Source organism: Pristis pectinata, chromosome 7, assembly GCF_009764475.1.
Source record: "Pristis pectinata isolate sPriPec2 chromosome 7, sPriPec2.1.pri, whole genome shotgun sequence".
Classification (NCBI taxonomy): Eukaryota; Metazoa; Chordata; class Chondrichthyes; order Rhinopristiformes; family Pristidae; genus Pristis; species Pristis pectinata.
The window spans coordinates 4,087,366-4,154,920 of NC_067411.1; the positions used below are offsets into that span (position 1 = coordinate 4,087,366).

The window sequence follows — 67,555 nt, forward strand, 5'->3', positions numbered from 1 at the left end:
ACCTGTACTACATCAATGCACTCTGTACTAACCCAGTGTAACTGCACTGTGTAATGAATTGATCTGTACGATCGGTTTGTAAGACGTTTTTCTCTGTGCCTCAGTATGTGACAATAATAAACCAATACCAATACCCAAGAGGCTGTGCCAACATTTACTGTTATACAGCACAAAATAGGCCCTTCACCGCAACTTGTCCATACTGACCAAGTTGTGTACTTGAGCCAGTCCCATTTCCCTGTGTTTGGCCCATATCCCTCTAACCCTCTCCTATCTATGAACATGTGCTATAATGTTCTACGTTCTATCCAGTCTCTCATAACTCAAGCCCTCCAGTGCCAGTGACATCCTTTGAATCTCTTCTGCCCCCTCTCTTGTTTACTGACACCCTCCTGTATTCAGGTGACCAGAACTGCACACAGTACTCCGAGAGCAGTCTCACCAAGGTCTTGTACATCTGTAACATGACATCCCAACTCTTGTACTCTGTGCCCTGACCAATGAAGGCAAGTGTGCCAAACCCTGCCTACCCGTGTCGCTACTTTCAAGAAACTATGTGTTGGTATTGGTATATTATTGTCACTTGTACCAAGGTACAGTGAAAAACTTGTCTTACAAACTGATTGTACAGGTCAATTCATTACACAGTGCAGTTACATTGAGTTAGTGCAGAGTGCATTGATGTAGTACAGGTAAAGACAATAACAGTACAGAGTAAAGTGTCACAGCTACAAAGAAAGTGCACTGCAATAAGGTGCAAGGTCACAACAAGGCAGATCGTGAGGTCATAGTCTATCTCATCCTATAAGGGAACCGTTCAATAGTCTTATCACAGTGGGGTAGAAGCCGTCCTTAAGTCTGGTGGTACGTGCCCTCAGGCTCCTGTATCTTCTACCCGATGGAAGAGGAGAGAAGAGAGAATGTCCCGGGTGGGTGGGGTCTTTGATTATGCTGGCTGCTTCACCAAGACAATGAGAGGTAAAGACAGAGTCCAAGGAGGGGAGGCTGGTGTCCGTGATGCGCTGGGTTGTGTCCACAACTCTCTGCAGTTTCTTGCTGTCCTGGGCAGAGCAGTTGCCGTACCAAGCCGTGATACATCCAGATAGGATGCTTTCTGTGGTACATCGGTAAAAGTTGGTGAGAGACAAAGGGGACAAACCGAATTTCTTTCGCCTCCTGAGGAAGTAGAGGCGCCGGTGAGCTTTCTTGGCCGTGGCATCTATGTGATTTGACCAGGACAGGTTGTTGGTGATGTTCACTCCCAGGAATGTGAAGCTGTATGAATGTGTACACCCAAGGTTCTCTGTTCCACAACACTCCCCAGGGCCCCACCAATTACTGTGTGAGTCCTGCCCTGACCAAAGTGCAACACCTTGCACTTGTGCAAGTTAAGCTCCATCTGCCATTCTCTTACCCACTTGCCGAGTTGGTCCAGATCCCATTGTAAACCGAGACAACCTTCTTCACTGTCCACTACACCACCAATTTTGGTGTCGTCCGCAAATGCTAAGTGTCCATCCTGAAATACCCCTCAACTGAAAGTTAAAAACCAACCACATCGATGGGTCTGGGAGTCACATAAAATGGGGTAAAGGTGGCAGGTTTCCTCCTGTGGAGGTCAATCGTGAAGCAGATGGGTTTTTACCACAACCCCACAGTGACATGACCCAGAAATTGATGCTACTTTGATTGTTAATTGCAGATTTATTTAATTACCTGAATATAAATCCCCAGCTGCTGTAATGTGATCACAGCTCGCGCCCCTGGATCACTGGTCTGGCTGGTTAGCTCTGAACCTGGTAACTTACCACATACACACCACTGGGGCAGAAGCTGCTCCCTCCCCTCACTGAAAGCTTCAGGCTCACGCCCTCTTGATGTTGTCGCTCGGTGTTGTATAGTCATGCAGATAGGGACAGGCCATTCAGCCCACCAAGTCCATACTGACCAGTGGGCACCCATTCATATTAATCCCATCCTCCAGCACTTGGCCCGTAGCCCTCTATGCCTGGGAGATTCAAGTGCTCATCCAAACACTTCTTAACTGTTGTCAGTGACTCTGCTTCCACCACTCCCTTGGGCAGTGTGTTCCAGGTACTCCCCACTCCCTGGGTGAGGAAGGTCCCCCTCAGATCCCCTCCCTCTGACTCTGAATCTGCCTCCTCTAGTTTTCCCTACCTCTGACATGGGGAGAAGTTTCCCACAGTCTACCCTCTCTATACCCCTCATCATTTTATATACTTTACTCATGTCCCCTCTTAACCCCCTCCGCTCCAGGGAGAACAGACCCAGCCTCTCTCGTCTCTCCTCGTAACTGAACTGCTCCATCCCAGGCAGTGAATCCCCTCTGCATCCTCTCCAGTGATCTCACACCCTTCCTGCAGTGCGGTGACCAGAACTGCAGGCAGTATCCAGCTGAGGTCTGACCAAGGTTTTATCCAAGTTGGAGCACAACCTCCTTTTGCCTGCATTCGATGCCTCAACCAATGAAGGTCATTGCTGGAAGTGTTTAGAATCATAGAACAGAGAACAGTACAGCACAATACAGGCCCTTCGGCCCACAATGTTGTGCCAACCTTTAAACCTCGCCTAAGACTATCTAACCCCTTCCTCCCACATATCCCTTATTTTAAATTCCTCCATATGCTTATCTAACAATCTCTTGAATTTGACCAATGTACCTGCCTGCACCACCGCCCCAGGCAGCGCATTCCATGCCCCAACCACTCTCTGGGTAAAAAACCTCCCTCTGATATCTCCCTTGAACTTCCCACCCATTACTTTAAAGCCATGCCCTCTTGTATTGAGCATTGGTGCCCTGGGAAAGAGGCGCTGGCTGTCCACTCTATCTATTCCTCTTAATATTTTGTACACCTCTCTCATCCTCCTCCTCTCCAAAGAGTAAAGCCCTAGCTCCCTTAGTCTCTCCTCATAATGCATACTCTCTAAACCAGGCAGCATCCTGGTAAATCTCCTCTGCACCCTTTAGTGAGAGGTGCCGGAGAGACCGTTTGCTCTCACAAATCCAAGACCCAGGGAACCAGGATGCTGCCTCTCCAGCCCAGTAACCCCCGGTCCCCGAGCTGAAAGGCAACAGGCTTCCTTCTGGAAATGCCCCGCACTGAGAGGGCACCTGGCCCAAACCCTGCCCCCTGTACCCACGCACCAGGGCAGCCCGGCGTTTGCACCCACTCACCCAGAGGGAGGTTCTGTGGAGCGAAGAATCACTCACACACCTCTGGTACAGCACCTGATCCCTCCCTCCTTCCAACCTCCTCTGCAACTTTACCTCTTCTCTCCCTCTCCCTCTCTCTCCCCCTCCCTCCCTCTCTCCCCCAGTCTGACACAGGGTCAAACAACAAACCGTGCAAGTCCTGCCCTAGTTCAACTTCACAAAATGCATCACCTTGCACTCATTTGAGTTAAATTCTGTCTGCTGTTCCTTTGCCCGCTATCCTGCCGTAACTTTGGACAACCTTCTTCACTGTTGGTGTCATCCACACACTTACTAACCATGTCACCTACATTCTCATGCATATTGTTAATATACATGACAGACAGGGGACCCAGCACCAATCCCTGAGGCACACCACTGGTCACAGGCCTGCAGTCTGGGAAACAACCCTCCACTGCCACCATCTGACACCTCCTGCCGAGTCAATCCTGGATCCTGTTGGGCACCTCCCCCTGGATCACATGTGATGACAGTAGCTGAGACTGGTTAGAACCATAGAACACTACAGCACAGAAAACAGGCCATTCGGCCCTTCTAGTCTGTGCCGAAAATTTATTCCGCTGGTCCCATTGACCTGCACCCAGTCCATAACCCTTAATACCTCTCTCAGCCATGTATCTATCCAATTTATTCTTAAAACTTCAGTGAGCCTGCATTTACCACGTCAGATGGCAGCCCGTTCCACACTCCCACCACTCTCTCAGTGAAGAAGTTCCCCCTAATGTTCCCCCTAAACCTTTCCCCTTTCACCCTAAAGCCATGTCCTCTCGTACTTCTCTCTCCTAACCTAGGTGGAAAGAGCCTACTTGCATTTACTCTGTCTGTACCCCTCATAATTTTGTAAACCTCTATCAAATCTCCCCTCATTCTTCTACGCTCCAAGGAATAAAGTCCTAACCTGTTCAATCTTTCCCTGTAACTCAACTCCTGAAGACCCAGGAATATTCTAATAAATCTCCTCTGCACTCTTTCAATCTTACTGATATCTTTCCTATAGTTAGGTGACCAGAACTGCACACAATACTCCAAATTTGGCCTCACCAATGTCAGTACAACAGTCAGTAGAAGGTGAGACTAGGGAGGGTTTGAAAACAAGGGTTAATTTTGAAAGTTCACTTTAAATGGGCAGGTTTGCAGGCATGGGGGTTGTGGTGAACAGTTGGGACACAGCAACAATGCTTGGGATAACCTGAGGGTCAACCAGCAGTAGGGCGGACGCAGAAACCGCAGAGGTGATCGGATCGGTCAACAGGACCATTGCGCCGAGAGAATTTATTTTCTCTATTTGTTTTGTTTGTTGGGATCTGGTGTAGCTGACAGGGCCGGCATATATTGCCCACCCTCATTGCCCTTGAGAAGGTGATCACTTTCTTGAAGCACTGCAGTTGGAGGTACTACCACAGTACTGTTGGATAAAGCTCCAGGATTTAGCCCCAGGGATAGAGTCATACAGCACTTAAACAGGCCCTTCAGACCAACTCTTCCATGAAAACCAAGGTGCCCACATAAGCTAGTTTCATTTGTCTGTGTTTAACCCATATCCCTCTTAAATCTTTCCTATCCACGTACCTATCCAAGTGACTTTTAAATGTTGTTAATGTACCTGCCTCACCCACTTCCTCTGGCAGCTCGTTCCATATACGGACCACCCTCTGGGACAAGAAGTTGCCCCTCGGGTCCCTTTTAAAGCTTTCCCCTCTCACCTTGAACCTATGCCCTTTCTCTGGGAAAAAGACTGTGTGCATTCACCCTATCTATGCTCCTCATGAGTTTATACACCTAAGATCACCCCTCAGTCTCCTACACTCCAAGCCTACCTCTCCCTATAACTCAGGCCGTCGAGTCCTGGCAACATTCTCATAAATCTTCTTTTGTACTCTCTCCAGCTGAGTGATGAAGGGCCAGTGATATATTTCCAAGTAAGGACCAGTGTGTGACTGAGAGGGGAAGCTGCAGGTGGTGGTATTCCTGTGTGCATTAGGGGTGATGGAGGTCATGGTTTGGGAGCTGCTATCAGGGGGAGTAACTGCAGTGGATTTTGTAGACGGTACACACTGCAGTCACTGTGTGCTGTGGTGGAGGGACAGAGTGGTTCGGACGGTCAATTGGGTCCCAGTCAAGTGGGCTGCTTTATCCTGGATGGTGTTGAGTGTCCCGAGAGTTGTTGGACCTACACTCATCCAGACAAGTGGATGCAGGAACAGTAGTGAAGTGGTTAGCGTAACGCTATTACAGCACCAGCGACCTGGGTTCAATTCCGGCCGCTGTCTGTAAGGAGTTTGTACATTCTCCCTGTGTCTGCGTGGGTTTCCTCCGGGTGCTCCAGTTTCCTCCCACATTCCAAGACGTACGGGTTAGGAAGTTGTGGGCATGATATGTTGGCGCCGGAAGCGTGGCGACACTTGCGGGCTGCCCCCAGAACACTCTACGCAAAAGATGCATTTCACTGTGTGTTTCTATGTACATGTGACTGATAAAGAAATCTTATCTTATCTTAAGTGGGGAGTGTTCCATCATACTCCTGACTGGGGCCTTGGAGATGGTGGACAGGCTTTGGGGTGTCAGGACGTGAATTACTCACCGCAGCCTCTTGACCTACTCATGTGGCTGGTGCAGTCAATGGTGACCTGCAGGATGTTGATGGTCTGGTGCTGATACTACCACTGAATGCCAGTGGTAGTGGTTAGACTCTCTCTCATTGGAGATGACCATCGTCTGACACTCCCGACGAGCAAATGGTACTTGCCACTTCTCAGCCCGTGCCTGAATGTTGTCTGAGCCTTGCTGTATGCAGGCATGGGGTGCTTTGTTTACCGAGGAGCTGTGAATGGAAGCAAACATTGCACAACCCCCAGTGAACTTCCCCTCTGCTCTTATAAAGGAAGGAAGTTCACTGTAGATGGAGAGGCCACTTCCTCATTGCCCGGTGTAATTGCCTCATCTCCACCTGAAGGAAGCCACGTTAAGTTTAACTTTCGATTTAACAAGAGAAGTTTTCTCACCCAGCCTCTCATTCTACCTCCTCTTGTCCCTTTCCTGAATTCCAAGTTTCCCTATCCATGGGCTTTTTTTTTGGCAGCATTAAAAGCCTTTTCCTTTGATCCAATACTATCTTTAACTCTGAGTAGTTACAGATGGACCACTCTTCCTGTTGGGCTTTCTTTGGCCTTGGGGGAGATACACGACTTGTAAACAATGCATTAATTCCCCAAGTATCAGCCAATGCTTGTTGACTGCCGTTCCTTTCACCGTCATCTCCCAGTCTACCAGAGCAACTCATGCCTCAAATGCTTGCTTTATTCAACTCGAAAACTCCAGTTTCAGATTGAATTAAACCACTTTTAAGTTTTATATAAAATTCTATCACATTATGATCAGTATTCCCAAAAGACTCCTTAACTACCAGATCATCGATTAACCCTTTCTAATTGCACAATAACAGCCTGGTCCCTTGATGTACACACCAGTCTGGACCAGGTCAGTGACGACATTGACCAGTCTAGTGATGATATACACCAGTCCAGGCCAGGTCAGTGATGACATTGATCAGTCCAGAGAGCAGGTTAGTAACAGCATGCATCAGTCTGGACTTTGCCTGTAAGGCTTGGCCCGGGTCGGTAGTGGTACAGGCTGGTCTGGATCGGGTCAGTGATGGTGTGGATGACCTGGGCTAATCCAAAGCACACAAGTTCTCCACAACAGTAGAGACACTTCAACATACTTTGGTTGCAAAGGTCTAGGGGAGATGCCTCGCACCAAGTCCTTTTCGTACTCAATGCCTTCTGAAACGTCCCAGTGACTCGGCAAGCCGTTAACATCAGTGGCTTCACAGTTCAGCACAACACGCAGCCCTTCCTCTCAGGCTTAGGGGGTCGGTGTTGTTCGCATCCAAACAATGCATTTCAGCAACCATAGATATGTCAGAACCAGTCACTAGTGAACACGTCGCTCCCGGGACCAAGGAGAGAAACAGTGCGGACTCCTCTCCCTCACCAATCACCACCCCTATTGCTTCATCGCCACTGTTGCGTAGATTACATCTGAAACACAAGAAACAGACGTCAGTGCAGATGGCCGTACCAACATCAGAGTGAGGGGGAGCTTCCCCTGACTCCAGACCCCAGAGAGTCCAGGAATAGGGGACATTTACACCCAGTACGAGGGCCACTGTGTCAGGAGGTGGCTTCGGCGAGAGTACAGGGAACAGTAGGGACACGCTCCCGAGTTACCCGCATTCCTACAATTTAATGTACGAGGAGCATTTGATGTCTCTGGGCCTGAGTCCATTGAGTTCAGAAGGATGAGGGGGATCTCACTGAAACCTACCAGATACTGAAAGGCCTGGATAGAGTGGACGTGAAGAGGATGTTTCCATCAGTGGGAGAGTCTAGGATCCGAGGGCACAGCCTCAGAATAAAGGGATGTCCCTTCAGAACTGAGATGAGGAGGAATTTCTTCAGCCAGAGGGTGGTGAATCTGTGGAATTGGTTGCCACAGACGGCTGTGGAGGCCAAGTCATTTAAGGTTGAGATTGATAGGTTCGTGATCGGTAAGGGGGTTAAGGGTTACGGGGAGAAGGCAGGAGAATGGAGTTTAGGAAACAAAAAAATGTCAGCCATGATTTTAATGGCAGAGCAGACTCGATGGGCCGAATGGCCTGATTCTGCTCCTATATCTTACGGTCTAAGTGTATAAAATTATGAGAGGCATAGACAGAGTGGATAGTCAGAGATTTCTTTCCCCAGAGTGGAAATGTTAAATACTAGAGGGCACAGGTTTAAGGTGAGAGGGGAAAGATTTAACAGGGAGCTGAGGGACAACTTCTTCACACAGAGGGTGGTGAGTATATGGAACGAGCTGCCGGAGGAAGTGCTTGAGGCAGGTACAACAACAACATTTAAAAGACACTTGGACAGGTCCATGGATAGGAAAGGCTGCTGGGGGTGGGGGGTGGGGGGTGGAGGCCGATACAATAGAGGTGTTTAAGGCTGTGAGACAGACACATGAATGTGCAGGGAATGGAGGATGTGGATCATGTGCAGGCAGAAGGGATTTAGTTTAATTTGGTATCGTGTTCGGCACAGACATGGTGGGCTGAAGGGCCTGTTGCTGTACTGTTCTGTGTTCTATGACCCATCTGACAATGGATGACCATGGTGAGGTGGACCACAGGAACCAGCAGCTGCTGTGAGCCCACGTACACTCCTTGGGAAGGGGGAATGGAGGAAATGGAGTTTTACAAGGAGAACATCGTCAAGTGAATTTTGAAAGAAGGTCTCACCTGAAGTTGTGGCTTCGAGGTTCTGCCCACCTTGAACTGAAGGAGAACATTCCATTAGTCAGCTGGCCGAACTCTAAGCAATCCGAGAACTGGTAAATGGGAATCAGAGTACGAACGTACCTCGATCTTTGGCTTGAGGTTTCTTTGGTTTCCCACTACTGATCGTAAGGCTGGCATAAGTGCAGGAATCCAGCTGTTCTGTAAGGTGGATAAGAATTAGCCGGAAACTGCGGCAAACAAGGAATCTCACAACACCTCGGCAACTCACATTTACGTATCTAGCGCCTTCAATCTAATTAAACTTCCCAAAGACTGGACACGACTTTGGAGTGGACACATGTGGAATATTGTGTTCAGTTTTGGTCACCCTGCTATAGGAAAGATGCCATTAAGTTGGAAAGAGTGCAGAGGAGATTTACAAGGATGTTGCTGGGACTTGAGGGACTGAGTTATAGGGAGAGGTTGTGCAGGCTAGAAATTTATTCCTTGGAGCGTAGGAGAATGAGAGGTGACCTTACAGAGGTGTATAAAATCATGAGGGGCATAGATAGGGTGAATGCTCACAGTCGTTTTCCCAGGGTTGGGGAATCAAGAACCAGAGGGCACAGGTTTAAGGTGAGAGAGGAGAGATTTAATAGGAACCGGAAGGGCAACTTTTTCACCCAGAGGGTGGTCTGTATATGGAATGAGCTGCCAGGGGAAGTGGGTGAGGCAGGTACATTAACAACATTTAAAAGACACTTGGACAGGTCCATGGATAGGAAAGGTTTAGAGGGATATGGGCCAACTGCAGGCAAATGGGACGAGCTTGGTTGGTACAGACCGGTTGGGCTGAAGGGCCTGTTTCCATGCTGTATGATTCTAAGTTGCTAACTGGAATCAGTTAATAAGTTGGCATGCAGATATGTGTGGAGGTGTGAAGTAGGATGACCAAAAGCTTAGTGATGAAAAGCCACTGTTAAGGAGATAGATGTGGAGAGACTGGGAGTTTTCAAACCCCTAAGGGAATGTTGTTCCAAACCTCTTCCACGGATGCATCCTCCAAACTGCATTAGCCAATGTGATTTGGCCAAACTTTGCCACAAATTATTCTTATATTTAGTTTAAATCCTTCTCCAAATTGTGCTGATGTTTTGAGGAAGCTGTAAACTACAAATCCAAAGGTAATTTGGTGCACAAGGCGAAAGGTTCTTGGAGCTGGCGGCACTGGTGGATAACGTGGTTACGAAGGCGTGTGGGACACTGGCCTTCATCTGTCAGGGCATTGAACACAAGAGCAGGGAGGTTACGCTCCACCTTTATAAAACCTTGGTCAGACCTCAGCTGGAGTTCTGCGTGCAGTTCTGGTCACCGCACTGTAGGAAGGGTGAGATAGTGTTGGAGAGGGTGCAGAGGGGATTTTCAAGGATGTTGCCTGCAATGGAACATTTCAGTTATGAGGAGAGTGTGGCGGAATAGTGTAGAAGGAGCTTCGCTCTGTGTCTAACCCTGGGACTGTGTGATGGGACGGTGTAGAGAGAGCTTCACTCTGTGTCTGACCCTGGGAGTGTGTGATGGGACGGTGTAGAGGGAGCTTCACTCTGTGTCTGACCCTGGGAGTGTGTGATGGGACGGTGTAGAGAGAGCTTCACTCTGTGTCTGACCCTGGGACTGTGTGATGGGACGGTGTAGAGAGAGCTTCACTCTGTGTCTGACCCTGGGAGTGTGTGATGGGACGGTGCGGAGGGAGCTTCACCCTGTGTCTGACCCCGGGAGTGTGTGATGGGACGGTGCGGAGGGAGCTTCACTCTGTGTCTGACCCTGGGAGTGTGTGATGGGACGGTGTAGAGGGAGCTTCACTCTGTGTCTGACCCTGGGAGTGTGTGATGGGACGGTGTAGAGAGAGCTTCACTCTGTGTCTGACCCTGGGACTGTGTGATGGGACGGTGTAGAGAGAGCTTCACTCTGTGTCTGACCCTGGGAGTGTGTGATGGGACGGTGCGGAGGGAGCTTCACCCTGTGTCTGACCCCGGGAGTGTGTGATGGGACGGTGCGGAGGGAGCTTCACCCTGTGTCTGACCCCGGGAGTGTGTGATGGGACGGTGCGGAGGGAGCTTCACTCTGTTATGGGAAGGTAGGTAGTGAAGTGGAGAAGCTCTGAGTTAATGGAAAGCAAAGCTGATAATCTCTCCCCACTGCAGTGACAGGACACAGGGCTCAGCACTGACGGGGATCCACACTGTGAACCAGTCGTGTGAGCCACTGAGTGTTAACTTTTTGGCACCTTTAACCAAAACAAAAGATGCTGTTAGTCAGCTGACCAAGTTCTGAACACAAATTAGGTAAAAGCTCTCAACCAGTAAGGTGCTGACGTTTACCTTTCTCACTGCTGTTGGGGAGCACGTTGTCGTACACACTGTAGTTGTCTTGCACTGTAACACAAATCATTGGATGATTAACAGCACAGGATGAAATTCGGCCCATCGAGTCCATGCTGCATCCCATTAACCTTGCTCTCTCCCTCAGAACCTTGAAAGTTACCTGGAGAGCCCAGGCTGTTTGCTTCCGTGGCCTTGCACACGCTGAAATCTGGGTCCGAGTGAAATCTGGACCAAAAGACTCACCACCCTCCTTCCATCGCACAGCCAAGCATTTGTCCATGTGCCCCCTGGCCCTTGCGCCACCCACTAAAGCAAACAGATTCCAGCTCAGCTCACCACCAGGCAGTGACCAGTCCAGATCTCTGAAGGGGTGACCGTGCCTGGCACCACAGCAGACGTGTGTTTGGTTCAAGTCAGAAGATCACAGGATCATTCCACTCTCAACTGGAGCAGAGAACCTCAGCAGGCACGGTTCAGAGCTGTCTAGTTGGACGTGATATCAGAAGGAGGCCATAAGGCCCATTGAGTCTATGCTAGCTCACAGAGCAATCTCATTCCTGCACGCCTTGTCCCCGGTACATTCCGCACCAACTCTACTGTTGCTTCAGGAAGGCTGACAGTATCGCCCAGGGTACCTGCCCCCCTGACCATTCCCTTCTCTCTCTTCTACCCTCTGGGAGAAGATACAGGAGCTCGAAAGCCCGGATGTACAGACTCAGGAACAGCTTCTTCCCCACTGCTGTCAGATTCCTGAACCAGTCAACTCTGTCACGCCCCCTTCCCAGTGGGGCTGCCACGTTCTCAGACATTCTGCCTCTTCCGTTATTGTCACAGTAGCATTTCTTTTTGCACTGCCTTCTGCTGTTTTGCACTCGTCGCTGTATTTATTGTTATATTCATTATTAAGAACATAGAACAGTCCAGCACAGAACAGGCCCTTCGGCCCACAATGTTGTGCCGGCATAGCTAATCCCTCCTACCTACAGAATTACATTAGATTTCTTTATTGGTCACATGTACATCAAAACACACAATGAAATACATCTTTTTGCGTAGAGTGTTCTGGGGGCAGCCCACAAGTGTCACCACACTTCCGGCGCCAACATAGCACGCCCACAACTTCCTAACATCTTTGGAATGTAGGAGGAAACCGGAGCACCTGGGGGAAACCCCTCTCATTCATGTGCCCATCCAAGCCCCTCTTCAAAGCCCCCAATGAGTTTGCCTCCACCACCCCATCAGGCAACACATTCCAGGCATCCACCACTCTCTGAGTAAAAAACGTACCCCTCACGTCTGTTCTGAACCTACCCCCCTCACCTTAAATGCATCCCGTGTTCACTCTGTGAGCTACACACGAGCAAGGAATTTCATTGTTCTCCCTGGAGCGTCGGAGGCTGAGGGGAGACCTGATAGAGGTTTATAAAATTATGAGAGGCACAGATAGACGGTCTTTTCCCCAGGGTAGAAATGTCAAGCACCAGAGGACACGATTTTAAAGTTGGGGAGGAAGTTTAATGGTGACGGGAAGGCCAAGATCCTTATGCAGAGAGTGGTGGGTGCCTGGAATGGGTTACCAGGGGTAGTAGTGGAAGCAGGCAGTCTGGTGGAGTTTAAGAGGCTTTTAGATAGACACATGAATATGGAGGGAGTGGAGGGATGTGGATGGTACACAGGAGGAGGACATTTACTGTAAATTAGCATCAAGATTGGCACAACATTGTGGGCTGAATGGCCTGACCAGTGCTGTTCTGTTCTGCGTTCTATTGCACCTTCAAGTATGTGACAATAAACCAATCTGAATCTGAACCCGCCCCCAGATTCTATCCCTCACCCACACACCGGGGACAATTTACATTGGCCAATTAACCCACTGACCCCGCACGTCGTAGGGATGTGGGAGCCAACCAGTGCCCCCGGAGGAAACCCACAACCTACAGGGGTCACAGGGAGAACGTGCAAACCACACAGACAGCGCCAGCGGTGGGATCAAACCCAGGTCGCTGGCGGTGTGAGGCAGTGGCTCTAACCACTGCGCCACCGTGCTGTTCACGGGAATCCAGTCAGCAATAGAAGACATTTTAATAGAATCGTTTACAGATACATATGAAAATGAGACAGACGTCCAGACCACTGACTATGAATCTTTAGACACCTTTAACCACAACAAGAGACACTGTTGGTCGGTCGACCAAGTTCTGAACCCAAATTAGATAAACACAATCTGCTGGAGGAACACAGCGGGTTGAGCAGCATCTATGGGGAGAGAGGAACTATGGACGTTATGGGTCGAGACCCGGCAGTAGACTCCCCCCCCACAGATGCTGCTCGACCCACTGAGCTCCTCCAGCAGAATGTGTGTTGCTCCAGATTCCAACATTCTTGAGTCTACAAATGAGGTAAAAGCTCTCAACCAATAAGGTGCTGACGTTTACCTTTCTCACTGATGTTGGGCACTACATTGTCGTACAAGCTGCAGTTGTCTTGCACTGGAACACAAATCATAGAATCGTTAGCACACAGGAGGACATTTGGCCCATCGAGTCCATGCTGGTTCTAGGTAGGACAATCCCATTGACCTGGCTCTTTCACCATGGCCCTGAAAGTTACCTGTCAATCCAATTCTCCACTGAATGGGCCTGGCTGTTCCTGTTGTCTCTGCTGTTACAGATTCTGAGTCATAACAACTCTTATATCACCCCTCCTCCTTTTAACTCTTGGCCAACATTTTAACACTGCTTCCTGGTTCAAAAGGGAACCAATTCCTCTATTCATCTGCTGCAGGGAGTTGTGGACACAGCTCAGCACATCACGGAAACCAGCCTCCCCTCCAAGGACTCTGTCTACACTTCTCACTGCCTCGGTAAAGCAGCCAGCATAATCAAAGACCCCAGCCACCCCGGACATTCTCTCTTCTCCCCCCTCCCATCGGGCAGAAGATACAAAAGCCCGAAAGCACGTACCACCAGGCTCAAGGACAGCTTCTATCTCCCTAGTACGATAAGATGGACTCTTGATCTCACAATCTACCTCGTTATGGCCCTTGCACCTTATTGTCTGCCTGTACTGCACTTTCTCCGTAACTGTAACACTTTATTCTGCATTCTGTTATTGTTTTCCCTTGTACTACCTCAATGCACTGTGTAACGAAATGATCTGTATGAATGGTATGCAAGACGAGATTTTCACCGTACCTCGGTACAGGTGACAATAATTCAATCCAGTTGGTTCAACTCCTGTTTATGATGGTCATTGCCTGGCACATCAATGAGGAGAATTTAACGTTCCGCCTACTAGCAGCCTCGGAAAGTGACTGACACAACTGTCAATCACTCTTCAGCCTGCATTCTGATCAGAAGTGATAGCAGATCCCAGCCACACTCCAGAGAGACATTACTTTCACTATACTAAGAGCCATGCAAAGGGGTAACCTGAACCTGCTCAGCTCTTTCCCAGGTGGTGAAGCGAAGATCTCCACCACCAGTGCCTGATCTACATTTCCTATCTGTAGGTTTCCTGGAAGCCGTGACTGGTTCACCCCCTCCCTAGTGTGCCAGCTTGGTACCTGACATAGACTGTTCCTTCTTCTGCTCTGTTCTGCCAGCGATGATTGAACTTGGAGCATTCCTGTCAAGAAAGGAAGCAATGTTATGAAATCACAGCGCGGTGCCAGTTGAGGTTATCTAAGATTACAACGGGATCTTGATCTACTGGGTTAGTGGGCCGGGGAATGGCAGATGGGGTTTAATTTAGAGAAACTTGGAGGAACAGAGGGATCTTGGGGTCCACGTCCATAGATCCCTCAAGGTTGCCACGCAGGTCGATAGGGTTGTTAAGAAGGCGTATGGTGTGTTGGCCTTCATTACTGTGTTCAGTTCTGGTCGCCTCATTATAGGAAGGATGTGGAAACTTTAGAGAGGGTGCAGAGGAGATCTACCAGGATGCTGCCAGGATTGGAGAGCATGTCTTATGAGGATAGGTTGAGCGAGCTCGGGCTTTTCTCTTTGGAGAGAAGGAGGATGAGAGGTGACTTGATAGAGGTGCACAAGATGATAAGAGGCATAGATCGAGTGAACAGTCAGAGACTTTTTCCCAGGGCGACAATGGCTAACACAAGGGGGTATAATTTTAAGGTGATTGGAGGAAGGTATAAGGGGGATGTCAGGGGTAAGTTTTTTTTTACACAGAGAGTGGTGGGTGCGTGGAACGCGCTGCTGGCAGAGGTTGTGGGGGCAGATACATTAGGGACATTTAAGAGACTCTTAGATAGACATATGAATGATAGAGAAATGGAGGGCTATGTGGGAGGGAAGGGTTGGATAGATCTTAGAGCAGGATAAAACATCAGCACAACATTGTGGGCCGAAGAGCCTGTACTGTGCTGTAGTGTTCTACGTTCTATGAAATGCAAGGTGTTGCATTTTGGTAAGACAAACCAGAGCAGGACTTACACAGGAAATGGCAGGGCCCTGGAGGGTGGTGTAGAACAGGGAGACCTAGCGATACAAGTACATTGTTCCCTGAAAGTGGAGACACAGGTCGACTGGGTGGTGAAGAAGGCGTCTGGCATGCTTGCTGAGTACAGGAGTTGGAACGGCATGTTACAGCTGTACGGACATCAGTAAGGCCACATTGGTATTGGTTTATTATTGTCACTTGTACCGAGGTACAGTGAAAAGCTTGTCTTGCATACTGTGTACAGTTCTGGTCACCCTGTTGTAGGAGGGATGTCACTACACTGGTGAGAGTGCAGAAAGCAGGATGTTACTGGGACCGGATGCAAGGAGGGACTGCAGGAGGCTGAGGGGTGACCTTACAGAAGTACAGAGATAAGGTGAATAGCCACAGTCTTTTCCCCAGTGTCAAGGAGTCGAAATCTAGAGGGCACAGGTTTAAACCGAGAGGAGAAAGATTTAAAAGAGACCCGAGGTGCAACTTTTCCACACAGAGGGTGGGTGTACGGAACGAGCTGCCAGAGGAAGCTGCAGAAGGGGGAGCAATTACAGCATTTAAAAGTCACTTGGACAGGTACATGGATGGGAAAGGTTTAGAGGAACATGGGCCAAATGCAGGCAAATGGGACTGGCTCAGTCAGGCAACCCGATCGACATGGACGAGATGGGCCGAAGGGCCTGCTTCCGTGCTGTATGACTCTGACAGTAATGTGATAAACAGCACTCTGCCCATGTTAACTTCCCATCACACTAAACAAGGTGGATTTCAGAGGCTAATTATCAGTGTGAATCGATAAATCCCAGCGCCTGTGCGGATATGGAAAGACAGGAAACAACTTGTCAACATAACTATATGTGTTGAATGTGTCGAACTATACGTGTATATCTGGTCACCTAACTATAGAAAGGATATCAGTAAGATTGAAAGAGTGCAGAGGAGATTTACTAGAAGGTTGCCGGGTCTTCAGGAGTTGAGTTACAGGGAAAGATTGAACAGGGTAGGACTTTATTCCTTGGAGCGTAGAAGAATGAGGGGAGATTTGATAGAAGTTTACAAAATGATGAGGGGCACAGAGAGAGTTAATGCAAGTAGGCTCTTTCCACCTAGATTAGGAGAGATAAGTACAAGAGGACATGGCTTTAGGGTGAAAGGGAAAAGGTTTAGGGGGAACATTAGGGGGAACTTCACTCAGAGAGTGGTGGGAGTGCGGAACGAGCTGCCATCTGACGTGGTAAATGCGGGCTCACTCTGAAGTTTTAAGAATAAATTGGATAGATACATGGACGGGGGAGGTCTGGAGGGTTATGGACTGGGTGCAGGTCAATGGGACCAGTGGAATAAAGTTTTGGCACAGACTAGAAGGGCTGAAAGGCCTGTTTTCTGTGCTGTAGTGTTCTATGGTTCTATAAAACCAGGGCCATCCACAGCGCATTCAAACATACATGGGAAACGAGGGCATTTTAGTCCAGGAAAATCCTTCTCTCCTGTCAGCAGATGCATCACAGCTTGGTACAGCAACTGCTCTGCCCGGGACCGCAAGAAACTGCAGAGAGTTGTGGACACAGCTCAGCACATCACGAAAACCAGCCTCCCCTCCATGGACTCTGTCTATACTTCTCACTGCCTCAGTAAAACAGCCAACATAATCAAAGACCCCACCCACCCCAGACATTCTCTCTTCTCCCCCCTCCCATCGGGCAGAAGATACAAAAGCTTGAGAACACGTACCACCAGGCTCAAGGACAGCTTCTATCCCGCTGTTATACGACTATTGAACGGACCCCTTGTACAATAAAGATGAACTCTTGATCTCTCAATCTATCTCGTCGTGGCCCTTGCACCTTATTGTCTGCCTGCACTGCACTTTCTCTGTAACTGTAATACTTTATTCTGCATTCTGTTATTGTTTTCCCTTGTACTACCTCAATGTACTTATGTTTTGAAATGATCTGTATGGATGGCATGCAAAACAAAGATTTTCACTGTACCTCAGTACGTGTGACAATAATAAACCAATTACCAAACACTAAATCTCAGTATCTAAGGTATTGGAGATCAGCAAGACAGTTGTTTAAATATTATGGTGAACTGGAAATTAATCTGGGGAAGAACGGCCACTGGTGGATTTAGAATAAGGCATCCACAAGGATCCCACATTCAGCAAGACTAACGTTTAACCCGGAATTCACTTCTGGTCTGCACAGATTGTTCAAGACACTCCCTCAAAGGGCGAACCTCATCAGCTAAACAAAGTCGGTACGCTGCCCTCAACCTGTAGGGGACCGATGTCCCTTTCAACCTCACCCAGGACACTTAACTTTGTTTTAATCTGCACTCCTCTTACCTTTTTGTACCCGTGATGTACCCCATCAGCCATATGTGTACTGGAAAAGTAAGATGATGAGTAACCACTATGCTTAAACAATGAAATCCACGTTGTTACTAACAAGTGTGGAATAAGAAAGGTTTGTCAGTCATAATCCATAGGAACTCTCCTCTTCACCGACCCTCCCCACCCACTGAACCCCGTCCCACAGCCCACAGCCCACGGACACTCTCACCGACGCTCCCCACCCACTGAACCCCGTCCCACAGCCCAAGGGCACTCTCACCGACGCTCCCCACCCACTGAACCCCGTCCCACAGCCCACGGACACTCTCACCGACGCTCCCCACCCACTGAACCCCGTCCCACAGCCCACATTATTCTTGGTGCCAAAATGAATGTGAAGAATCTAGCCAATCAAAATTCTATACAATGGGGTCAAACTGAGACATCCAAAAACTCCTGCATAATATCTTCAACTTACCAGTTTACCAAGTAAAATCAACCCTTTCAGGAATATAAACACATTTCAGAATGAAGTTGAGATTAATCAGAGTGACATAAGAGGTGGAGGCCATTTGGCCCATTGGTTTCATGTTAGCTCTGTGGATCAACCTTCAGTCCCAATCCTCTATTCTATCCCTGAATCCAACTTTCGTTTGGAACAACTCATTGTTTCTGCAGGCAAGGTTTGGACCAATGGGATTCTGCACAAGTCAGTGGGAAGGGGGATTAGTTGAATGAAGTTTGTGGTGTGAATGGGCTTTTGTGGGACAGGTTGTTCCCACTTCACCCCCTCCCACGTCAAGCCTCCCCTTCCCCTTTCCTTCAGAAAATGGGGAAGAATTAGTGAGCTAACCGGGATGTACTCCTTCAGACAGAGACACCCTCTGCCTCATTTGTCAGCCGGCACTCAACTTACCTCTCTTTTTCCAGGAGATAACAAGGAGGACGCAGAGTATGAACAGCAGAACCAGAATAATCGCCACAGAAATAATAAGGTTGAAATTCCCTGCAAAAGAGAGAGAGCAGCTTAAACACCTGTTACGGACTCAGTCAAAGTCCCTTTAAGATAGTGTGTGTGTGTGTGTGTGTGTGTGTGTGTGTGTGTGTGTGTGGCGTACTTACGTCAATAGAAGATAAAGGACGTAATGACGTTGTTGAAAAGGTCAGAAGAAAGAGAGCGAGAGAGAGAAAAGGGAGAGAGACACTAGCCTGCTAGTTTCTCTATCGATGGATGAGAAACAATAACTGTGTCTGCCACAGAAATCCATGTATGGAAATTGGAAGTAATCCAGTGGAGTTCACTTTGTTGCTGACCTGTAGAAGGAAACAGGTATTTGTGTGTGGACAACCACGATACGGATGCTTTTCGGGGTGAGGAAGTCACTACCGAGTAAACACTGAGGTGTTGTCTGGGTTCCATCGTGGAACATTTGGACTTCGTAATTACTCTCTCTATGTTTCTCTACGTCTAATCTTCAGACAACGGTGGTTGTTGAAGAAGCCTTTGCTCATGTTTCACCTTATGGCTTGCGGAACTGAACTTTAAGAACCATTCCTGGACTTGGAGTTTGGGACTTTGCCACACACACACGGAGTTTAGTTTTTGGGGTTAATGCTCAAGGTTTAACATTTTTGAATTCTAACATACTAACATTTTTACTTTTATTTTTTGAATTATCATAAGTAGTGATTAATAAAATAGTTTTTAACACTGAATCATGACCCAGTGTGTTTCTTTTGTTGCTATTTCGTGACAAAATTGGGGGCTCGTCCGGGATCCAACCCAAAGATTAATGAGTGTCGTCTGGGATCGTTCCCCAGATTGACGAGATTCGTTCGAGATTCAATCCAAAGATTGTTGAGGGAGGTCTGATAAATTCTTTTCTTTTTAATTGGCTTGTGTGTGTGGAAACCAGCAACAATGGATACATTTTTGAAAAAAAACCCTCTCCTGGAGGATTGCAGGGGATGAGGAAGCCTGATTTGGTGAAAATTGCTGCAGAGCTACATCTTGAGGCAGTAACGCGATTTATAAGAAAGGCAGATATTCAGAGACTGATAGCTGGCCATTATGTGGAAAAGAAGGTGTTTGAGAAGGAAGTGTTAAAACAGTTTCCTGGCAGTGAACTAGCGATTTCTGAGGCACAGGTGCAGCTGGCAAAGATAGAGGCTGAACGAGAGCAAACCCGGTTAAAGATAGAGGCTGAACGGGAACGAGAGCTAACTCAGGTGAAGTTAGAGGCTGAACGGGAACGGGAACTAATTCGGTCGAAGCTTGAGGCTGAGGCAGAGGAAAGGAAAGCCCAGATGGACGTGAGGAGGATGGAGCTGGACAGGGAGGAGAAGGAAAAACAGAGGCAGCATGAGTTAAAAACAAAGCGAAAGAGTTTGGAATCTGATTCTGATGATGGGTTTTCAGCCAGCAGGGAGGTTCGATTAGTCCCTCCTTTTGAGGAAGATCAGGTTGATCAGTATTTTCAACATTTTGAAAAGGTTGCTGAGAGTTCGAACTGGCCAAAGGAAGGATGGGCTCTTATGTTACAGAGTGTAATTAAAGGTAAAGCTCAAAAAGCTTATTCTGCTTTGTCTGTTGAGGATGCAGCTGATTATACCAAGGTAAAACAAGCTGTGTTAAAGGCCTATGAATTGGTACCTGAAGCTTACAGACAAAAATGTAGAGACTTGAGGAAATCTTCAGATCAGACTTATATGGAATTTGCCAATGGAAAGAGAATATGTTTTGAACGATGGTACATGGCTAAAAATGTAGATGGGGATTTTGATAAATTGAAAGAATTGATGTTAGTGGAAGATTGTAAAAGATGTGTCCCGGCTGAATTAACAACATATTTAAATGAAAAGGAGGTGGAAACTTTACAAGAAACTGCTAGGTTGGCAGATGATTATGTTTTAACCCATAAATCCAAATGGGGACAACCTAAAACCTTTCAAAAGAGTTACAAGGACAATCCAGGTAAACCAGAGATTAAATCGGGAGGTAATCAAAAAGGGAAGGATGAAAAGAAGCCCGTGCTGGAGAAACCTGTTGAGCGTACTTGTTATTACTGTAGGAAACCTGGCCATGTAATAGCTAATTGTGCCCTTTTGAAGAAAAGGAAGGAAGCTGTGCCCAATGCTTGCTTTCAGGTAATTAAAAATCAAAACGGTTTAAGAGACGCTGTTAAAGATCAGTCCTTGCAAGAGGTAAAAGCTGAAAAGTTGGAGGAGGTGAGAAAGGAATTCCATTCTTATGTATCAGAGGGTCATATGATGAGTCACCCCAGGTGCCAGTGAAAATTCTTAGAGATACTGGGGCTAGTCAATCTCTCTTGCTGGACAGTGTCTTAAATTTTGGTGAAGAAACTGACACTGGTGAGGTAAATCTAGTGCGAGGCGTTACAGGTGACACCATGTCTGTCCCTTTACACAAGGTGATTTTAAAGTCAAAGTTCATAGAAGGACCTGTCGAGATAGGGATAAGACCTAGTTTGCCAGTGGAAGGAGTTTCTTTGTTATTGGGAATGACCTTGCAGATGGAGAAATTGTTCCTGTGGTACGGTTAACGACCAAACCAAGGATTGATGAGTCTGAGAATGATCCAGATGTTTACCCATCATGTGCGGTGACTCGAGCTAGAGCTAAAGAATTAGCCAAGACAGACAGTCCGGTGCAGTCTGATGTGGTTCCTTGTGACAGCCCTAAACAGGAAGAAAATTATGATGCCTTATCTGAGACTTTTCTGTCTTCACTGGAGAATCAACATCCTTATAGTGAGCCTGAATTTAAAGATTTGTCTTTGTCGAGGAAGGATTTTATGGTGGAACAGACAAAGGACCCTGAGTTGACAGAATTGAAAGAAAAAGCTCTCTCATGTGAGGAGATTGAAAAAGTGCCAATTGGATATTATGTCAAAAATGGAGTGTTAATGAGGAAATGGAGACCTCCTCATGTCCCCGTTAATGAGGAATGGGAAGTTATTCATCAGGTTGTTGTTCCAAAAGTCTATAGGAATGAGATTTTAAATTTGGCTCATAGTATGCCTTTGGGTGGTCATTTTGGTGTGAATAAAACTGTAGGGAAGATCTTGAAACAATTCTATTGGCCTGGTTTGAGAAAAGATGTGGTGATGTTTTGTCAAACCTGTCACACATGTCAGATGGTAGGTAAACCAAATCAAAAACCCCCTGTGGCTCCGTTGAAGCCAATTCCTGCTTTTGGTGAACCCTTTTTGAAGGTGATTGTGGACTGTGTTGGCCCATTACCAAAGTCTAAGACTGGAAATCAGTATTTGTTAAACATCATGTGTGCAACTTCCAGATTTCCAGAGGCAATACCCCTTAGAAATATTAAGGCCAAGACAGTGTCAAAGGCTCTTTTAAAATTTTTTACTTTGTTTGGTTTGCCAAAAGAAATCCAATCTGATCAAGGCAGTAATTTTATGTCTAATTTTTTTCAACAACTAGTCTATGAGCTGGGAGCAAAGCAAATTGTATCATCTGCATATCACCCAGAATCTCAGGGAGCTCTAGAGAGATTTCATTCTACTCTCAAAAATATGCTGAAGACGTATTGCTTTGAAAACACAAAGGATTGGGACGAAGGTATTCATTTACTTTTGTTTGCAATTAGAGAATCAATCCAGGAGTCATTAGGATTTAGTCCGTTTGAGCTTGTATTTGGACATAGGGTGAGAGGACCTTTGGAGTTGTTGAGAGAGCAGTGGGTTAATGAAGAAGTGCACTTGAGTCTGTTGGACTATGTCCAAAAATTTAAAACTCGGTTGGAGAGAGTCTGCCAGCTATCAAGAGAGAATTTGAAAACCAGCCAGATAAGAATGAAGACATATTTTGATAGACGTGCTCGGCCTAGGACATTTGCAGTGGGGCAAAAGGTGTTGGTATTTTTCCCTAGCCAAAATAATCCCTTGCAACCTCGTTTTTCTGGACCCTATGTTATTGAATCTCGAGTGACTGATCTAACATATATAATCAAAACACCAGATAGACGCAAGAAAACACAACTCTGTCATGTAAACATGTTGAAGCCTTATTATGAGAGAGATTCAGTTGTGGTCATGGTGGATGATATGAAGATTGTTTCTAGAATGCCTGATGTTGATGTTGAGGAAGGCCAATTTAGACCAAAAATTGTTCCATCGAAACTAAAAAAACCAAAATATCCTGGAGAACCTTGAAACGAAGTTGGACCATTTACAAGTTTCACAAAAACAACAGATGAGAGAATTAATTTTAAAATTTAAAAATCTGTTCCCAGATGTTCCAAAGAGAACGTCAATAATTACCCATGATGTTGATGTTGGGGATGCAAAACCAATCAAACAACACCCATATCGAATGAATGTGGAAAAATGTAAACTTGTTGATCAGGAGATAAAATACATGTTGGAAAATGATATTATTAGACATTCTACTTCAAATTGGAGTTCGCCCTGTGTTATTGTACCTAAACCTGATGGAACTGTTAGATTTTGCACAGATTACAGGAAAGTGAATGCTATAACAAAGTCAGATGCTTACCCTATTCCTAGGGTGGATGATTGCATAGACAGAGTGGGAAAGGCAAAATTTCTTACAAAGATTGACCTATTAAAAGGGTACTGGTGTGTTCCATTAACAGATAGAGGAAGGGAGATTTCTGCCTTTGTAACCCCTTCTGGATTGTATGAATATAATGTTTTGCCATTTGGAATGAAAAATGCTCCGGCAACATTTCAAAGAATGATTAATTCAGTGATTCATGGGTTAAAACATACAGATGCCTACATTGACGACTTAGTGACTGGGAATGATACTTGGGAAGATCACATCTCTGCGTTAGAAAGGTTGTTTGAAAGACTTTCCGAGGCTAACCTTACAGTTAACTTGGCTAAAAGTGAATTTGGCCATGCCACTGTGACGTATCTTGGTTATGTTGTAGGTCAAGGCAAGCAAGCTCCTGTTCAGGCAAAAGTTCAAGCAATATCTGAGTTCCTTATTCCCACAGGTACGAGGACTGTTAGAAGATTTTTGGGAACGGTTGGATATTATCGAAAATTTTGTAAAAATTTTGCTGATATTGCTCTTCCCCTAACTAATCTTCTGAAGAAGGGAGTAAAGTTTGTTTGGACAGATTCTTGTCAAGAAGCATTTGAGAAGCTGAAAGCCATTTTATGCTACCATCCTGTGCTCAAAACACCTGACTTTGAAAGGCCATTTTTGTTAGCAGTAGATGCCAGTGATGAAGCTGCAGGAGCTGTGTTGTTGCAGAAGGGTGACCTTGATGATGTTGACCATCCTGTAGCTTACTTTTCAAAGAAATTTAATGAGCATCAAAAGAATTATTCCACCATAGAGAAGGAATTACTGTCACTTATTTTAGCCTTGCAACATTTCAGTGTATATGTTTGCACTGCTCAGAAACCATTGACTGTGTATACAGATCATAACCCATTGGTGTTTCTGAGCCAAGTCAAAAACAAGAACAGAAAGCTGTTAAACTGGAGTTTAATTTTGCAAGAGTTTGATCTCAGGATAACTCACACTAAAGGCAAAGATAATGTGATTGCTGATTGTCTTTCCCGATGTTAAATGGGAAACGTATATCTGTACTAATCTGATATTCTGTAGTTGTGTAGCAGGGTAATTATTAACATTACTAACTGTATGCGCGGTTAAATTTTCCTTGGGAAAAATTCTTTTTAGGTGGGAGGTGTTACGGACTCGGTGAAAGTCCCTTTAAGATAGAGAGAGAGAGAGAGAGTGTGTGTGTGTGTTACATCAATAGAAGATAAAGGACGTAATGATGTTGTTGAAGAGGTCAGAAGAAAGAGAGCGAGAGAGAGAAAAGGGAGAGAGACACTAGCCTGCTAGTTTCTCTATCGATGGATGAGAAACAATAACTGTGTCTGCCACAGAAATCCATGTATGGAAGTTGGAAGTAATCCGGTGGAGTTCACTTTGTTGCTGACCTGTAGAAGGAAACAGGTATTTGTGTGTGGACAACCACGATACGGATGCTTTTCGGGGTGAGGAAGTCACTACCGAGTAAACACTGAGGTGTTGTCTGGGTTCCATCGTGGAACATTTGGACTTCGTAATTACTCTCTCTATGTTTCTCTACGTCTACATCTTATCCTCAGACAACGGTGGTTGTTGAAGAAGCCTTTGCTCATGTTTCACCTTATGGCTTGCGGAACTGAACTTTAAGAACCATTCCTGGACTTGAGGTTTGGGACTTTGCCACACACACACACAGACACACACACACACACACACGAAGAGTTTAGTTTTTGGGGTTAATGTTCAAGGTTTAACATTTTTGAATTCTAACATACTAACATTTTTACTTTTATTTTTTGAATTATCATAAGTAGTGATTAATAAAATAGTTTTTAACACTGAATCATGACCCAGTGTGTTTCTTTTGTTGCTGGTTCGTAACACACCAAACCTCAGGAAACTAGAGTGCCCATATTTCCACTTTCACCGCTCTTCAATGGCTTTCTCTCAATCGATGATGTTCAATTGCTCAGCTGTGGTAACGTCATTCTAAACTTGTTCATAGAGTCACAGAGCAATACAGCACGGATACAGGCCCTTCGGCCCAACCCATCCATGCCGACCACGGTGCCCACCCAGCTAGTCCCAATTTCCTGCGTTCGGCCCATATCCCTCCAAGCCCCGCCCCTCCATGTACCTATCCAAGTGCTTCTTAAATGATACTGATGTACCTGCCTCACCCACTTCCTCTGGCAGCTCGTTCCACACACTCACCACCCACTGTGTGAAAAAGTTGCCCCTCAGGTCCCTTTTAAATCTTTCCCCTCTCACCCTAAACCCATATCCCCTAGTTTTGGACTCCCCTAGTTTTAGACTCCCCTACCCTGGGAACAGACTGTCACCGTCCACCTTATCTATGCCTCTCATAATTTCAAACACCACTACAAGGTCACCCCTCATTCTCCTACATTCCAAGGAATAAAGCCCTAGCCTGGTCAACCTCTCCCTATAACTCAGTCCTTCGAGTCCTGGCCACATCCTCGTAAATCTTTTCTGCACTCTTTCCAGTTTAGTAACATCTTTCTTATAACAGGGTGACCAAAACTGTGCACAATACTCCAAGTGCGGCCTCACCAGCGTCCTGTACAACTGCAACGTAATGTTCCAACTCCTATACTCAATGCCCTGTCTGATGAAGGTCAGTGTGCTAAACACCTTTATGAAATAAGTGAAAAGGTAAATAATCCATTGTGAAATCTCCCTTTATTCTGAGGCTGTGCCCTCGGATCCTAGACTCCCCCACTGATGGAAACATCCCCTGCATGTCCACTCTATCCAGGCCTTTCAGTATCTGGTAGGTTTCAATGAGATCCCCCACCCCCCCCCCCCCCCCCCATCCTCCTGAACTCGCTCAGAGGCGTCAAACGCTCCTCATATGTTAAACCTTTCTTTCCTGGGATCCTTCTTGTGAACCTCCTCTGGACCCTCTCCAGGGCCAGCACATCTTCCCTCAGATACGGGGCCCAAAATAACACACAATATTCCAAATGCGGTCTGCCCAATGCCTTATGAAGCCTCAGCAGTACATCATTACTTTTATGTTCTAGTCCTCTCGAAATGCAACACCTCGCACTTATCTGAACTGAACTTCATTTGCCATTCCTCAGCCCACTTACTCAGCTGATCGAAATCCCTCTGTAAATCCTGATAATTTTCTTCATCATCTACAACAGCACCTATTTTAATATCATCTGCAAACTTACTAACCACTCCTTGTACATTCTCATCCAAATCATTGATATAGATGACAAATAGCAGTGGGCCCAGCACCGACCGCTGGCGAACACAACTCATCGCCAGCCTTCAGTCCATAGACCAGAGAAGGACAGCAGATTTCCTCTGCCGAAAACCAGAGAAGCAGATGGTGGTCTCGTGGTCTGATTGATCATGGTTACAATAACCAGCTTTTTATTTCAGATTTGTTCAATTATTCGGATGTAAATTCCCAGCTACTGACGTAGGATTTAAACATGATCTGGAGCAATTTTCTAAGCTGATCTGGATGTATCACGGCTCGGTACGGCAACTGCTCTGCCCAGGACCGCAAGAAGCTGCAGAGAGTTGTGGGGACAGCCCAGCGCATCACGGACACCAGCCTCTCCTCCTTGGACACTCGCTGCCTTGGTGTAGCAGCCAGCATAATCAAAGACCCCACCCACCCGGGTCATTCTCTCTTCTCTCCTCTTCCATCAGGTAGAAAATACAGGAGCCTGAGGGCACGTGCCACCAGACTTAAGGACAGCTTCTACCCCACTGTGATAAGATCTTGGGGTCCGAGTCCATAGGACACTCAAAGCGGCTGTGCAGGTTGACTCTGTGGTTAAGAAGGCATATGGTGTATTGTCCTTCATCAATCGGGGAATTGAATTTAGGAGCCGTGAGGTATTGTTGCAGCCATATATGTCCCTGGTCAGACCCCACTTGGAGTATTGTGCTCAGTTCTGGTCGCCTCACTACAGGAAAGATGCGGAAGCCATAGAGAGGGTACAGAGGAGATTTACAAGGATGCTGCCTGGAATGCGGAGCATGCCTTATGAAAGCAGGTTGAGGGAACTCGGCCTTTTCTCCTTGGAGAGACGGAGGATGAGGGGGCACCTGATAGAGGTGTACAAGATGATGAGAGGTATTGAAAGGGTAGATAGTCAGAGACTTTTCCCCACGGCTGAAATGGTGGCCACAAGAAGACATAGGTTCAAGGTTCTAGGGAGTAGATATAGAGGAGATGTCAGGGGTAAGTTTTTTACTCAGAGAGTGGTGAGTGTGTGGAATGGGCTGCCGGCAACGGCGGTGGAGGCGGATACAATAGGGTCTTTCAAGAGACTGTTGGATAGGTACATGGAGCTTAGAAAAATAGAGAGCTATGGGTAAGCCTAGTAATTTCTAGGGTAGGGACATGTTCGGCACAGCTTTGTGGGTCGATGGGCCCGAATTGTGCTGCAGGTTTTCTATGTTTCTATATTTCTATGACTATTCAACGGTTCCCTTATACAATGAGATGGACTCTGACCTCACGATCTACCTTGTCGTGACCTTGCACCTTATTGCACTGCACTTTCTCTGTTGCTGTGACACTTTACTCTGTACTGTTATTGTTTTTACCTGTATTACATCAATGCACTGCACTGTACTAACTCAATGTAACTGCACTGTGTAATGAATTGACCTGTACGATCAATTTGTAAGACAAGTTTTTCACCGTACCTCGGTACATGTTACAATAGTAAACCAATTCCAATAGGAGTTAGTCCATTCCCATCACCAGAGAATGGGCAATAAGTGTTAGACCTTGTAGGAAATGGCCACGTTTGTGAATGAATAAGAATGAAATACCACTTTTTAGGAAATAAAAGCCTAAAACTACACGTGCTAAAAATCTGAAATAAAAACAGAAAATGCTGGAAACGCTCAGCGGGTCAGGCAGCATCTGTGGAGAAAGAAACAGGTAATGTTTCTGGTCGACAACCTTGCATCAGAATTGGAGCAGTGAGCAGCTGAGAAAGGGGAGGGGCAGCCAGAACAAGGGGAATGGCTGTGATAGGACGGAGACCAAGGGAGTCCAGGTGACGGAGAGGGTGGTGGTGCCACGTGATAAAGGGTGGTGAGTCACAGCTTTCTCTTGTCGTTTATCTGAGGGAGATAAATAAGAAGAAAAAATAAATGATGCATGGGCCGTGAGGTGTGGAAGACGTTGCTGAAAATTGAAAGTGAAGGGTTTCTGGTGCTTTCCTTAGCCTTTTTAAGTGCTGGGAAGTCAAAGTTTCTGTCCTAGACGACTTGCTGACTCTGTGAACATACAGCTCGGTGAGGTGCATAATACAAACTGCTGGAGGACCTCAGTGGGTCAGGCAGCATCTATGGAGGCAGAGGGATGATCAACATTTCCGGTCAAGAACCTGCATACCATCTGACATCCACCATCATGGAGTGCTGCCTGAGGCTGGTTACGGCGCACTTCAGCTCCAGCCTCCCAGACAACCTCGACCCACTGCAATTCGCCTACCGCCATAACAGGTCCACGCCGGACACCATCTCCCTGGACCTACACTCATCTCTGGAGCATCCGGACAGTAAAGGCACCTACATTAGACTATTGTTTATTGACTACAGCTCTGCCTTCAATACCATAATTCCAAGCAAATTCATCACCAAACTCTGAGACCTGGGACTTTGCAACTAGATCCTTAACTTTCTGACTAACAGACCGCAAGGAGGCAGCAATACCTCCGGCACGATTATCCTCAACACCGGTGCCCCACAAGGCTGCGTCCTCAGCCCCTGCTCTATTTCCTATACACTCATGAATGTGTGGCCAGATTCTGCTCTAACTCCCTCTACAAGTTTGCAGATGACAGCACCGTAGTGGACCGTATCTCAAATAACGATGAGTCGGAGTACAGGAAGGAGATAGAGAGCTTAGTGACATGGTGTCATGACAACAACCTTTCCCTCAATGTCAGCAAAACAAAAGAGCTGGTCATTGACTTCAGGAAGGGGGGCGGTGTGCATGCACCTGCTGCGTCAATGGTGCTGAGGTCGAGAGGATTGAGAGTTAAGTTCCTAGCAGTTAACATCATCAATAGCCTGTCCTGATCCAGCCAGGTGGACACTATGGCCAAGAAAGCTCACCAGCGCCTCCACTTCCTCAGGAGGCTAAAGTCATGTCCCCTTTGACCCTCACCAATTTTTACTGATGCATCATAGAAAGCATCCGATATACATCGTATACATCCTATGCATCATGGCTTGGTACAGCAACTGCTCTGCCTGGGACTACAAGAAACTGCAGAGAGTTGTGGACACAGCCCAGCACATCACAGAAACCAGCCTCCCCTCCATGGACTCTGTCTACACTTCTTGCTGCCTCAGTAAAGCAGCCAACATAATCAAAGACCCCACCCACCCCGGACATTCTCTCTTCTCCCCCCTCCCATCGGGCAGAAGGTACAAAAGCCTGAAAGCACGTACCACCAGGCTCAAGCACAGTTTCTATCTCGGTGTTATAAGACTATTGAACCGTCCCCTAGTATGACAAATTGGACTCCTGACCTCACAGTCCACCTCGTTATGACCTTGCACCTTATTGTCTGCCTGCACTGCACTTTCTCTGTCACTGTAACACTTTATTCTGCATTCTGTTATTGTTTTCCCTTGTACTACCTCAATGCACTGATGTGATGAAATGATCTGTATGGACAGCACGCAAAACAAAGTTTTTCACTGTACCTCAGTACCTGTGACAATAATAAACGAATTTACCAAAGAACCTTGGCATGACGTTTTGCAGAAGGTGCATCCTCTGTGATAGCTGCTGGATTTAGAGCTGCTGCTCCTCAGTTACGAGTCCACATGTGACTCCTGGACTCAGGCAAGGCCCAACTTGGCTGTGATGCCTCCCACAGTCAGGGAGCCAATTGAGTACCTGTGGAACCATCCTGGGTGAAGGATCGTCTGAGATCAAGACATGGTGGAGAAGCTCAACTCAATGTCAGCGGACTCTGCGAGTGACTCACACAACATTCAGCCCCAGGGTCTGGACACTGAAGGCTGAGGTGGAGGTTACACCAAATGCAACATGTGGCAGAGGTTCTGACAAAGTGTTACACCCTCCCTGTACACTGCAGAGTGTGGCAATGGTTTCTTACCGGCTCTGACCCGCAGACGGACCTCACACTGGGACAGATGGATAAACGGGTGGTCTATTTTGTAGTCGGGGTTGTGGCCGAAGAACGGATAACGGTAATAGTCCGGTTTCCTGAACTCCACCAGACACAGGTACCCGTCACTGTCCTCCGCACTCAGCTGCTTGATCCTGGTCGAGGCGTTTCCCTGCTCTGGGTCCCCGACGAGCTCGTACCGAGTCACTCCGTTTTCCGCTGCCCAGGACCCATTTCTATGGTGTGTGAAGGTGACGATGTGTCGGTAGGGATCCTTCCTCACCCACGTCACCGTGTGTAGGTTGTGGTAGAACTGATACCGTGTGAACACACAGGGTAACGTGGCCGAAGCTCCCTCAGTCCCGTTCACCACTGAGCCGTTCCCGTCAGGAGCTGAGGGGAGGACAGACACCGGAATGTGTCAGTTAACTCTCGCCAAACACATTTAACTCCTGACAATATTTCCATCCCATGAAGTAATAAAATGCTTAACCCCCCCCCCCCACACAGCACCCACCCAGATGAAAACACCCTTGGCTGTGTCTCACTCATTACGAGCCATTCAACCCAGATTAACTCTTTCATTCCCAACCCCCCTTCTCCTAACTGGGGAATTAAATTATTTCTCGAGTTATTTCATGGTTTATTGCATCTGGTGGCCAGATTCTGCTCTAACTCCATCTACAAGTTTGCAGATGATACCACCATTGTAGGCCGTATCTCAGATAACGATGAGTTGGCGTACAGGAAGGAGACAGAGAGCTTAGTGATATGGTGTCATGGCAACAACTTTTCCCTCAATGTCAACAAAAGAGCTGGTCATCGACTTCAGGAAGGGGGCAGTGTACAGGCTCCTGTGTCCTTAGTGTATCAATGTATCAATGGTGCTGAGGTCAAGAGGGTTGAGTGCTTCAAGTTCCAAGGAGTGAACATCACCCATAGCCTGTGCTGGTCCAACCACGTAGATGCCACGGCCAAGAAAGCTCACCAGCGCCTCTACTTCCTCAGGAGGCTAAAGAAATTTGGCATGTCCCCTTTGACAATCACCGACTTTTATCGAGGCACCATAGAAAGCATCCTTTATGGAAGCATCACGGCTTGGTACAGCAACTGCTCTGCCCAGGACTGCAAGAAACTGCAGAGAGTTGTGGACACAGCCCAGCTCATCACAGAAACCAGCCTCCCCTCCATGGACTCTGTCTACACTTCTCGCTGCCTCGGTAAAGCAGCCAACATAATCAAAGACCCCACCCACCCTGGACATTCTCTCTTCTCCCCCCTCCCATCGGGCAGAAGATACAAAAGCCTGAAAGCGCGTACCACCAGGCTCAAGGACAGCTTCTATCTTGCTGTTATAAGACTATTGAACGGTGTTACGGACTCAGTGAAAGTCCCTTTAAGATAGAGAGTGTGTGTGTGTATGTGTGTGTGGGGCGTGCTTATGTCAAGAGAAGATAAAGGACGTAATGACATTGTTGAAGAAGTCAGAAGAAGAAGGAGAGAGAGAGAGAAGGGAGAGAGACACCAGCCTGCTAGTTTTCTCTATCGATGGATGAGAAACAATAACTGTGTCTGCCACTGAAATCCATGTATGGAAGTTGGAAGTAATCCGGTGGAGTTCACTTTGTTGCTGACCTGTAGGAGGAAACAGGTATTTGTGTGTGTGGACGACCACAATTCGGATGCTTTTCGGGGTGAGGAAGTCACTACCGAGTAAACACTGGAGTGTTGTTTGGGTTCCATCGTGGAACATTTGGATTTCGTATTTACTCTCCCTATGTTCTCTACATCTACGTCTTATCTTCAGACAACGGTGGTTGTTGAGGAAGCCCTTGCTCATGTTTCACCTTATGGCTTGCGGAACTGAACTTTAAGAACCATTCCTGAACTGGGAGTTTGGGACTTTGTCACACACACACGAAGAGTTTAGTTTTGGGGTTAACATTCAAAGTTTAACATTTTTGAATTCTAACATACTAACATTTTTACTTTTATTTTACGTATTATCATAAGTAGTGATTAATAAAATAGTTTTTAACACTGAATCATGCTCAGTGTGTTTCTTTTGTTGCTGGTTTGTGACAAAATTGGGGGTTCGTCCGGGATCCAATCCAAAGATTAACGAGTGTCGTCTGGGATCGTTCCCCAGATTGACGAGATTTGTTCGGGATTCAAGCCAAAGATTTTTGAGGGAGGTCTGATAAATTCTTTTTAATTGGCTTGTGTGTGTGGAAACCAGCAGCAATGGATATTAAGGCATTTTTGGAGTCACCAACCCAAAAGGGATTGGAGGTGGCGAAAAAGGATGATCTGATAAAGATTGCTACAAGGTTAAACCTTACAGAAGTAAAGCAGTCTATGAGAAAGGCAGATATTCAGAGACCGATAGCTGGCCATTATGTGGAAAAGAAGGTGTTTGAGAAGGAAGTGTTAAAACAGTTTCCTGGCAGCGAAATAGCAATTTCTGAGGCACAGGTGCAGCTGGCAAAGATAGAGGCTGAACGAGAGCAAAATAAATTAGAAGCTGAACGAGAGCAAAAGAGATTAGAGGCTGAACGAGAGCAAACCCAGTTAAAGATAGAAGCCGAACAAAAGAAATTAGAGGCTGAACGAGAGATAACTCAGATGAAGATAGAGGCTGATCTAGCAATGAAGCAGATGGAATTGAGGAGGATGGAGCTGGATAGCGAGGAGAAAGAGAGGCAGCATGAGTTAAAAATGAAGCGTAAGAGTTCGGAATCTGATTCTGATGATGGTTTTTCAGCCAGCAGGGAGGTTCGATTAGTCCCTCCTTTTGAAGAAGATCAGGTTGATCAGTATTTCCAACATTTTGCTGTGAGTTCAAACTGGCCAAGGAAAGGATGGGCTCTTATGGTACAGAGTGTGATTAAAGGTAAAGCTCAAAAAGCTTATTCTGCTTTGTCTGCTGAGGATGCAGCTGATTATACCAAGGTAAAACAAGCTATATTGAAGGCCTATGAATTGGTACCTGAAGCTTATAGACAAAAATTCAGAGACTTGAGGAAATCTGCAGATCAGACTTACATGGAATTTGCCAATAGAAAGAGAATATGTTTTGAACAATGGTACATGGATAAAAATGTAGATGGGGATTTTGATAAATTGAAAGAGTTGATATTAGTGGAAGACTTTAAAAGATGTGTTCCAGCTGAATTAACAACATATTTAAATGAAAAGGAGGTGGAAACTTTACAAGAAACTGCTAGGTTGGCAGATGATTATGCTTTAACCCATAACTCCAAATGGGGACAACCTAAAACCTTTCAAAAGAGTTACAGGGACAATCCAGGTAAACCGGAGATTAAATTGGGAGGTAATCAAAAAGGAAAGGATGAAAAGAAGCCCGTGCTGGAGAAACCTGTTGAGCGTACTTGTTATTACTGTAGGAAACCTGGCCATGTGATATCTAATTGTGCCCTTTTGAAGAAAAGGAAGGAAGCTGTGCCCAATGCTTGCTTTCAGGCAATTAAAAATCAAAAAGGTTTAGGAGATGCTGTTAAAGATCAGTCCTTGCAAGAGGTAAAAGCTGAAAAGTTGGAGGAGGTGAGAAAGGAATTCCGTTCTTATGTATCAGAGGGTTTTGTTTCACTGAATGATGAGTCACCCCAGGTGCCAGTGAAAATTCTTAGAGATACTGGGGCTAGTCAATCTCTCTTGCTGGACAGTGTCTTAAATTTTGGTGAAGAAACTGACACTGGTGAGGTAAATCTAGTGCGAGGCGTTACAGATGACACCATATCTGTCCCTTTACACAGGGTGATTTTAAAGTCAAAGTTCGTAGAAGGACCAGTCGAGATAGGGATAAGACCTAGGTTGCCAGTGGAAGGAGTTGCTTTGTTATTGGGGAATGACCTTGCAGATGGAGAAAGTGATCCTGTGGTACGGTTAACGACCAAACCAAGGATTGATGAGTCTGAGAATGATTCAGATGTTTACCCATCATGTGCGGTGACTCGAGCTAGAGCTAAAGAATTAGCCAAGACAGACAGTCCGGTGCAGCCTGATGTAGTTCCCTGTGACAGTCCTAAACAGGAAGAAAATTATGATGCCTTATCTGAGACTTTTCTGTCTTCACTGGAGGATCAACATCCTTATAGTGAGCCTGAATTTAAAGATTTGTCTTTGTCGAGGAAGGATTTTATGGTGGAACAGACAAAGGACCCTGAGTTGACAGAATTGAAAGAAAAAGCTCTCTCATGTGAGGAGATTGAAAAAGTGCCAATTGGATATTATGTTAAAAATGGAGTGTTAATGAGGAAATGGAGACCTCCTCATGTCCCCGTTAATGAGGAATGGGAAGTTATTCATCAGGTTGTTGTTCCAAAAGTTTATAGGGATGAAATTTTAAACCTGGCCCATAGTATGCCTTTGGGTGGTCATTTTGGGGTGAATAAAACTGTAGGGAAGATCTTGAAACAATTCTATTGGCCTGGTTTGAGAAAAGATGTGGTGATGTTTTGTCAAACCTGTCACACATGTCAGATGGTAGGTAAACCAAATCAAAAACCCCCTGTGGCTCCTTTGAAACCAATTCCTGCTTTTGGTGAGCCTTTTCGAAGGTGATTGTGGACTGTGTTGGCCCCTTACCAAAGTCTAAGACTGGAAATCAGTATTTGTTAACCATCATGTGTGCCACTTCTAGATTTCCAGAAGCAATACCCCTTAGAAATATTAAGGCCAAGACGGTGTCAAAGGCTCTTTTAAAATTTTTTACCTTGTTTGGTTTGCCAAAAGAAATTCAATCTAATCAAGGTAGTAATTTTATGTCAAATTTTTTTCAACAACTAGTCTATGAGCTGGGAGCAAAGCAAATTGTAGCATCTGCATATCACCCAGAATCTCAAGGAGCTCTGGAGAGATTTCATTCTACTCTCAAAAATATGCTGAAGACTTATTGCTTTGAAAACACAAAGGATTGGGACGAAGGTATCCATTTACTTTTGTTTGCCGTTAGAGATTCAATCCAGGAGTCAATAGGATTTAGTCCGTCTGAGCTTGTATTTGGACATAGGGTGAGAGGACCTTTGGAGTTGTTGAGAGAGCAATGGGTTAATGAAGAAGTGCACTTGAGTCTGTTGGACTATGTCCAAAAATTTAAAACTCAGTTGGAGAGAATCTGCCAGCTAGCGAGAGAGAATTTGAAAACCAGCCAGATAAGAATGAAGACATATTTTGATAGACGTGCTCGGCCTAGGACATTCGCAGTGGGGCAAAAGGTGTTGGTATTTTTCCCTAGCCAAAATAATCCCTTGCAATCTCGTTTTTCTGGACCCTATGTTATTGAATCTCGAGTGACTGATCTAACATATATAATCAAAACACCAGATAGACGCAAGAAAACACAACTCTGTCATGTAAATATGCTAAAACCTTATTATGAGAGGGATTCAGTTGTGACCTTGGTGGATGATGTAAAGGTTGTTTCTAGAATGCCTGATGTTGATGTTGAGGAAGGCCAATTTAGACCAAATATTGTTCCATCAAAACTAAAAAACCAAAATATCCTGGAGAACCTTGAAACGAAGTTGGACCATTTACAAGTTTCACAAAAACAACAGATGAGAGAATTAATTTTAAAATTTAAAAATCTGTTCCCAGATGTTCCAAACAGAACATTGATAATTACCCATGATGTTGATGTTGGGGATGCAAAACCAATCAAACAGCACCCATATCGAATGAATGTGGAAAAAAGTAAACTTGTTGATCAGGAGATAAAATACATGTTGGAAAATGATATTATTAGACATTCTACTTCAAATTGGAGTTCGCCCTGTGTTATTGTACCTAAACCTGATGGAACTGTTAGATTTTGCACAGATTACAGGAAAGTGAATGCTGTAACAAAGTCAGATGCTTACCCTATTCCTAGGGTGGATGATTGCATAGACAGAGTGGGAAAGGCAAAATTTCTTACAAAGATTGACCTATTAAAAGGGTACTGGTGTGTTCCATTAACAGATAGAGGAAGGGAGATTTCTGCCTTTGTAACCCCTTCTGGATTGTATGAATACAATGTTTTACCATTTGGAATGAAAAATGCTCTGGCAACATTTCAAAGAATGATTAATTCGGTGATTCATGGGTTAAAACATACAGATGCCTACATTGACGACTTAGTGACTGGGAATGATACTTGGGAAGATCACATCTCTGCGTTAGAAAGGTTGTTTGAAAGACTTTCCAAGGCTAACCTTACAGTTAACTTGGCTAAAAGTGAATTTGGCCATGCCACTGTGATGTATCTTGGTTATGTTGTAGGTCAAGGCAAGCAAGCTCCTGTTCAGGCAAAAGTTCAAGCAATATCTGAGTTCCCTATTCCCACAGGTACGAGGACTGTTAGAGGATTTTTGGGAATGGTTGGATATTACCGAAAATTTTGTAAAAATTTTGCTGATATTGCTCTTCCCCTAACTAATCTTCTGAAGAAGGGAGTAAAGTTTGTTTGGACAGATTCTTGTCAAGAAGCATTTGAGAAGCTGAAAGCCATTTTATGCTACCATCCTGTGCTCAAAACACCTCACTTTGAAAGGCCATTTTCGTTAGCAGTAGATGCCAGTGATGAAGCTGCAGGAGCTGTGTTGTTGCAGAAGGGTGACCTTGATGATATTGACCATCCTGTAGCTTACTTTTCAAAGAAATTTAATGAGCATCAAAAGAATTATTCCACCATAGAGAAGGAATTACTGTCGCTTGTTTTAGCCTTGCAACATTTCAGTGTATATGTTTGCACCGCTCAGAAACCATTGACTGTATATACAGATCATAACCCATTGGTGTTTCTGAGCCGAGTCAAAAACAAGAACAGAAGGCTGTTAAACTGGAGTTTAATTTTGCAAGAGTTTGATCTCATGATAACTCATATTAAAGGCAAAGATAATGTGATTGCTGATTGTCTTTCCCGATGTTAAATGGGAAACATGTATCTGTATTAATCTGATAGTCTGTAGTTGTGTAGCATGATAATTATTAACATTTCTAACTGTATGTGTGGTTAAATTTTTCTTGGGAAAAATTTTTTTTTAGGTGGGAGGTGTTACGGACTCAGTGAAAGTCCCTTTAAGATAGAGAGTGTGTGTGTATGTGTGTGTGGGGCGTGCTTACGTCAAGAGAAGATAAAGGACGTAATGACGTTGTTGAAGAAGTCAGAAGAAGGAGAGAGAGAGAGAAGGGAGAGAGACACCAGCCTGCTAGTTTTCTCTATCGATGGATGAGAAACAATAACTGTGTCTGCCACTGAAATCCATGTATGGAAGTTGGAAGTAATCCGGTGAAGTTCACTTTGTTGCTGACCTGTAGAAGGAAACAGGTATTTGTGTGTGGACGACCACGATTCGGATGCTTTTCGGGGTGAGGAAGTCACTACCGAGTAAACACTGGAGTGTCGTTTGGGTTCCATCGTGGAACATTTGGATTTCGTATTTACTCTCTCTATGTTCTCTACATCTACGTCTTATCTTCAGACAACAGTGGTTGTTGAAGAAGCCCTTGCTCATGTTTCACCTTATGGCTTGCAGAACTGAACTTTAAGAACCATTCCTGAACTGGGAGTTTTGGACTTTGTCACACACACATGAAGAGTTTAGTTTTGGGGTTAACGTTCAAAGTTTAACATTTTTGAATTCTAACATACTAACATTTTTCCTTTTATTTTATGTATTATCACAAGTAGTGATTAATAAAATAGTTTTTAACACTGAATCATGCTCAGTGTGTTTCTTTTGTTGCTGGTTCGTGACAACGATTCCCTAGTACGATAAAATGGACTCTTGACCTCACAATCCACCTCGTTATGACCTTGCACCTTATTGTCTGCCTGCACTGCACTTTCTCTGTAACTGTAGCACTTTATTCTGCACAAGGAGGAATGTGAGATAGAGGGATATGTGGGAGGAAAGGGTTAGATAGTGAGGGTGGTTTGATGGACAGCACAACATGGTGGGCCGAAGGGCTTGTTTTATGCTGTATGGTTCTATGGTTTGCATTCTTTTCCCTTGTACTACCTCAATGCACTGATGTGATAAAATGATCTGTATGGACGGCATGCAAAACAAAGTTTTTCACTGTACCTCGGTACGTGTGACAATAATAAACCAATTTACCAACTTTACCATTTGAAGTGTTGATCACTGTGTGAAGGGAAGTTTCGGCATGTCACCTAATTACTTGTAAATTACGAATAAAATATATTTTCACGGGAGAAAATTTGGGACCCATTGCACCTTTACAGCTCAACGCATGGGCATTGTCCCTCACCTCTCACAGACAGGGCCGTTAGAACTCGAGTTTCAAACTTTCCAACATTGAGCTCCACCCGGCAGCGATACCGACCACCGTCCTCCCGGCTCAGGCGCTCCACCATTATCGAGGCATCCCTCTGCCTGAGGTTTCCCACCAATCTGAACCGACCTCCTCCGGCCTCCTGAGTCGCTCCATCGCACCGGGAGGGGCCGGAATTGGGATACGTGCAGTTAAACACCGGTTTATCAGCATCTGATTCCCTCTTCTTTCTGAACCAGATCACGGAGCCGTTGATGGCGAGGTCGGAGGGTGTGTGGGTGAAAGTGCAGGGTAACACAGCGGAGGCCCCTTCCACGGCAGATACCTCATCAGCACCAGACATGGACCAACCATTGAACGAATAGTCTGCAGAAAGAGAGAGAGGGAGAGAGAGCATCAGAAGATCTGGGGAACAGACACGGAGTTTCAGAACCGCACTGGACCCGGCCCTGGGGTGGAGTCACAGTTGTATCATCAGCTGTCGGTGGGCCTGGGTTATACATCAACACAGGGGAGTGGGTTACAGGCTGGGGTCTGACATGGGAAGGGTTCGGGGGTTATATGTACAACAACTGATACCCGGGGGTGGGTTACAGACTGGGATCCAGTCAGTGCTTCTGGGGTCTGTAATTACCGTCTGTTCGCCGGCTCTGTTGGTGTTTACAGTGTTGCTGCTTCATTGTGTGGAGGAGAGGCGGTGGTTGGACTTTCTGGGGCACTGGTTACCGACAGAAGAGTTTTTGCAATTCCCTCGGAGTGACAGGATGATTACAGCAGGGGAGGAGGACGTTCTGCCCATTGACTCCACACTGGCCCTCTTGTAAGAACAACAGGCCAGTCCCACTCCCCCACCCTCTCCTCACAACCCCACGAATTCCTTCCTTTCAGAGATTCCACACACTCCCCTTTGAATGCCCTAGTTGAATCTGCCCCCACTTCCCCCTCCAGCCCCACAATCTTCCCCCACTCCCCACCCCAGCTCCACGATCTGCCCGACGCAGTACATGGACAGGCCGACTAGAGAAGAGGCCGTTCTGGACCTGGTACTAGGCAATGAGCCTGATCAGGTTTCAGATCTCTTGGTGGGAGAGCATTTCAGAGAGGACCATAACTCCTTGACCTTTACGGTAGCCTTGGAGAGGGATAGGAGCAGACGATATGGGAAAGTATTTAACTGGGGGAGGGGGAATTATGATGCTATTAGGCAGGAACTTGGGAGCATAAATTGGGAACAGATGTTCTTGGGGAAGTGCACAGTGGAAATGTGGAGGTGTTTTAGGGAGTACTTGTATGGGGCTCTAGATAGGTTTGTCCCATTGAGGCAGGGTAAGGATGGTAGAGTGAAGGAACCATGGTTGACAAGAGACGTAGGATATCTTGTCAAGAGGAAGAAGGAAGCTTACCTAAGGTTTAGAAAGCATGGATCAGTCAGGGCTCTGGAGAGTTACAAGGTAGCCAGGAGGGAGCTTAAGAATGGACACAGGAGAGCGAGAAGGGGGCATGAGAAGTCCTTGGCAAGTAGAATCAAGGAAAACTCCAAGGGATTCTACACGTATGTGAAGAATAGGAGGATGACCAGAGTGAGGGGAGGACCGATCAGGGATAAAAGAGGAAACATGTGCCTGGAGTCGGAAGAGGTAGGGGACGCCCTTAATGAATACTCTGCTTCTGTATTCACCAGGGAGAGGGACCTTGACGTTTGTGAGGACGGCGTACGACAGGCTGATGTGCTGGGGCATGTCGACGTGAGGAAAGAGGATGTGCTGGAACTTCTAAAAAACATTAGGATAGATAAATCACCGGGGCCGGATGGGATATATCCAAGGTTATTACGGGAAGCGAGGGAAGAGGTTGCTGCACCTTTGGCGATGATCTTTACATCCTAATTGGCCAAAGGAGTAGTGCCAGATGATTGGAGGGTGGCAAATGTTGTTCCTTTGTTTAAGAAAGGGAGTAGGGATAACTCTGGGAATTACAGACCAGTGAGTCTTACTTCAATGGTGGGCAAATTACTGGAGAAGATTCTTAGAGACAGGATTTATGGGCATTTGGAGAAGCATAGGCTGATTAGGGACAGTCAGCATGGCTTTGTGAGGGGCAGATCGTGCCTCACAAGCCTGATTATATTCTTTGAGGGTGTGTCAAAGCACATTGATGAAGGTAGAGCAGTGGATGTGATTTTAGTAAGGTGTCTGATAAGGTTCCTCATGGAAGGCTCATTCAGAAAGTCATGAGACATGGGATCCAGGGAAACTTGGCTGTGTGGATTCAGAATTGGCTCGCCCATAGAAGACAGAGGGTGGTGGTAGATGGAGCATATTCTGCCTGGACGTCAGTGACAAGTGGTGTTCCACAGGGATCTGTTCTGGGACCCCTGCTCTTGTGATTTTTATAAATGACTTGGATGAGGATGTGGAAGGGTGGGTTAGTAAGTTTGCTGATGATACGAAGGTTGGTGGTGTTGTGGATAGTGTAGAAGGTTGCTGTAGGTTACAACAGGACATTGACAGGATGCAGAGCTGAGCTGAGAAGTGGCAGATGGCGTTCAATGCAGAAAACTGAAGTGATACACTTTGGAAGGTCGGATTTGAAGGCAGCATATAAGGTTAATGGCAGGACTCCTGGCAGTGTGGAGGAACAGAGGGATCTTAGGGTTCACGTCCATAGATCCCTCAAGGTTGCTGCGCAGGTCGATAGGGTTGTTAAGAAGGCGTATGGTGTTGACCATCATTAGTCGGGGTACTGAGTTCAAGAGCTGTGAGGTACTGTTGCAGCTCTATAGAACTCTGGTTAGACCACACTTGGAGTAGTGTGTTCAGTTCTGGTCGCCTCATTATAGGAAGGATGTGGAAGCTTTAGAGAGGGTGCAGAGGAGATTTACTAGGATGTAGCCTGGATTGGAGAGCATTTCTTTGAGGATAGGTTGAGTGAGCTCGGGCTTTTCTCTTTGGAGAGAAGGAGGATGAGAGGTGACGATAGAGGTGCACAGGATGATAAGGGGCATAGATCGAGTGGACAGTCAGAGACTTTTCCCCCAGGGCAAAAATGGCTAACACGAGGGGGCATAATTTTAACGTGATTGGAGGAAGGGGTATAAGGGGGATGGGTCAGGGGTAAGCTTTTTTGCAGAGTGGTGGGTGCGTGGAACGCACTGCCGGCGGAGGTTGTGGGGGCAGATACATTAGGGACATTTAAGAGTCTTTTGGATAGACGCATGAATGATAGAGAAATGGAGGGCTATGTGGGAGGGAAAGGTTAGATAGATCTTACAGCAGGATAAAATGTCAGCACAACATCATCGGCCGAAGGGCCTGTACTGTGCTGTGGAGTTCTATGTTCTATAAAACATCAGAGGTTCAGTCACTCACCTCCTGACACCCCAAGGCCTTTGCACCATCCGCAAGGCACACGTCAGAAGTGTGATGGAACACTGTCCACTTATCTAGGTGAATGCAGCTCCAACAACTCTCAAGGTCCTCCAGACACCACGCAGGACAACACAGGCCACTCCATCCACCCCCCTAAACACACCGTTCCCACCAGTGCACAGTGGCTGCAGTGTGCACTGTCTACTACATGCACTGCAGTTACTCGCCCGGGCTGTTCCAACAGCGCCTCCCGAACCCTCCACCTCTCCCACCAAGAGCAGCAGGTGAACGAGAACACCACCACCCACAGGTTCCCCTCCAAGCTGCATTTCATCCAGGCTTGGAAACGTATCGTCCATCCTTAATTTTCGTTGGATGTAAGACTTGGATCTCTCTTCCCAACAGCACTGGGGATCGCCTTCAGCAGAAGGAGTACAGTGGTCGAAGGAGTCTCACACCCACCTCGTCAAGGGCACTTTGGGATGGGCAATATCTAAACATCCCCCCCATTGACGGACCCCAGTGTAAGCCAACATCTAAACAGCTGGAGCGCCACCAGAAAGGAAAATGATCGGTTAGGAGCAAGACAACAAGGAGGTAATTGGGTCAATAGAAAACACCTACTGTATCCCTGGACCGAGTCCGACAGCAGGACCGCGCAGAGACAGACCCGGAGAGAGAGCATCGCCAACACTTCAGTCTGGTGTCCGCCTCACCCACTGCTGTTTGTTTCCTGTCACTGAAATACAAAAGTCACTTGAAGTGTTTCTTCACTTCCTCCTAAACACTCAGGAACTGTTGAAATTAGTGGCTGGCAACAAGTCATTTCAAACTCCACAGGGTCAGAGTATATTATCTAACAGTGGGAGTGACAAACTATGGCCTTTTGTTGAGAAATGAGTTTTGTGCGAGAAGGTGGAATATCCAGAGGACTCTGCAGGAGGTTAGATAGAGAGTGATAGAGCACAGGAACAGGCCCTTTGGCCCACCATGTTGTGCTGACCTTATTAAACTGGTAATTAAACGCCTAACTAAACTAATCCCTTCTGCCTGCACAATGTCCACATCCCTCCATTCTCCGCACATCCATGTGCCTATCTAAGAGCCTCTTAAACACCTCTATCGCATCTACCTCCACCACCACCCCTGACAGTGCATTCCAGGCACCCACTACTCTTGTGTGTGGGGAAAAGAACTTGCCCCCCCCTCCCCCCCACATCTCCTTTGAACTTACCCCCTCGCCTGCTAATTAGACATTTTGACCCTGGGGAGAAAGATACTGGCTGTCTGTCTCTGCCAAACTCAATCACACAGCACGGAAACAGGCCCTTCCGTTCCACCTTGGTTGTCAAATAGCTATCAATATGAATATGCTTGGAATTGGTTTATTATTGTCACTTGTGCCGAGATACAGTGAAAAACTTGTCTTGCACACTGTCTGTACAGGTCAATTCATTACACAGTGCGGTTTCCCAGGAATCTGACCATAGCCTTCTATTTCATGGTGTTTCAAGTGCTGTAAATACTCAAATGTTCTGAGAGTAACTGTCTCCACCATGCCCTCAGCAGGAACGTTCCGGGGTTCAACGACCTTCTGAGTGAGAAAATCCGCTTTCAAATCCCCTTGAAACTTCTGACTGGAGAAAAAGTTAGCAGGCAGGTTCAGCAAGTGGTTAAGAAGGCAAACGGCATTTTGGCCTTCATTGTAACGGGGCTGGAGTTTAAGAACAGGGAGGTTTTATTCCAGGTGTATAGACTGTTGCTGAGGTCAAATGAGATTGACAGTTTCCAGTACTGTGGACTGCAAAAAAACATTGATAACTTTCAGCAAAATAGAACCATAGAACACTACAGCACAGAAAACAGGCCATTCAGCCCTTCTAGTCTGTGCCAAAACTTTATTCCGTTAGTCCCATTGACCTGCACCCAGTCCATAACCCTCCAGACCTCTCCCGTCCATGTATCTATCCAATTTATTCTTAAAACTTATGAGTGAGCCCGCATTTACAACGTCAGATGGCAGCCCGTTCCACACTCCCACCACTCTCTGAGTGAAGAAGTTCCCCCCAGTGTTCCCCCTAAACCTTTCCCCTTTCACCCTAAAGCCATGTCCTCTCGTACTTATCTCTTGTAATCTAGGTGGAAAGAGCCTACTCACATTTACTCTGTCCATAGATGTAGAAAGGCTGGTGGGATGTTCAGTTTGCGGCACATAAACGCTTGATGTGGAGAAATGTGAGGTGATGCGTTTTTTAGGAAGTATCAGGAGATGGAGTATAGAGTGAAGTTCACGGACACCAGAGACCACAGATGCTGGAATCTGGAGCAAAGAAATAAGCTGCTGGAGAAACTCAGCGGGTCAGGCAGCATCAGTGGGGGGGAAATGAACAGTCGACGATTCAGATCGAGACCCTTCATCTGGACTGAGAGTAGTGGGGAGATAATACAGAGGTGAGGGGCAAGGGCTGGCAGGTGATTGGTGGATCCAGGTGAGGAGGGGTCAATTGACAGTTGAGTGGGGGAGGGAAGAGTGGAGAGATCGACAGAAGCTGGGAGGTGAGAGCTGGAGGCAACAGAGGGCTGCAGATGACGGAATCTGACAAGTAGGGAGGTTGGTGAGTGGAAGCAGGTAAGGGAGGGGTGGTAGGCAGATGGGAACAGTGGGTGTTGGTTTATTATTGTCACTTGTACCGAGGTACAGCGAAAAACTTGTCTTGCACACCGATCGTACAGGTCAATTCATTACACAGTGCATTGAGGTAGTACAGGGTAAAAACAATAACAGAGTAAAGTGTCGGAGCTACAGGGAAGTGTATTGCAGGTAGACAATAAGGTGCAAGGTCACAAGGTAGATTGTGAGATCAGAGTCCATCTCATCGTATAAGGGAACCGTTCAATAGTCTTATTACAGAGGGATAGAAGCTGTCCTTGAGCCTGGTGGTACGTGCTTTTGGTCTTTTGTATCTTCTGCCTGATGGGAGGGGGGAGAAGAGAGAATGACCCGGGTGGGTGGGGTCTTTGATTATGTTGGCTGCTTCACCAAGGCAGCGAGAGGTATAGACAGAGGTGGGGAGTGGAGGAGTTCGGGGACCATGTGGGAGGAGTGTGTGGCTGATAGGCAGACCATGTGGGGCAGGGGGAAGAGACAGGGAAGTGGAAGACTCAGAGGGTGGGGAGAGAAGGATACTGTTTTAAAGTGGATGCAGGAGCAGAGGGTCCTGGGGTAAGGAGCACAAATCATTGAAAGTGGCAGAACGGGTTGTAAAAACGGTTAATAAGGCATGCACAGTTCTAGGGCACCAAACAATTTGGAATTGGTTTATTATTGTCACTTGTACCGAGGTACAGTGGAAAACTTGTCTTGCAAACCGATCGTACAGGTCAATTCATTACACAGTGCATTGAGGTAGTACAGGGTAAAACAATACAGAATGCAGAGTAAAGTGTGCTGAAGGAACACAGCAGGTAACACAACTCCAGACTGCTGGAGAAACCCAGTGGGTCGAGCAGCATCTGTGGAGGGAAAGGATTTGTTGACTTTTCGGGTCAAGACAGTGAATCAGGACCTGAGTTCCTCCAGCAGATTGTTTGTTGCTCCAGATTCCAACGTCTGCTGTCTCCTGTGTCTACATACACAATTCCAGGTTTTATTGGCAGAGGCAGAGTGTGTCAAACACAAGGAAGCCATGCTGAACCTTTATAAACACAACGCCTCGAATATACTCAGTAGGCGAATCTCCACAGCCTTGGGTAGAGAATTGCAAAGATTCACTACCTCATTTTGTGTTCCCTTCTGTCCTTAGACACACCTTATGTTGAGACTGAATTCTAGCTCTAGATACCCCAGCCTGGGCAACTGTTATCACTGCATTCAATGTGATCACCTCTCATTCTTCTAGTCTGAGAGTAGAGACCCCATTCCTCAGGACACACCTCCCCAATCCAGAAAACATCTGGTAAACCTTGGATGTACTTCTTCGAACAGCACAGTGGCTCAGCGAGAAGAGCTGCTTCCTCCCATCACCAGAGACCCGGGTTCGATCCCGACCAGGGGCGCTGTCTGTGTGGAGTTTGCACGTTCTCCCTGTGACTGTGTGGGTTTCCCCACCTGGTGTTCCGGTTCCCTCCCACGTCCCAAAGGTGTGCCAGATGGTGGGTTAATTGGCTGCTGTAAATTGCACCTAGTGGGTAGGTGAGTAGCAAAAAAATGGAGGTGCGGGGTGGAGTTGATGGGGAAATAAGGAGCTTGCGTGAATGCTGACGACATGGCAGATGGATTAAAATTTTTGGAAAATCTGGGATTATGGACAGGTACATGGATAGAAAAAGCTTAAGGGGATATGGGCCCTTCCACATTCCAAAGACGTACAGGTTAGGAAGTTGTGGGCATGCTATGTTGACGCCAGAAGCGTGGCGACACTTGTGGGCTGCCCCCAGAACACTCTACGCAAAAGATGCATTTCACTGTGTGTTTCGATGTACATGTTACTAATAAAGATAGCTTAAAAAACACAGACAAATGGGACTAGTTTAGATGGGCATCTTTGTCAGCATAGACCAGTTGGGCCGAAGGGCCTGTTTCTGAGCTGTATGACTCTATGACTATTCACTTCGGTAAAAAAATTTCCTTAACTTTTTTTTCACTGTATGGTATATTTTTAGATATAATTTATATTACAGCTTCAAACATGTATGTTCAAAGTGTGGCATCCCTCAGCCCGGACTTTGAGACTGCCAGAAACTGTAGAGAGTTGTGGACACAGCTCAGCGCGTCACGGAAACCAGCCTCCCCTCCATGGATTCCATCTACACCTCTCGCTGCCTCGGTAAAGCAGCCAGCATAATCAAAGACCCCTCCCACCCCTGACATTCTCTCTTCTCCCCCCCTTCCATTGGGCAGAAGATACAAAAGCCTGAAAGCACGTACCACCAGGCTCAAGGACAGCTTCTATCCCACTGTTATAAGATTATTGAATGGTTCCCTAGTACGATAAGATGGACTCTTGATCTCAATCTACCTCGTTATGACCTTGCACCTTATTGTCTGCCTGCACTGCACTTTCTCTGTAACTGTAATGCTTTATTCTGCATTCTGTTATTGTTTTCCCTTGTACTACCTCAATGCACCGAGGTGATGAAATGATCTGTGTGGACGGCTTGCAAGACAAGGTTTTTCACTGTACCTCTGTACATGTGACAATGATAAAAAAACACAATTTTCCAATTTACCAAAGTACAAATCCCAGCACTGAGGAAGTCAGCTGGTATTGCAGAATGGTTTATGCGCAGTGTGGGTGAAGTCTAATGTTACAAATGTGCAGATGTGGTCAAACTGCAACGCCCAGGGCATTGCAGGCACCACTTCTGTTTGCATTTAGTGCTGGTGTAGGCAGAATGTGTGGTATGTAGGAAACCCTCTTGGGGACTAGAATCTGCTGTGCATCCCATCCTTCCTGGTGGTTCCCAGAAATCCCATCCTGTGTGGGATCCCTCTCCAGTAGCTCCTGACAGGACCACAGGAACAGTCATTGTGCAGTACTTGTTTGGAGTCAGCCAGGTTAAGCTGTGGACACTCACAGGGATCCGGCGTTTAATAACACATCACACACAAGCTGTGTCATATCAACATATCATTTAGTTGTGTCCCAATCCCACCTCCCCATAAACCAGGAACCTCGATCCCATCCCCAGTTCGTGAAGAGCAATGCATCTGGAGGCTGAGATTTGATCCATCACTGGTGGAGGTATCTGGTTTTTTGTGCAGGCAGAGCCCTAGACACTCAGTACCACTGGTAGAAGCCAAGGTCACTACCACCCTGAATCCCCTCCCCTGTTCCTGGGTGTTCACTGCTCTGGGCTGTATTTCACAGTATATGGCTCACTGCAGCTCCAGGGAGATCACTGATGGTCTTCATTTGCAGAGACTTTCGTCCCTTGGACACTGTCCCATGGAATCGGTGGAGGAGGGGGTCGGATGTGCAGTCTGTGGGTCACCCAAAGGTCTGGGGGTTAAAATGAACACACTTCAGCTCATCAGTCCCACCGTGTTAATTAATCTGGCCCTGTCTGTCCTTCCATTCAGACTAACCTGTCATAACATCACATAGTGTAGCGGTTAGCGTAACACTATTACGGCGCCAGCGACCTGGGTTCAAGGAGTTTGTATGTTCTCCCCGTGTCTGCGTGGGTTTCCTCTGGGTGCTCTGGATTCCTCCAACTTTCCAAAGACATACGGGTTAGGAAGTTGTGGGCATGCTATGTTGGTGCTGGAAGCGTGGCAACACTTGCGGGCTGCCCCCAGAAGCATATGTTTTGTGTGTTTCGATGTACCAGAAGCCTGAAGTCCCACACCACCAGGTTCAGGAACAGCTACTTCCCTTCAACCATTCAGTTCTTGAACCAACCAGCACAACCCTAATCACTACAGTTTAGCAACACTATGACCACTTTGACCACTTTGCACTAAAATGGACTTTTTTTGTTCTAATCGTGTTCTTTCCTGTGAAATTGTGTGTAATTTGTTTTTCTTGCGAATGCTGCTTATCTGATGCTATGTGCCTGTGATGCTGCTGCAAGTAAGTTTTTCCATTGCACCTGTTCACACGTGGACTCGTGCAGATGACAATGAACTCGACTTTTCGACTGTCTCCCTTTTTTGCCATGTCCTTCAACTTTGCCGATAAGCTTGTTACCATATCAACAGTCCTCAGGAAGTCCATGTTGAATGCATTACCTACATCAACACTACCCAATCAAAAAAACTGTCAAATTGGTTAACAAATTAACAAATCTGCACTGACTCACCTTAATCCCTCTTCTCTAGGCGACTGTTAATCCTGACCCAGAACAACGTTTCTCAAAGATTTCCTGACAGGGTTAACCTGACTGGCCTGTAGTTGCAGGGATTACCCTTGCTCCCTTTATAGAACCTAGAACAGTATAGCAGGAACTAATCCAATCTGCCTGCATATGATCTATATCCCTCTATTCCCTGCCTGTTCATCTAGCTCTTAAATGTTTCTATCATATCTGCCTCCACCACCACCACCCCTGGCAGCCCATTCCAGGCACCCACCACCCTCCGTGTTTTTAAAAAAAATACTTGCTTCGTAAATCTCCTTTAAACTTCCCCCTCTCGCCTTTAACCCATGCCCTCTTGTATAAGCCATAGAAAGGGTGCAGAGGAGATTTACAAGGATGCTGCCTGGATTGGGGAGCATGCCTTATGAAAGCAGGTTGAGGGACTCAGCCTTTTCTCCTTGGAGAGACGGAGGATGAGAGGTGACCTGATAGAGGTGTATAAGATGATGAGGGGCATTGATCGTGTGGACAGTCAGAGGCTTTTCCCCAGGGCTGAAATGGTTGCCACAAGAGGACACAGGTTTAAGGTGCTGGGGAGTAGGTACAGAGGAGATGTCAGGGGTAAGTTTTTTACTCAGAGGGTGGTGAGTGCGTGGGATGGGCTGCCGGCAACGGTGGTGGAGGCGGATACAATAGGGTCTTTCAAGAGACTGTTGGATAGGTACATGGAGCTGAGAAAAATAGAGGGCAATGGGTAAGCCTAGTAATTTCTAGGGTAGGGACATGTTCGGCACAGCTTTGTGGGCCAAAGGGCCTGAATTGTGCTGGAGGTTTTCTATTTCTATGTTTCTATTTCCATCCTGGGAAAACAATTCTGATTAGCTGCCCAATCTATGCCTCTTGTAATTTTATAGACTTCTTATAGACTTCAGGTCTTCTCTCAGCCTCCAACACTCCAGAGAAAACAATTCAAGTTCATCCAACATTGCTAATACTGTCTGATCCAGGCACAATCCTAGGGAAACTCTTCTGCAGCCACTCTGAAGCCTCTGCATTCTTCGTGTAGTGTGGTGACCAGAACTGCACACTATACTCAAAATGTGGCCTAACTGAAGTTTTATACAGCTGTAACGTGACTTCCTTACTTTTATACTCTGTGCCCCAACAATGAAGTCAAGCAGGCTGTACGCCTTCTTCACCACCCTATCCGCTTGTATTGCCACTTTCAGGGAGCTATGGACTTGCACCTCAAGATCCCTCAGTACATCAGTGCCCCTAAGGCTCCTGCCATTTACTGTATACTTTTCCCTTACATTTGACCTCCCAAAGTGCAACACCTCTCACTTGTCCAGACTAAACTCCATCCGCCATTTCTCTGCCCACTTTTCCAACCGATCTATATCCTGCTGTACCCTTTGACAACCTTCCCCTCGGTCTACAACTCCACCAACTTCTGTGTCATCTGCAAACTTACTAATCAGCCCACCTATGTTTTCACCCTAATCATTCATAACAAAGGTTGCTGCTCCGATCCCCGCAGAACACTGACCTCCAGTCAGAGTAACACCCCCTCCACCACTACCCTCTGCCTTTCATAGCCAAGCCAATTTTACATCCAATCTACCAAGTCCTTTTTCTCTCTAATTGGGAATAGTGGGGCAAGATTGCGCATGCGCGGGACATCAGTGGCTAGTGAGTGAGCAGTTTAAAAAGCAAAAACTTGGATGAGGGGGTGGAAGGCTGGGTTAGCAAGTTTGCAGATGACTCAAAGGTCGGTGGTGTTGTGGATAGTGTGGAGGGCTGTCGAAGCTTGCAGAGGGATATTGATAGGATGCAGAGCTGGGCTGACAAGTGGCAGATGGAGTTCAATCCAGAGAAGTGTGAGGTGGTACACTTTGGAAGGACAAACTCCAAGGCGGAGTACAAAGTTAGTGGCAGGATTCTGGGGAGTGTGGAGGAGCAGAGGGATCTGGGGGTTCATATCCACAGATCACTGAAAGTTGCCTCACAGATGGATAGGGTAGTTATGGGATGTGAGCTTTCATAAGTCGTGGGATCGAGTTTAAGAGCCGCGGGGTAATGATGCAGCTTGACAAAACTCTGGTTAGACCACACTTGGAGTACTGTGTCCAGTTCTGGTTGCCTCATTATAGGAAGGATGTGGAAGCGTCGGAAAGGGTGCAGAGGAGATTTACCAGGATGCTGCCTGGTTTAGAAAGTATGGATTATGAGGAGAGACTAAGGGAGCTAGGGCTTTATTCTTTGGAGAGGAGGAGGATGAGAGGAGACATGATAGAGGTGTACAAAATATTAATAGGAACAGCCAGCCCCTCTTTCCCAGGGCACCAATGCTCAATACAAGAGGGCATGGCTTTAAAGTAATGGGTGGGAAGTTCAAGGGAGATATCAGAGGAAGGTTTTTTTACCCAGAGAGTGGTTGGGGCATGGAATGCGCTGCCTGGGGCGGTGGTGGAGGCAGGTACATTGGTCAAATTCAAGAGATTGTTAGATAAGCATATGGAGGAATTTAGAATAGAGGGATATGTGGGAGGAAGGGGTTAGATAGTCTTAGGTGAGGTTTAAAGGTTGGCACAACATTGTGGGCCAAAGGGCCTGTATTGTGCTGTCAGTGCCTGTTCTATGGTTCTAAGTCTGTGTGGATCCCAAAGGAGTAACAGTTGCCACTCTCCAGTTCTCAGGCACCACTCCTGTACCCAAAGAGTATTGAAACTTAATAGCCAATGCCCTGGTGATTTTTCACCCATAATCCCTCAAAATCTGAGGATACATCCCATCTGGTCCTGGTGACTTGCCCAGATTAAGTTCAACAAACTTTTCCGATACTTCTATGCAATCAATTTTTAATCTATCTAGTGTCTAAACTAATGTCTCCTTCATTCTTACTTTAGCACCCTTTAATCTGATGAAACAATTAATTCCTTAACGTGTCCTAAGCGTCCATATGTAAGTTCCCTTTTCTATCCTCGTTAGGATTTCACAGAATACTTTTGTATTCCACTTCATGGTGGCCGCTGATCTTTTCTCATTTGCTGTCAGTGCTGGCTTTTAGTTTTCACTTCTCCTCTGATACTCTGTAATCAACCTGGATTTTCCTGTTATTTGCAATCTAACAAGTGACAAGCAGATCTGTTTCCTGAATGTCTTTCAACATCCAGGAAACTCCAGATTTGCCAGCCATGGGACAGTGTCCCAGCCATGCCTGAACCATCTCTTCCTTAAAGGTACCTCACTGTTCTGTTCTTCCCGATGAAGCAGCAATTGATTGTGCTTCTCCCATTTCGGTGCGATGCATTCCTTGTGCATGATGTGGTCATCTCTACATAGAAAATAGAACAGAACAGCACTGGGCAGGCCACTCAGCCCACAATGTTGTGCTGATCTTGATGCCAGTTTATACCAAATGTCCTCCTCCTGTGTACCATCCACATCCCTCCATTCCCTTCATATTCATGTGTCTGTCTAAAAGCCTCTTAAACTCCACCAAACCGCCCGCTTCCACTGCTACCCCTGGTAACCCATTCCAGGCACCCACCACTCTCTGAGTAAAACACTTGCTCCTCATGTCACCTTCTAAACATAAAAGCATGTCCTCTGCTGTTTGATATTCCTACTCTGGGGAAAAGATTCTGACTGTCTACCCTATCTCTGACTCTATAATTTTAAAAACCTCTGTCAGGTCTCCCCTCAGCCTCTGACAATCTAGAGAGAACAATCAAAGTTTGTCCAACCTTATACAGTAGCTCATACCCTCTAGTCCAGGCAGCATCCTGGTGAACTTCTACTGCACAGTCTCCACATCCTTCCTGTAATAGGGCGACCAGAACTGCGCACAATACTCCAAGTGCGGTCTGACTAAAGTTTTATTTAGCTGCAGCATGACTTCCTTACTCTTGTACTCAACACCCTACCACTGAAGTCAAGCATGCCGTATGCCTTCTTTACCACTAAACCCAATGGTGTAGCCACTTTCAGTGAACTATGGACCTGGTCCTCAAGATCCCTCTGTAGTTCAACACTATACCATTAACTGTATCATTTCTCAATTGCCTTTCATTTGACCTCCTAAAGTGCAACATCTCACACTTGCCCAGATTAAACTCCATCTGCCACTTCTCTGCCCATATTTGTAACTGATCTAGATCCTGCTTTGATGGTCCTTTACACCGTCCACAGCTCCACCAATCTTGGTGTCATCTGCAAACTTGCTACTCCACCCATCTACATTTTCACCCAAATCATTGATATATATCACAAACAACAGAGGTCCCAGTACCGATCCCTGCGGAACACCACTGGTCACAGACCTCCAGCCTGAATAACAGCCTTCCACCCCGTCTTCTATGGGCAAGCCAGTTCCAAATCCAAACTTTCAATTCACCCTGGATCCCATGCATCTTTATCTTCTGAATCACCCTACCATGAGGAACCTTATCAAATGCTTTACTGAAGTCCACGTAGATAACGTCCACTGCCTTGCCCTCATCAAGCTCCTTTGTCACCTCCTCAATAAAACTCAATCAAGTTTGTAAGGCATGACCTGCCCCACACAAAGCTACACTGACTGTCCCTAAGCAGAGCATGCCTTCTGCCTTTCCAAATGTGCAGATATCCTATCCCTCAGTATCCTCTCCAACAGCTTCCCTACCACTGACATGAGGCTCATTAGCCTATAATTACCTGGATCATCCCTATCTCCCTTCTTGAACAAAGGCACAACATTTGCTACTCTCCAGTCCCCTGGGACATCACCTGTTGCCAGTGAGGACACAAAGATCCTTGTCAAAGCCCCAGCAATCTCCTCACTTGATGCTTTCAATATTCTGGGATATATGCCATCAGGCCCTGGGGATTTAGACACTTTAATGCTTTTCAGAAGACTAAGCACTGCCTCCTCCTTAATCTGAAAATGTCCCAGCACATTAGCATGCCCCACTCTGTCCTCACTGTCCTCCAAATCCTTCTCAGTAAATACCGACACAAAGTACTCAATTACTACCTCAGCCACTTGCTCTGACTCCAAGCCCAAATTCCCTCCTTTATCCTTGAGTGGACCTATGTTCTCCTTAGTTATCTTCTATTTTGTAATCAAAGTATAAAATGCCTTGGGATTCTCCTTGATCCTGCTCATTTCGTGGCCCCTTTTGGCCTTACTAATCGCCTGCTTGAGCACTTTCCTGCTGTCTTTATATTCTACAAGGGTCCAGTCTGATTTTAGCTTCCTAAAACTTACGTATGCTTTCTCTTTCTTTGTGACTAAATTTAAGACCTCTCTGGTCGTCCAAGGTTCCCTTACCTTCCCATCTTGTCCTTAGCTCCTTACCGGAACATGCCGATCCTGAAATCTGATCAGCTGGTCTTTAAGCAACTCCCACATGTCAGACATGGACTTGTCCGACAGCAGCTGCTCCCAATCCACGCCCCTTAGCTCCTGTCTTATCCTGTTGTAATTTGCCCTCCCCCAATTTAGTGCCTTCCCGTAAGATCCGATTTTATTCTTACTCATAAGTATCTTAAAACATGAGTTGTGGTCACTGTTCCCAAAGTGTTCACCCACTATCAGATCTGTCACCTGGCCTGGCTCATTCCCCAAAACCAGGTGCAGTATGATATCTCCTCCAGTTGGATTCTCCACAAACTGTTTCAGGAAGCCCCCTTGGATGCACTGAAGAAATCTCGCCCCATCTCAGCCTCGTGTATTAAGGAAGTTCCAACCAATCCTGGGGAAGTTAAAGTCCCGCACTATGACAACCCTGTTGTTTCTGCACCTTTCCATAATCTGTCTAGTTGTCTGTTCCTCCACCTCTCGGTGGCTACTGGGGGGCCTATAGTATAATCCCACCAGTAATTGCACCTTTCCTATTTCTGAACTCCACCCAAACTGCCTCTGGATGAGCCCTCCAGTACGTCCTCCCTGAGTAGTGCCGTGATATTCTCACCTTATCAGTAGTGCAACCCCTACGTCTCTTTTACCCCCCTCTATCATGTCTAAAACAACAAAATCCGGGAACGTTGAGCTGCCGGTCCTGTCCCCCACACAACCAGGTCTAATGGCAACAACATCATCACATGAGAGATCCAAAGTGCAGGGTGAGTCACCTTTCTACAGAACACTTGCTCTCAGTTTGCAAGGGTGACCTTGAGCTTCTAGTTGCCTGTCACTTTAATTCCCCACTGTGACTGAATATCAACACATTGGACCCTGTGGACTTGGAAAACATGTAGCCTAGTCCTTTTGTTGTAACACAGAAGCTGACCTCAGCTTTCTTGTTAAGACCTCCCCCAGTGTGAGTGACTTACATTTAGTGCAGGTCTTGTGAATATTGCAATTCTGTCATAATGTTCTACCTTTGTTTGACATATCCACTTATATCCGCATCATGTATACATTGGAACTGTACCAAAGTTAGCAAACTACATGGTCCATCACAAAGAGTAAATTCTATCACAAGAGATTATTGTGCACAGTTCTGCTCGCCCCATTACAGGAAGGATGCAGAGGCTTTGGAGAGGGTGCAGAAGAGGTTCACCAGGATGCTGCCTGGATTACAGAGTATTAGCTATAAACTTGGATGGTTTCCTCTGGAGTGTCGGAAGCTGATGGGAGACCTGATAGAAGATTAGAAAATTATGAGAGGCATAGATAGGGTAGACAGTCGGAGTCTGTTTCCCAGGGTAGAAATGTCAAGCACTAGAGTTTAGGTGAGAGGGGGAACGTTTAAAGGAGATGTGCGGGGCAAGTTTTTTTACAGAGTGGTGGGTGCCTGGAATGTGCTGCTAGGGGTGGTGGTGGAGGCAGATACGATAGTGGTGTTCAAGAGGTATTTAGACAGGCACATGAAATATGGATCTTGTGCAGGCAGAAGGGATTGGTTTAACTTGGCATTGTGTTCGGCACAGACGTGATGGGCCGAAGGCCCTCTTCCTGTGCTGTACTGTTCTGTGTTCTATGTCATGTATAGTACAATAGTGTTACAATATTTGAAAGAATTTAGGCCAACCTGTTTCTTTGATGTTGACCAAGGGGTGAATAATGGCTCACCTTTTCTTCCTTGAGGTAACTCCATGCAAAGGATTACATTTGCAGAAGAGAGCCTAAAGGCAGTACCTCCAACAGCGCAGCACTCCTTCAGTACTGCTCAGCTCTATAGGGCAGGACCTGAAGGCACAACCGTCTGCCCTGGACATTTGAGAGCTGCTTGTGTAGCTGATACATCGTGGTCGACCACATTTGTAGAGATTATGGCTTCCATTTTACCAGAAACTGTTCAAAAGAGGACTAAACCAAAACTGAGAAAACCCAACTGACTTGAAACTTTTCTGGGCTTCATTTTCTAGAAATGAGAAGGAAGAGCGGTGACCAGGTGGAAGTTAATAACATGTGAAAGAATTTGATGTTTATTGCAGAAGACAGAATAGAGAACCCTTCAGCTCACAATATTGCGCCAAACTACTGAAACTAGTAATTAAATGTCTAACTAAACAAATCCCTTCTGTCTATACCATGTCCATATCCCTCCATTCTCAGCATATTCACGTGCATATCTAAGAGCACCTTAAACACCTCTATCGTGTCTGCCTCCACCCCCACCTCTGGCAGCACATTCCAGGCACCTGCCACTCTCAGTGTTAAGAAAAAACTTGCCCTGCACATCTCCCTTGAACCTTCCCCCTCTCACCTTAAAGTGCATGAGACATTTTGATCCTGGGAAAAAGATACCGGCTGTCTCCCAAGAGCAGTGTGAAACTGGAAGATTGGGAAAACTCTAAAAAGCAACAAAGAACCACTAAGCAAGCAATAAGGAAAGTGAAGGTAGATTATAAAAGTAAACCAAAATATAAAAACAGATAGTAAAAGATTTTATAATTATATAAAGCAGAAAAGGGTGGCTAAAGTGAACGTAGTTCCCTTGGAAGATGAGAAGGGGGAATTGATATTGGGTAATGTGGAAATGGCTGAGGCCTTGAATGACTATTTTTTGTCGGTCTTCACGGTGGAGGACACGTCTAATATGCCAAAGAGAGATGTTATGGATGCGATGGGAGGTGGGGACCTCGATACAATCGCTGTCACTAAAGAGGTAGTGACGAGCAAACTAGTGGGCCTAAAGGTAGACAAGTCCCTTGGTCCTGATGGGATGTATCCCAGGTACTGAAAGAAACGGCAGAAGTTATAGTAGAGGCGTTTGTGATAACTTACCAAAATTCTCTGGAGTCTGGGCAGGTCCTGGAAGATTGGAAGACAGCGAATGTCACGCCACTGTTTAAAAAAAGGATGTAGGCAAAAGGCAGGTAACTATAGGCCAGTTAGCTTAACATCTGTAGTCAGGAAGCTTGAAGCTATCATTAAGGAAGAAATAGCGAGACATCTGGATAGAAGTGGTTCCATCAGGCAGACACAGCATGGGTTCAGGAAGGGCAGGTCCTGTTTGACAAACTTACTGGAGTCCTTTGAGGATATAATGAGTGCAGTGGATAGAGGGGAACAGGTGGATGTTGTATCCTTGGATTTCCAGAAGGTGCTTGATAAGGTGCCACGTAAAAGACTTATCCATAAGACAAGGATGCATGGAGTTGGGGGTAATGCATTGACATGGATAGAGGATTGGTTAACCAACTGAAGGCAGAGAGTTGGGATAAATGGGTGTTTCTCTGGTTGGCAATCAGTGGTGAGTGGGTTGCCGCAGGGGTCGGTGATGGGCCCACAGCTGTTCATGGTATACATTAACGATTTGGAAGAGGGAATGAGTGCAGTGTATCTAAGTTTGCTGATGACACTAAATTGAATGGAAAAGCAAATTGAGTGGAACAACCTCTCACTGCCTTGGTGAAGCAGCCAGCATAATCAAAGACCCCACCCACCCAGGTCATTCTCTCTTCTCTCCTCTTTCATCAGGTAGAAGATACAGGAGCCTCAGGGCACGTACCACCAGGCTCAAGGACAGCTTCTACCCCACTGTGAAAAGACTATTGAACAGTTCCCTTATACGATGAGATGGACTCTTGACCTCACAATCTATCTTGTTATGACCTTGCACCTTATTGTCTACCTGCACTTCACTTCCTCTGTAGCTGTGACACTTTACTCTGTACTGTTATTCTTTTTACCCTGTACTACATCAATGCACTCTGTACTAACCCAATGTAACTGCACTGTGTAATGAATTGACCTGTACGATCATTATGCAAGACAAGTTTTTCACTGTACCTCAGTACAAGTGACAATAATAAACCAATACCAATACCAAATTGTGCAGAGGATGCGGAGTCTGCAGAGAGATATAGATGGGTTAAGTGAGTGGGCAAGGATCTGACAGATGGAGTACGATGTTGGTAAATGTGAGGTCATCCACTTTGGAAGGAAAAATAGATCAGATTATTATTTAAGTGGTGAAAGATTGCAGCACGCTGTTGAGCAGAGGGACCTGGGAGTGCTTGTGCGTGAATCGCAAAAGGTTGGTTTACAAGTGCAACAGGTTATCAAGAAGGCAAATGGAATGTTGGCCTTCATTGCCAGAGGGATTGAATTTAAGAGCAGGGAGGTTATGCTGCAACTGTACAGGGTACTGGTGAGGCCACACCTGGAGTACTGCATGCAGTTCTGGTCTCTTTACTTGAGGAAGGATGCACTGGCTTTGGAGGCGGTGCAGAGGAGGTTCACCAGGTTGATTCCAGAGATGATGAGGTTAGCCTATGAGGAGAGAGTGAGTCGCCTGGGACTATACTCGCTGGAATTCAGAAGAATGAGAGGGGATCTTCAAAAACATATAAAATTATGAAAGGGATAGATAAGATAGAGGCAGGAAGGTTGTTTCCACGGGTAGGTGAGACTAGAACTAGGGGACATAACCTCAAGATTCGTGGGAATAGATTTAGGATGGAGATGAGGAGAAACTGCTTTTCCCAGAGAGTAGTGAATCTGTGGAATTCTCTGCCCAGGGAAGCAGTAGCGGCTCCCTCATTAAATATATTTAAGATACAGTTAGATAGATTTTTGCATAGTAGGGGAATGGGGACAAGGCAGGTAGGTGAATCTGAGTCCACGGCCAGATCAGCCAGGATCTTATTGAATGGTAGAGGAGGCTCAACAGGCCGGATGGCCTCCTCCTGCTCCTATTTCTTATGTTCTTATCACTCTATCTCTGCCTCTCATAATTTTACAATCCTCTGTCAGGTCTCCCCTCAGCCTTTGCCGCTCCAGAGAAAACAACACAAGTTTGTCCAACCTCTCCTTATAGCACCTGCCCTCTAATCCAGGCAGCACCCTGGTGAAGCTCCTCTGCACCCTCTCCAAAGCCTCCACATCCTCCCTGTAATGGGGCCAGAATGGAATGCAATACTCCAGATGCGGCCTAACCAGAGTTTTATAAAGCTGCTACGTAACTTCCTGACTCTTGAACTTAATGCCTCAACTAATGAAGGCAAGCACGCCGTATGCCTTCTTTACCACCCCATCAACCTGGGCAGCCACTTTCACTCTCCTCTTTATACCGGCCATCTCCCCTCTCCCCTCTCAGTCCCGATGCAGGGTTTCGACCCAAAATGCTGACAATTCCTTTCCTTCCACAGGTGTTGGGGGTGTTGTGGATAGTTTCGAGGGCTGTCAAAGGTTACAGAGGGACATAGATAAGATGCAGAGTTGTGCTGAGAAGTGGTAGATGCAGTTCAACCCAGGTAAGTGTGAAGTGGTTCATTTTGGTATATCAAATATGTTGGCGGAATATAGTATTAATGGTAGGACTCTTGGCAGTGTGGAGGATCAGAGGGATCTTGGGGTCCGAGTCCATAGGACACTCAAAGCGGCTGCGCAGGTTGACTCTGTGGTTAAGAAGGCATATGGTGTATTGTACTTCATCAATCGGGAATTGAATTTAGGAGCCGTGAGGTATTGTTGCAGCTGTATAGGTCCCTGGTCAGACCCCACTTGGAGTACTGTGCTCAGTTCTGGTCGCCTCACTACAGGAAAGATGTGGAAGCCATAGACAGGGTGCAGAGGAGATTTACAAGGATGCTGCCTGGAATGCGGAGCATGCCTTATGAAAGCAGGTTGAGGGAACTCAGTCTTTTCTCCTTGGAGAGACGGAGGATGAGGGGGGACCTGATAGAGGTGTATAAGATGATGAGAGGTATTGATAGGGTAGATAGAGGATTTTCCGCGGGGCTGAAATGGTTGCCACAAGAGGACACAGGTTTAAGGTGCTGGGGAGTAGATATAGAGGAGATGTCAGGGGTAAGTTTTTTATTCAGAGAGTGGTGAGTGTGTGGAATGGGCTGCTGGAAACGGTGGTGGAGGCTGATACGATAGGGTCTTTCAAGAGACTGTTAGATAGGTACATGGAGCTGAGTAAAATAGAGGGCTATGGGTAAGCCTACTAATTTCTAGGGTAGGGACATGTTCAGCACAGCTTTGTGCGCCGAAGGGCCTGAATTGTGCTGTAGGTTTTCTATGTTCTATGTTTCTAGATGCTGCGCGACCTGCTGAGCTCCTCCAGCAGATTGTGTGTTTCTCCAGATTCCAGCGTCTACTGTCTCCTGTGTCTCTCTGTCACTATTCCGAGCTCTGTCACGGGAAGAGATTATCGGGTGAACCAGGAAATATTCAGGGATGTGCTCAAAGGCTCCTTGAGGAAATCCAGTGTCCCCACTGACTCCTGGAAACCTCTGGCCCATGATCACTCAGAGTGGAGAAGGAGCATTTGAGAAGGTGTTGAGAATCTTGGAACCGTGCATTTGGAGAACACAGATCTGCCTGTATGAAGAGCTGATGGAGTGCACCACCTCACCAACTACCCACCCATCTTGACAGAAACCTCCTGGCCATCTGGAAAGATTCTATGGTTCCCACGTCAGAGCTGGTGGAGTGGAATGCAGCCATTTCGATCCCAAGGGGCTTCCAAATAAAGACAGATCATAAGAAATAGAAGCAATGGCAGGCCATTCAGCCCTTCGTACCTGTTCTGTTCTTCAATATGATCATGGTTGATCAGTGCCACTTTCCCGCACTAACCGTGAACTTTCTAAAATCTATTAATCTCTGCACTTTATGGGAAGGTGTACATGAGAAGATGGGCTGTGGAAGTTTGCAACCTCCCTCCTGTCCACCACTGGCACCATTGTCTCCAGGACATTAGCTCCATGTTCTCATGGTTTTAAACCAAGAGTTGTACAGTTATTGTGATGGACCTCCAAGATCCCTCAGTACAAGTCCGTGGCTCCCTGAAAGCGGCCACGCAAGTAGATAGGGTGGCAAAGAAGGTGTACGGCATACTCGCCTTCATTGGTCGGGGCATAGAGTATAAGAGGAAGTCATGTTGCAGCTATATAAAACTCTGGTTAGGCCGCTCTTGGAGGATTGTGTGCAGTTCTGGTCGCCCCATTACAGGAATGATGTGGAGGCTTTGGAAATGGTGCAGAAGAGTTTCACCAGGATGCTGACTGGATTAGAGGGCATGAGCTATGAGCTTTACAGCACCAGCGACCCAAGTTCAATTCCGGTCATTGTCTGTAAGGAGTTTGTACATTCTCCCCGTGTCTGCGTGGGTTTCCTCCGGGTGTTCTGGTTTCCTCCCACATTCTAAAGACGTACGGGTTAGGAAGTTGTGGGCACGCTATGTTGGCGCTGGAAGTGTGGTGACACTTGCGGGCTGCCCCCAGAACACTCTACGCAAAAGATACATTTCACTGTGTGTTTCGATGTACATGTGACTAATAAAGATATCTATCTGTCTATAATTCAGCCTCACTCTCGGCACAGACATGGTGGGCCGAAGGGCCTGTTTCTGTTCTGGGTTCCATGTTCTATGGTCCTCACAGGACGGTCATGGGAATAAATAACTGGTCATCCTGCACAACCAGCAAACCAGCCACACCCAAGTATCTTGTGACAAGGCAGACATTTCTCCAGGGCAACAACAGTGTGCAGTGGAATTGTGCAAAGTGGAAGGAGGCCATTTAGTATCTCATGCCAGTGTTTAAAGGATCTGTCCAATTAGTCCCTTCAATATCCCACAAGTGTTTGAAGTATTTATTAAATTTGTTGCTGAAACTTCCTGATGAATCTATTGTGCCAGATCGTGAATCAATGCATAACCAAGTTCCTTACTTCTACATATAGCTCTATTTAATGATGCAGTAGTCCTTTATATACTCTATGAAAACCCTCAATAATTTTTGAGTCCAGTTAAAGGGTCTCAACCTGAAATGTCGACTGTCCATTTCCCTCCACAGATGCTGCCTGACCTGCTGAGTTCCCCCAGCAGATTGTGAGATTGTGTGTTGCTCCAGATTCCAGCATCTGCAGTCTCTTGTGTCTCCATAACTTTTAAGCTGTTAAATGCCCCCTTAACTTTCTCTGCTCTCAGGAGCAAAATACAAGCTTTTTTTAAATCTCTCAGAGTCATCAAGTTAAACAGCACAGAAACAGGCCCTTCAGCCCAACTGGTCCATGCTGAACAAGATGTCTACCTGAGCTAGTCCCAGTTGCCTGCATTTGGCCCATGTCCCTCTAAACCATGTACCTGTCCAAACGTCTCCCCTCATTACTTGTATATGGTATGTCTATATGGTCCCTCAAACATAATACTCTCCTGCTCCCTTCCAAGACCCTGGTACCCTAATGTATCTGGCCCAGAATTAGCCACTAATTTCAAAGATTGGTCTAATCATTGTTTTATTAAGGGTTTCATTGAGGAAACAATTGAAGGAATATTGAGCAGAATCAGACCCCATCCTCTTCTATCCAGGAGCATCTAGAATGGGGGATCCCAGGATGATTTCCCCCCCACCCCATCTTGAACTCAGGAGATTAACGTATAAGGGGAATTTATTTTGTGGAAGGGAGGGAACTGTCGACATTCCTGCATCAGGACTGAGCTATACGATGCACCCCCCACAGATGCTGCTCGACCGGCTGAGTTCCTCCAGCACTTTGTGTGTGTTGCTCCAGATCCCAGCATCTGCCGTCTCCTGTGTCTCCACTTCAACAATGCTGAGGTTTCCCACACCAGAGGTCATGAGTTCATATTACAATAGTGGTTAGGTTAGGCTTCTTTGGAGGCACCACCTGCACCCTCTACATCAACCGCAGAGGAGGGAAGCAGGTTAACAGAAGCAATATAAATTCCCCACACACATGCAGCACTGCGGCTGATTTTTAGAAGCCTTTTGAAATCACTTTGCGAGCCACTTGGTTGGATCATAGTCACCACATTTACACAGGAAGTTATCTAAGGTGACAGACCTGCTGGCGCCAACCAAGTCACAGCAGTCTTCCTCACAATTCTTTTTATATATTTCAAAAATAAACTTTATTCATAACAAAAAAAATATATATATATATACAAAAGACTAAACGGTGCAAAATTTTTACGTTCATGGTCATTACATTCAGTAGTGTTAACTTATTTTTTAAACCATAGCACCATTGTCAGTAATGTGTCCCCCTGGGGTGATTCCCCCTTTCAATGTTCGAGGGTCTTCCCCACCTGACTCAGCCCCTCCGTGTGCAGCAGCGGAAAGAGCCCAGACTGTGGTCCTTCCCCACAGAGACATAACATTGGCTGCACTGAGCTTCAGTGCGTCCCTCAGCACGGACTCCTGCAGCCGGGACTGTGCCAGTCAGCAGCGTTCCCTGACGGACATCTCGCTGTGCTGGGAGAACAACAGGTTTCGGGCAGACCAAAGGGCGTCCTTCACCGAGTTGATGACCTTCCAGTAGCTCTTGATGCCTGTCTCGGTGTGTGTCCCTGTCGATCCTTGCATCCGTCTCCACACCCTCTGAGTAAACCCACAGTCTGCAAAGAGGTGGGTGACCTGACAAATATCAGGGCACTGGGGTCCAGATTGGGAGAGTGTCCCACAGGCGAGACAAGCAACAGCCTGACACCATACACAGAATCTCACCTTACAGACATGTCAGACTGCTCCACCTCAGTCCCTGGGTACGTCCTGTACCACCGACAGGACAGACCACCAGATAGGGCGACACAGGTGGGAGTAGCCCTGGGGGTCCTCAACGATGACTCCAGACCCCAGCCGATCTCCTGGCATCAGGTCAAACATAGGCAAGGAGACCTCTCCCCCAATTACCACCTACAGTCGTCCCTCGTCTGATGAATCAGGGCACATCTGTGTTATATCCATCTCCAGTCTTCTAACAGCGGGGTAGAAGCTGTCCTTGAGCCTGGTGGTACATGCTCTGAGGCTTTTGTATCTTCTGCCCGATGGGAGTGGGGAAGAAGAGAGAATGTCCAGGGTGGGTGGGGTCTTTTACCCAGGCAGTGAGAAGTGTAGACAATTAAACAACTCACGCGACGAGGAGGCTCCAGTAATGACCCATCCTCACCGATGGTGGGCCCAGCAGGTGAGTTCTGGAGACGAGACTGAAGCATTCACATGACCAGCCCGAAGTGCTGAGCGGATGATCCGTCTCAGCTTCCTCAATAACTTCAGGTAACCAGCTTTCTCTGTCGCTTACTCTTTCCACAAATGTTGCTGGATATATCCCCTTTAATTTGTTCCTTTGTTTCTTTTCTCTCCTGTTCTCCTCCCTTCCCCACCTTCCTGCAACTTCAAACAAGCTTCTTTCACACTTGTAGTATTAACTCAGTCCCTCCTTCCACAGATGCTGCCTGACCTGCTGGGTGTTTCCAGCATCCTCTGCTTGTGTCTCACACAGGGGAAGATGGTTGAGCTTGTCGGAGGTCAGTCCTCCCAGTCCCAGAACATCACTGCAGGAGTTTCTCAGGGCAGTGCCCTAGATCCAACCATCTTCAGCTGTTTCATCAATGACCTTCCTTCCACTGTAGGTTGGAATTTTACCAGGATATTGCCTGGACTTGGGGACCTGAGTTACAAGGAGAGGTTGTGTAGACTAGGACTTTATTCCCTGGAACGCAGGAGATTGAGGGGTGACCTGATAGAGGTGTATAAGATCATGAGGGGCATAGACAGGGTGAAAGCACACAGTCTTTTTCCCAGGGAGGAGGTGCTAAAAACAAGAGGGCAGAGGTTTAAGATCAGAGGCGAGAGATTTAAAAGGGACATCAGGGGCAGCTTCTTCATGCAAAGTATAAGATAAGATAAGATATCTTTATTTGTCACATGTACATCAAAACACACAGTGAAATGCATCTTTTTGCGTAGTGTTCTGGGGGCAGCCCCCAAGTGTCGCCACATAGCATGCCCACAACTTCCTAACCTGTACGTCTTTGGAACGTGGGAGGAAACCGGAGCACCCAGAGGAAACCCACGCAGACGCAGGGAGAACACACAAAATCCTTACAGACAGCAGCCGGAATTGAACCCGGGTCACTGGCACCGTAATAGTGTTATGCTAACCACTACACTACCGTGCCTGCCCTTGGGATATTTGGGATGAGCTGCCAGAAATAGTGGCTGAGGCGGGCACATTAGCAACATTTAAAAGCCATCTAGATAAGTACATGGATAAGGGAGGTTTAGAGGGCTGTGGGCCAAACACAGGCAGGTGGGACGAGCTCATCGGGCAACATGGACAAGTTGGGCTGAAGGGCCTGTTTCCAGGCTGTGTGACTCTGTGAGAAGTGGGGATAAATGCACAATGGAAAACAATGAAACGACAGATGCTGGAACCTGCAACAACAGCCAAATTGCTGGAAGAACCCAGCCAGTCAGGCAACATCTGTGGAAAGAGGAACCAGTCAATGTTTCGGGTCAGCGAACCTTCCTCAGAACCAACGCATGATGCTTAGTTTGACTTGCATCTCTTCAGCAAATGATGCAGTGCGTACCTGCATGCGGCAAGGCCCAGACAACATTCAGGCCATTAAGTGACAACCAACAATTGTGTCAGACAAGTGTCAGACAATAACCATCTCCACCAACCCTTACGAAAGATCATTGGCCTGAAATATTACATGGAATGCTGTCAAACCTGCTAAGTATTTCCAGCACATTTTGTGACAACCACTGTTTACTTGAGAGCCCGGAACCCCCCAGACGCAAGCACAGCTTCTATCTCACTGTTATCAGGCTCTTGAACGTACACTAAAGATGAACTCTTGATCTCCCAATCTACCTCGCCATGGCCTTTGTTTATTTTGGAATATTGTGAGTAATTTTGGGCTCTGTATCTAAGGAAGGATGTGCTGGCCCTGGAGAGGGTCCAGAGGAATTTCACAAGAATGATCCCAGGAATGAAAGGGTTAACGTATAAGGAGCGTTTGATGTCTCTGGTCCTGTACTCAACAGGGTTCAGAAGGATGAGGGGGGATCTCATTGAAGCCTACCAGATACTGAAAGGCCTGCATAGGACTGACGTGGAGAGGATGTTTCCATCAGTGGGAGGGTCCAGGATCCAAGGTCACAGCCTCAGAATAAAAGGACGTCCCTTTAGAACTGAGATGAGGAGGAATTTCTTTAGCCACAGGGTGGTGAATCTGTGGAATTCATTGCCAGATGGCTGTGGAGGCCAAGTCATTGGGTGTATTTAAGGCAGAGAGTGATAGGTTCGTGATCGGTGAGGGGGTTAAGGGTTACAGGGAGAAGGTGGGAGAACAGGGTTTAAAAAAAGTCAGCCATGACTGAATGGCAGAGCAGACTCGATGGGCTGAATGGCCTAATTCTGCATCAGGTAGGCCTTATGGTCTACCTGCAACACTCTATTCTGCATTCTGTTTTCTTTTCACTACCTCAATGTACTTATGCATTCACTGTATCTTGGTACATGTGACAATAATAAACCAATTCCACTACTGTTACTTAGCCAATTTTGTGTGCTCGCTGACCTTAATGAAAGGCCAAGGTGGCACTTTATCAGATGCCGTTTGGAAGGCTTTATATGCAATATCAGCCATATTTCTTTCTTCAACCTTCTCTGTTACTCCATCAAATAAATTGTCAAAAAAAAAAGGCTGGTGTGGAGGCTCCAATGCACAGGATCACAAGAGGCTGCAGAGGGTTGTAGACTCAGCCAGCTCCATCGCAGGCACAACCCTCCCCACCATCGAGGACATCTTCAAGAGGCGGTGCCTCAAGAAGGCGGCATCCATCACTAAGGACCCTCACCACCTGGGACATGCCCTCTTCTCGTTACTACCATCGGGGAGGAGGTACAGGAGCCTGAAGACCCACACTCAACGGTTCAGCAACAGCTTCTTCCCCTCCACCATCATATTTCTGAACGGTCCATGAACCCATGAACACTACCTCGTTATTTTTTGCACCATTTATTTATTTTGTAATTTATAGTGATTTTATGTCTTTGCTCTGTACTGCTGCTGCAAAGCAACAGATTTCACAACATATAAGTCAGTGATAATAAACCTGATTCTGATTTAGAACAGACTTGAGAAATTTCCCACGTTAACACAAGAGGCGCTGGAATCTGGAGCAACACACACAAAATGCTGGAGGAAATCAGCAGGTCAGCCCTGATGAAGGGTCTCGACCCAAAACGTCAACTGTTTATGTCCCTCCACAGATGCTGCCTGGCCTGCTGAGTTCTCCAGCGTTTTGTATGTAAGCTTCCCATGTTGCCGGATACAACACAGTGTTGCAGCAGCACCAGAATGGCTTGGATATGGAGACACGAGAGGTACTGGAATCTGGCGCATCCAACGCATCATCCTTCAAAACCTCCGCCAGCTACAATGGTATTGGTATTGGTTTATTATTGTCACTTGTACCGAGGTACAGTGAAAATCTTGTCTTGC

The 67,555-nt window shown here is 46.5% G+C and overlaps 1 protein-coding gene across 1 annotated transcript; it reads right to left on the reverse strand.

The window, feature by feature from the left end:
- Window positions 1-6,515: 6,515 nt before the first annotated feature.
- On the reverse strand, window positions 6,516-42,784 carry LOC127572361 (uncharacterized). Its single transcript, XM_052019531.1, has 11 exons — window positions 42,669-42,784; window positions 38,653-39,042; window positions 30,364-30,768; window positions 18,580-18,669; window positions 17,676-17,715; window positions 14,442-14,503; window positions 13,312-13,365; window positions 10,874-10,927; window positions 8,637-8,714; window positions 8,517-8,552; window positions 6,516-7,275 (listed from the first exon to the last, which is right to left on the reverse strand). The coding sequence occupies exons 1-11, from the start codon at window positions 42,727-42,729 to the stop codon at window positions 7,241-7,243; spliced, it is 1,305 nt and encodes a 434-aa protein (XP_051875491.1). The 5' UTR covers window positions 42,730-42,784; the 3' UTR covers window positions 6,516-7,240.
- Window positions 42,785-67,555: the final 24,771 nt, after the last annotated feature.

Coding starts and splice junctions, on each gene's coding strand:
- LOC127572361 (XM_052019531.1), bottom strand. CDS start 42,729: ATGCTCTCTCTCCGGGTCTGTCTCTGCGCGGTCCTGCTGTCGGACTCG. Junction 39,043..42,668: donor GGACTCGGTCCAGGGATACA/GTAGGTGTTTTC, acceptor CTCTTTCTGCAG/ACTATTCGTTCAATGGTTGG. Junction 14,504..17,675: donor TACATCACGGGTACAAAAAG/GTAAGAGGAGTG, acceptor CTTTCTTGACAG/GAATGCTCCAAGTTCAATCA.